The 70,975-nt window shown below is 41.7% G+C and overlaps 2 protein-coding genes across 6 annotated transcripts; both read left to right on the forward strand.

Moving 5' to 3' along the window:
* The first annotated feature begins 3,809 nt into the window (after positions 1-3,809).
* On the forward strand, positions 3,810-28,350 carry FSD1L (fibronectin type III and SPRY domain containing 1 like). Of its 4 annotated transcripts, none has more exons than XM_051782780.1 (14): positions 3,810-3,901; positions 8,046-8,141; positions 9,052-9,183; positions 9,740-9,880; positions 12,852-12,874; positions 15,810-15,931; positions 19,229-19,438; positions 19,766-19,864; positions 21,620-21,746; positions 22,701-22,733; positions 25,879-25,976; positions 26,417-26,668; positions 27,018-27,106; positions 27,990-28,350. In XM_051782780.1, the coding sequence occupies exons 1-14, from the start codon at positions 3,887-3,889 to the stop codon at positions 28,107-28,109; spliced, it is 1,557 nt and encodes a 518-aa protein (XP_051638740.1). In that variant the 5' UTR covers positions 3,810-3,886; the 3' UTR covers positions 28,110-28,350. The 4 variants fall into 4 exon arrangements, with proteins under 4 accessions (XP_051638740.1, XP_051638741.1, XP_051638742.1 ...); XM_051782781.1 differs by having other exon boundaries at positions 9,740-9,841; XM_051782782.1 differs by lacking the exon at positions 22,701-22,733 and having other exon boundaries at positions 9,740-9,841.
* Positions 28,351-31,569: 3,219 nt separating this feature from the next.
* On the forward strand, positions 31,570-47,579 carry FKTN (fukutin). Of its 2 annotated transcripts, none has more exons than XM_051782785.1 (9): positions 31,570-31,767; positions 33,060-33,119; positions 35,226-35,429; positions 36,858-37,135; positions 38,174-38,306; positions 39,899-40,028; positions 41,141-41,274; positions 41,889-42,016; positions 46,640-47,579. In XM_051782785.1, exons 1-9 carry the CDS (start codon positions 31,600-31,602, stop codon positions 46,851-46,853), a joined length of 1,449 nt encoding a protein of 482 aa, XP_051638745.1. In that variant the 5' UTR covers positions 31,570-31,599; the 3' UTR covers positions 46,854-47,579. The 2 variants fall into 2 exon arrangements, with proteins under 2 accessions (XP_051638745.1, XP_051638744.1); XM_051782784.1 differs by lacking the exon at positions 31,570-31,767 and adding an exon at positions 31,947-32,301.
* Positions 47,580-70,975: the final 23,396 nt, after the last annotated feature.

Consider the following 70,975-nt stretch of genomic DNA (forward strand, 5'->3'; position numbering starts at 1 on the left):
CCCAGTTGGTCTAGAAAAGTCATCATTATATGTGTACAATCCTTATTTGTCATTGTTTCTTTGTGTACCTTTTTACCTTGTCTTATTATTTGCCTCCGTAAATTGCTGATTTCCACCGTGACCCCAAACATCGCTGCCGCTTCAAAAAACAAAGAAGGGGGAGATGTTGGAAGAGAGGAGATGGAATGGGAAAAATATCAAGCGTGGAGAAAGATTTATGATCCTTGAATGGACACTTTTATACTAGAATGGACACTGTGTTACTGGAATGGACATTCTTACACCGGATTAGACATTCACTGGACAGACAGTTTTCCCCCAGTTTATTGTTATGTTGTTATGAAGTCCCATGTACCCCAGTTTATTGTTAAATTTCATGTCCTCCATTTTGTCTCCCCTTCTTCCCCACATTTTCCCGCCTAAACTTGTTTATCTCCTTGTTCTCCTCTGTTTTCCTGCTCCTCTGCTTGTGATTGGTTGTGGTTTGCTGCAATGCAGAGGTAGCTCCTATTGGCCCGTTTCCCCAGAGACACCAAAACTCCTCCCACCTATATTCTGTTGTCCTATCAAGTGTTTCCCTGGGTTGCCAGTCTCTTGCTCCTCCCCCAGCCTGAGTCCACCCCCTGAACCTACCCTATTTAAGTCACTGTTGCCCTCAATAAAGTTGGCATTGCTTCCCTCACCTCAACTGTGTCCCGAATCTGATTGCAGTGCCGCGTCCCCATTCCCTTTTCTCTGCGGGCCGTGGCACCTCAGCACAGTGACTGATTCAAAGAACAGAGGGTAAGCCTTTTTTCATCTGCCCACTGTCCTCTCTTCTTGACATGCGGCAAAGCACCCCAAGAGAGATGACAGAAATTGTCAAAGGGGAGAAGGAAATTTCACAAAACTTGTTTTCTTGAGTTATGATAGAAACACTGCATTAATTCTATTTGGTATAACGAGCCATCATCAGACTGAATTTTGAGGCTTTGGTGCTCATCAAGGTAACTAAGCGATAATCAAGAACTGTCATGATCTCTAAGCCCATCCACAGTGGCTTCCAGGAAGCCCTGGGCATGGTCTACAAAAGCTGCTACCCAGCTCAGCTATTTTCAGGTACTTTCCTGCAGGAAAGCCAGGGAAGCCCTTGCTGTTTTTTGATTGTTTCCTATCCCATACATCGAGGCACCTCGAGGCACAAAGGATTTTCTGCTGCTCCACTGACCTCCCCTCTAACTGGCTGGTTGTGCTGATGGTTTCTGACCTTCTTCTCAAAGAGGGGAAAAAAAAAAGAAAAATGATGAAGGAAGAAAAGTCTGCATCAATGAGAAGCCTGTTGGGTTAGTTTGTCTGGGACTTGCTCCTTGCTTTTGTACGTGTCCATATGTACCCTCAGAAAACACAGAAGGGCTCCAAGTCAATAGTGGGAGTGAGTGGCCCTGTGGCTGACTTTGAGCTGCACAAGAAGAAAGGTAACTTGATGCCAGAGCCACACTGAGTTGCACATAAGCAACTCCAGTGTCTGTAGGCAGTTGTCACAGGGTCCATCCCTTCTCAAAGCAAACATACTATGTCATAAAGGCCATCCATAGCCTCCTTCCTCCCTTATTATTTAGTTAGCTTGGTTTTTCAGACAGAGTTTTAACTACTTTCAAGCCTTCATCCATACAGAAATGCAACAACCTGCTGCCTCCTCCTCTCACAATAAATAGATTTATCTGGCACTGCAAATGAGTGTAAGTCTGCCGTCCAACTATCGTTTGAAGAAAATACAACAATGGCATGCCTGGAGCAAGAAGAATAAGACATTAACTTTCTAATTCTCATGAGTCTCAAGGTAACAAGTGCTTCTAGGAGGTGGCTAGGTAGGGCTGAATCTTTGTTTATGCTTCAGATGTTAAATGTAAGAAAGCAGTATGTTTGGTGCCAGAAGAAAATAGCTCTTGAGAAAAGTCCTTTCTTACATTTCTAACATCAGTTTTAAAGAAAACTGACAAATAGATGCACCCAATTCACCATTCTCTGTGGACACAATTTAAATGCAACTTCTAGTTATTCTGTGATTACCCAAGTTGATCCATTCTTGTTTTAGGGACCTGAAGTTTTTTCCCCTTCTCCAACTTCTTGCCGTTGTTTCCTTTGAGTCTTCTTTCTGTGATATCTCTTTTTTTGGCCTAAAATATGCTAACAGCTTTAACTTATAAGATATCCTCTGTCCCCTAGCATCCTGCCAGTAGCATTTCTGCCCATACATTAGTTCAGTGACCAGTGACGATCTGCTTGTCCAGGATCCAGGTTCCCAAGGGCTTCCAAGAAATCGCACATGTTCCTGTCATGTTCCCCAATTTCCCAGTGTATAAGAGAGCAATAAGTCATTACAGGTTCCTTTAGGACCAACTCTAATCATCTGAAGTATTTCTTCTTATCAGTCCTTTCCCTTTTAAAAATCTCCCATCATGGAAAAAAAGAACACAAGCAACTATAAAGAAAATATTCTTAGTAGGTCTTTCATTGCTCAAATTCAAAGATTCGTAGAATGGTTTGGGTTGGAAGGGATCTTAAAAGATCATGTAGTTCCACCCTCCTGCCACAGGCAGGGACACTTTTCACTAGACCAGGTTCCTCCAAGTCCCGCCCAACCTGGCCTTGGACACCTTCCAGGGATGGGGCAGCCACAGATTCTCTGGGCAACCTGTGCAAAGGCCTCACCACCCTCACAGGGAAGAGCTTCCTCCTAATACCTAATCTAAACCTTCTCTCCTTTAATTTGAATCCATTCCCCCTTCTCCTGTCACTATATGGCCTCATCAAAAGTCCCTCTCCAACTTTCCTGTAGGCTCCCTTCAGGTACTGGAAGGTTGCAATTAGGTCACACCAAAGCTCTCTCCTCTCCAGGCTGAACAATCCCAATTTTCTCAGCCTTTCTTAGTACGAGATATGCTTCATCCCTCTAAACATCTTGGTGGCCTCCTCTGGACTTGTGTTCACAAGAATGCTGAAGGAACCCATAAAACTGTGCAATAATGTCTTGATGGCAACCCTTTCCCTGCATTTGCAGTTTAGAAATGAGAAGGCATATAGGAAGATGTGAGGTTGAATCTTTCCACATAGTCCAGATCTGGAATTAAGAACTGGGCCCACAGCTGCAGAAATCAATTTAAACACCCACTCCAACACACTGCAGAGGGTTTCAGAGCCAAATGTGCCCCTTTCTGAGGCTGGTGTTATTGGCAGCCTGGGTGACCACAGCCACTATTTCTGACTCTGTTGCCAAATTCTCTCCCAGGACAAAACACAAAAAGTCCCTTTGGATTTTAGTATTTTGTTGGTAAACAAAATCTGCGGATAAACAGAGATCTCTGGAGATCACCCAGCCCAACCCTGCTGCCAAGGCAGGGTCACCGGGAGCAGGAGACACAGGAACACGTCCGGGTGGGTTTGGAATGTCTCCAGAGAGGGAGACTCCACAATCTCCCTGGGCAGCCTGTTCCAGTGCTCTGCCACCCTCAACGGAAAGAAGTTCTTCCTCATGTTGACGAGGAACTTTTTGCATTTCAGTTTATGGCCACTGCTTCCTGACCACTGAAAAGATGCTGAGACCATCCTCTTGGCACCTGCCTTGGAGATATTTATATGCATTAATGACACTAAGCAGGCCCAGTACGCCTGACAGACACTCCAATCTCGGGTTCCTGGGCCGGGACGCTCCTCCTCCACCCCACACGCCCCGGCCCGGTCGGCGCCGGGACTCGAACCCACGTCCCGGGAGCGGCGGAGGGCGCGCAGGCGCGCGCATGCTCTGTGCGGGCGGGGCGGGGTCGCGCTGCCGCTTATCCCGGAGTGGGGGGGAGCGCATCCCTGTATCCCTCCGTCTCGCATCCCTGCCCGCGTCGCTCCCGCCGCCATGGACGAGGAACGCGTGAGTCCTCGCGGGGCCGGGCCGGGTGGGCAGCGCCGAGGCGGTGGGGGGAAGGAGGGGCTGGAGGGGTGTCGGCGGAGCGTTTTCCCGGCAGTGTTGGCGTTTCTCGACGCTCGGCCTGGCTGCCTGGGGAGGGGTGGTGGAAGAGGGAGTTGTACGGGAGGACAGCGGCGCAAGGGAGGAGTTCGGGAGATGCGCATCCAGAGAGGCTTCCTCGAGTCTGCTCGCTCCCCGCCTGTGTTGCGGGAGCAAGGAATATCTGCAGACAAGGAATGTCTGCCTCTCTCTGGAGATATCCCGGACCCACCAGGACGCGCTCCTGTGTCACCTGCTCGAGGTGACCCTGCCTAGGCAGGGGGGATTGGGCTGGATGATCTCCAGAGGTCCCTTCCAACCCCAGCAATTCCTATGGTTCTGTAAGGAAGTGCGGCAGCGGTGTGGAGCCCTTTCACCCTGTGTATCCCTGTCATAAGTGATTATGGTGCGTACATAAGCCCTTCTGTTTGCCGCTGATGCAATCTAGAGTTGAAGGGAATTAATGAATAAAAGCGTTTTGTGGCGTTTCTTTTCCCGGTGGCTGCTACCCTACAATTCCCTTCTTCCTTTACTTGCTATCACCCCCCCTTGGGGAAATCACTGACCAACATTTGGGGCTTTCTAAAAATGATGCTCACCTGAAAAAAGTTGTGACTCAGCCTTTTGGCTCTCAGTCTGTTGGTGCAAAAGGGCTTCTGTTACTGTTTCTGTGAGGACTGTGCTTTCCTCAGCTTAGAAACTGGTTTGTGAGTGGGGTCAGAGTGACTTAGCGCTATTGATGGCTTGAAACTTACAAATTAGGGATGTTTGATACTTCAGTTAAGTGTTTGTGCACTGCCAGGCCGTGTGTTAGAGGAGAAGCTGTTGCTTGAACATTCTCACACCATTCAAGGACTCGCAGCTTCTTGAGGCTTCAGATTTATCAAAATAAATCCCTTAAGAGAGTGGTACAGCAGCAGGTCAGCTTAAGCTGAGTCCCAAAACAAAGGCATCTCCTCACAGTTGTACCCTGATGACTTTGCACATGCTCACGTGCTCTTGGTCTGGTGCTGATTTTTAGTCTGGAGTCCTCTGACGCGTCTTGAGATTCTTTCTCTGTATCCACACAGGCAGGCTCTTCACTGTTCTTACCTTGTTGAGTTACAGTTTCTGCTGATAACTGTATCTTCCTAGTCTTCTGGTTTGTACTTCCAGTGCACCTGCTTGCTGGCAGAGCATGGGAAGCTAAAAAAGCCCCAGACTTGTGGTGAATGTTACTTAAAGACTACCAGAATATCAGTGTTTTATCAGTATGCTTCACATCCTAAAGCCAAAACCCAGCACTGTGCCTGTTACGAGGAAAATTACTGAGGAAATTAACTCTGTTCCAGCTGACAACAGATCTTGGTGTGAGTTCACAGTTTGTGGTCAGCAAATCCAGCTGCTCGTGCTAAGCAAGTAAAGCTAAGGAAACAATATGCCAGATCACACAGTATTGTATCTCTGTGTAACTCATTCTCCTTAAAACTTATTTATGGTAAGCAACTAATGTCTCTGAACACATGCTTTGGAAGCTGAGATGGATGTAAATGGCAATAAGTGTACTTTTGGTAGGAACTATGTGAATTTGAGTCTGTCTGCCTTTGCCTGCTCTATGTGAGATTAGTCTCTCTGGAAGAGAAGTAAATGAGGGCTGCAGCTGTTGTGGGTGCCCTAAGTGATTGTTTCGGAATGGAGTCATATTTGAATTTCAGTGCTGCTCAGAGGTTCTGAATACAGTAACAAAATTGCAGTGGATCTCACATTTTACAATACTTTCTCTAACAGTATTAAATTTGCTACTGTCACCTGCACTGTATGAAGTTCTCCTTCAAACTTTGGCAGCTTCAATGTGTTAACAAGTGCAGAAAATTAAATTAATGGAGGCTAAGTAAGCATGTCCTCTTTGAAATTTGATATGGACGTGAAGGTTAAAATGTCTCGCAATTTTGTCCTAGGCCCAAGACTGCTACAGAAACTGCTCTGTATGCAAACAGGTTATAAGCCTTCAATATGATATTGAGCAAGTTGATAGCTCCTTCTTAAACAGAACTGCTGTAATTGTTTAATTTATCAAAGTTTACTCTTTAACTTTTATGAGGGGCCTCTATGCTTCTAGAAGTGGACAGCTGTCTTCCAGTTGTTGCTATGTTTTTGTGTGCCTGAATGCTTTTTAAATTACCCTCACACATAGATCTTCTTCTTTAATCATAGTGTGGCTTTAAAACCCAACAACATTGTTCAGCACTATATACAAGAAGACTTTTTTCCCCATGTGTTTCAACTGAATAAGCTCTAAGATCCTTGCTGAAAGAGGATTGTGAGTTTCTGTGTTCATCCAAATTGACAGTTCTGCTCATAGGATCTAAGGCTTATCTCCAGGCTATCTGGCATGTGAAAACAATTGCCTCTGGTCAGTGGTGAATGCAGAAGCAGCTGGTTGGACAATGGTGATTTGTCTGCCATTCTAATGTACACAAAACTGCCTTTAGCCTTGCTCAGTTTTCACCAGACAACAAAAAAGTTCAGTAATGAAGTGGTCAAGACTTACTGTACTCTTGTTTCTGAGAGAAGCCAAGGTCTTGTTTCTGTTCTGAGAGTCCTGGCTTCAGCCACTACCAGCTGGTCTGTTACCTCTGCACATAACACCATCAACACCTGTGCTAAAAGCACTAAAATTTCAGATTCCTCTGTCAGTGGTTTAACTTTGTGAGCATGACACTGGAAAACAGGCAGTGGGCTGGGGTACCAGTAAATACCTCATTGCAGATTTGTTGTAAACTGCTGAGGAAGGGATCAGAAGAAAGAGGAATGAACATGTCTTAGTAGTAAGGGAGAAGTTCCTTGTACTGGATGTAATGTTGATGTTCACTGTGAATGTTGTGAAAGGATAAAATATTCTTCTTGCTTTCCAGCAGACGAATGTGATCTAAACAGTACATGGTTTTTAAGGAATTGCTTGTGGAAGGAACTTCTGCAACATCTCTCTGGTGGTCTGGCTGCTTTTAAAGCATGCTTATTATTTCTCCATGCCTTGAGTTCTTAAATGTTGTCAAATAACGGTGTTAGGCTGAGCTATTGAAACTCTGAGTCCAACTGATTAATAATTTATTAATTATAATTAGGACAGGGATTACTTTTTTTTTAAAGAGCCAAATTTAGCATATTAGAGTTCAATTTGCTTCTGCAACTTCTTATCAACCAGCCTGAAGTAAAATTATAGAAAATTCTTAGTTGCTTCCTCACCTTGTCCTTTATTTTTTCTTACATATGGTGATATGCTTTGAGCTTTACTTGACTTAAGTACCACACACTTATGTGTTTTTGTCAAATTCTTAGAATATGTGACTGGCAACTCAACAAAATTAGACTTGGTAGTATTAAATAATTTAGAATACATTTTGATGTACCTGATAGTTTTGCCTGCTTGTATGTGCTTTGTAAGCTGAATCAACTGCTTTTTGAACATTTAGATTAGTACGTCACTGAAATAACCTTGATTCTCTTTCTATGCTCTCAGAAAACTTTCCTCTTTGAGGTCACTTTTAATTGGAATATAAGTCTATTCAACCGAACTATTTTGCCACTTGTAGAATAAGTGTACAGATCACTGTTACAGGCTTATTTCTGTATATAGAATAAACTGTCAGCTTAGTTATTTAACACTTGTTTCTTTCAACACCGTGAAATGCTAGTTTTTCTTCTATGTTACCTTTTACCAGCTTTTTAAATTTTCTTTATTAATTCTCTATTTTGTTGCTCAAGCACTGCCTTCCTCATCTGGAGAAGGTGTGTGTGCCAGAGGTGTTCTGGTGTAGGTGACTTGCTTAGCAAAACATGGAACAGTGGAATATTATTGATTTCCCTCAAACTAACACCTGGAGATCTTCAGTTTGGTGGAATACTTCTTAGACCTGTGGTATCCTTTCCCTTTTCTAACAAAATGCATTTCCTGATCCCATCAGAACGCAAGCTCAGTTTGTCATGCCTGGGATGTGTATGATGAGTTTTCATGTATGGTGAAGTGGTGATGACCAAAAAAATCACGAGGTGATTTTACAACTTCTCTCACTTGTTTTTGTAATTCTAGGAGACTCTGCAGAGGATTGTCAGTACTCTAGTGAACAAAAATGATGAAATTCACAACTTCATCGACATGCTGAACCATACAATATCAAATGTTCAGGTACATATATATTGAGGCTCATAGCTTGTAACTGAGAGGGGGGAGCACCTTTCCAGTTTTGTTAGTCCCAAACTGGATAGTGTCTAAGGGGTAAACTGTAAGAATCAAGTTCAAAATACTGCATGTCTTAAGTCTGTCTCTGGATAAAAGGCGTGATGGTTTTGCATCTCACGAGAAAAGCTGTTGTAGAACTTCATTTGTGTGGAAGAGAGAATTTGGATTCTGGTGCAAGATCTCAGACTCCTGTTAGATGGAAGTACTCTGTTTTTTAGACTTCTTGGCAAGCTGAAAAATGAGCCCATCCTGGTACTTGAGAGAATATTATTTGCTCTTTCACTTTTTGGTAGTTGCAAATTGTTGGGCTTAAGCTGAAAGTTAGGCCTAGCTGTTAAAGCATCTAAACGAGGATGAGATTTAGGTTCTTTTAGTCTGTCAATCAGCTATAAGTTGTTTCATGCTAAAGCTGAGACAGGTTAACTGCAGATATGGAAATTGTCCAGCAAATCTTTAAATTGATGCCTTGAGTGCAGCTTTTAGTATGAAGTGAAATCACTTTATGTGAAACTGGATAACTGCCTCCTTCCAAACATCTAGCAAGCCATGTATAATTGTAGGAGGGAAATCAAGGCTTTTTTTTGATATGGAACAAAACTGCCAGGTATGCTGGTTCTGTGCAAGTTTGAGTATCATGGAATTTTCATGGGTGTCAGCATCCAGAGTCCCCCTGTAGAGTCTGCTTAGGATTTGTCTGTCATTCCTAATGCTTTTTCCCTTTTGATAAGTTGAGGGGCAGTCACAAGATATCTAGTGGTCATGGCAAAACGTGTGTGGGTAAATAATGTGAGTTTCAGTCTAAAAGGCTAGTTTTCATTGTTTCCAGTGTAAACAGCATTTTCAATTCTCTTCTTAGGTAAACTCTTCCAATGCAATCAGTGAGCTGGATGAAGAATTTGATGGTCTGTATTCTGTATTGCATGAGATGAAGGGGAGTATGGCCAACACTATCCAGCAAGAAGAGGCTCGTAAAATTCAAGCTCTGCAGGTAACTATATAACTACATTTGTAAACTTCCTCTGTTCCCATTCCTCTGCTATTCCCATCTGTCATATAGCAATATTGATTTTCAGGATTGTCTTGTGACAGTTCTGGAGCTGGTTGGGGATAAAGTCATTGCCTTTTTTAAAGCTACTGCTACATTAAACACTGTCATTCATAGATCAGTAGTATGCAGTTCTGTAAATAGAAATTGTAATGCACAAGAATATAAGTGTTTATTTCTTTACTTGTGAAATCCTTATTTTTTTGAGGGGGGGGAGAGAAACAGACCTTGAAATTAAATCTGGCTTTTAAATGAGACTTCACCACCTATCCAGCTTTTTCCCCTTTGGAGTTGTAGGATGTGGCATGTGTCGCTGTGCACTTGTGAAGCACAGTGAAGTTTTGGTTGCGTGCTGTGTCAGAGGTAATCACCTTGATTATATAAGGTAATAAGTTGTTATAAATGCATAATAAAGCCATGTAGTTTCTAGGACTGGTACTTCATAAACCACTTTTTCAGATGTGAATACATCAAATTGTTCTCTCTGTTTTTGCTTCAGGACCAGCTTAGCCAGTGTAGTCATGCCCTGGAGAGTTCTGAAGAGCTGCTGGAAATTGCTGTGCAGTCTCTGGACATAAAGAACCCTGCGAAACTCTTAGAGGTAGAAAACATTGAGCAGATGGGCGTAAGGCAGATGTTGGTATCCATCTCCATTTGAAATATCCTTTGCATTACTCTCCTGGACCCTGTAAACTTACCAGCTGTACTGACAGTAAGGATAGAGAGGCATCATCATGGCTGGGCTTTGCGAACGAAGATTTGGGAAGGGCTCTACCCATGTTTGTTACAAGCGCGCTGGTGGCTAAAAAGGCTAATACGAGACAGGCACGTCAGGTTGCAAAAGGCACAGCAGAAAGACTCCTTAGGTGGTATATTCTGCAAGGCACAAATCTTTCTGTGTTGTCTTTTCTCCTCAAGAGTGATCCTGCATGCTTTCTCAAAAGCATCAGCAGCGTTATGCATAGTGTGTCTCCAGAGAGGCGCTCAAAACACAGACAACCCCAGGCTACTAACGGGGTATCCAGGTACTTATAAAACATTCTGAACACATATGGCCCCTGGGAATCACTACAGTGACCACCAGTACAGCGAGGCCAGCAGTCAGCCTCCTCGTTCACACAGACTAGGACCCTGCTGACAGCTGACCAGCCACTACAAACACACAGAAAGAACCCCCAGGCTGAGAGGCATATAAAAATACAGTTATTGCTCTGTTAAAGAAGCCAAGTCAAGCACTACAGTCTTGAATTTTTATTCAAGACTAATTTCTAACAAAATAAGGGGGTTTCTTGTTATTCAGAGTGAGCAGGGAAGGAAAGCAATGCCTTCTCCTTGACTGCCATTGTTAAGCAAACTTGCACTGATGAATTCAGGAAGTGAAGGTGAAATAAGTCTCTCTAAAGCTGAGTAAAGACTTGGAAAATGTGTGATGGCCAGCACTCGAAGTCACTTGAAGTGACCTGTCCATTCCCAGTGCTGATTCATGATGCTTGCAGACAGTCTCTGGATTCTGTCTGTAGGTGCTAAGATGTTTGTTTTGCAGAACTTAATGCAAACTGTGGATCTTGAACTCTGCAGCTGTGCTGAATGATCTTGCAAAACTAGATTCAGTTCAGAACTTAGTTTGAAACTGAATTCTGTATATTCCCCAAAACCTTCCAACACATTTGTAGAGACAAGAGCCTGGATTTGGGCCTTGCATTGTGATACCAATACAGATAATTTATCTTTACCACAGCAGATTTGTAAATCAGGTAACGTGTATCTAACTGGAAGAATATGCTTGTAAGTTAATGAAACAGTTCCCCACATACACTAAATCAGTACACTAGTGCTTGCTACAGTAACCCTTGTCGTAGTACTGGGATCAGCTGCGCCAAATCCAAGGCCAAATTACTTTTTTCCTTCCTGCATTTTAGCGGGAACAAGGACACAAATCTTGTTAAAAGAGTGAGGAGGAAAGCTGTCTTACTGTGTCAGTTTTAGCTTTTGGCAGCATGTTTGTGTGCTGTCCTGCTTTCTGGGTGTAAGCTTTAATTTATGTGGCTTGAAGAGCAACAATTCCTTAAGCTGAGCATTTTTCTTAGGACTTCAGTTGGAGTTGTCCTTTCTGTCTTGTCACAGCGATGTGTAAAAAAATAAAGTCAGCTCTATGCAGAGTGTGGTGTAGACTTTATTGTGAGGTGTTTTGTTTCAGATATCTCTAATGCTCTTTTCCAATCAAACAGACTAAGGAAAGCTATTTGAGTGTTTGCTGGGGGGAAAGTCTTTTCAGATTTGGCGTCTGAAGCTTAAGATACCAAAATCCAATTCAATGACCTCTTACTATCTAGGATATGATACTGGTATTACACTAACTAGCACTTGTGCATTTGGATATGGCATTTTAAGGCTCTTAGGCAGACAATTTTATTACTCTGCTGGTAAGAACAGCAAGTGTTCCTGAAGGGGAAGCTCCAGCCCATGCTCTTCTATTGGCACAGATTTTCTTTGGATACTCTAGGAGTGTTGTGAGGTAGCTCTATTTATCTACAGCTGTCATACAGGAGAATCAGCCCATAGCTTCTACAATAACTTTGTTTTGAGGTAAAATAAAACTACCTCTTTAATTAAATTATTTCTAAACACTTGTTTTTTTCCTGCTTCCCAGTTTTGGAATATACAATTGGTTTTGTAGCAGGGACAACATGATTTTTTTTTTTTAATTGAATATGACTTGTAATTAGTGAAAAATTGGGAAGTTCTCCACTTTCGACTTCCAACTGGAAAGCTACTTGATGTTTCTTGTCTCCTCTTTGGAAGGAAAACCAGTTCAGCTGCATGGCAACTGCATCAAGTAACAACGTTAGCTTCAGTCATGGATAACAGACACAACTAGGCCATCACTACTTCAGCAATAACATTTGTTTTAGATTTGTAGCTCCTCTTTGTGAAGGACAGGAATTTTTGTCTTTCTAAATGCCAGTTAGTCTTTATCTTTGAAATATGCCATTACCACTTCTGCATCTGCTTGAGGGGTATCATTTAAGTGCTGGGAAGAACTACGTTCTGTCATTTTTTAATAGTGACACACAGAGACAATGTTTAGGAAGTATTGTTGGAAGAGTTTAATAACTTTCATAGTAAAAGTTAGAGCAAGTCCTAGTTTTCCTTATTTATCAGACCATACATCTCTATGATGTGTAGCCAAACAAGCCATGTGTGGTCACATGCTGCTAATAAGCACTTCATAACTTCACAGAAAATACCATGGTAGCTAAATGTTGCTGACTTCGTCCTGTACCTACTTTAAAATGTGATGGGGAGTAGATTTCTCTTCATCAGTTTAGTTAAAAAGACACCCAGGAAGTTGAGCAATTTGGAATTGGTTTGGTGTGGTTGTTTAAATCAGTGGTTTTTTCTCAGGTGAGATGCTGTTGCCATGCTAACCCATGCTATTAACGTGCTTAATGGGACAGTCTGTTTTGATAAAAATGTTAAGCTCATTTTGATCTTCAGATTTGAGCAATACAGTGGAGATGGTTCTCAGCCTTCTTGCATGTTACTGCCATGGATACTTGCATGGAAATACTAACTGCTTTCTCTCTCTCTTCTTCCTGACATGCATCAAGGCTGCCAGACAGATCAAAGATAGGTACAGTACAAAATCTATCACTTTTCTGTCTTTGAATTAATCTTATCCTTGAAAACACATTTATTTTGAAAGGGCCATAGTCAGCTTAAGTCAAATTTGTTGACTCTTCCCTAAGTGTTAGCTACCACAACTCTTGAGAGAGAACTAAAAACTTCTGTGCTGCTCAGGTAGTATTTTTCCTGGCTTTTCATATCTTTAAATTAATAGAAGGTTTTAATGAAGGGAATAGAGCTCTGTATCAGCTACTGCTATTATGATTATGTCTTTATATATATATATATATATATATGTATATAAATTATTTTTAATAATAAGCTTATTAATACCTGATGGCTGAAATTTAATGATGTTTCAAGCTGACTCTGCCCCTTTAAGTTGTGAGAAAATATTGTTCTTTTTCTATTTTTTAAAGTGCTTAAGGACTTTTGCTAGCTAATTTTCCTTCTGAATGTCAGAAGTCTTGTAGCCATTAAAATATTTCTGGTGACATCACTCTGACTAATGACAGCGAAATTATTATTTCTGGTAGCTTTTCTTTGAGCTGTGTTTTCAAACTGTTGTTTAAAAAGCAAAGCTTTACTGTTTAAAAATAAACGCTAGAGCCATTTTTCCTTCACTTAGAAGAATGTTAACTATATTCCAAGAGTCTGATCTTCTGGTTCAAAAAGCTTACTATGATGTGCATAATACTTTGAAAGGCAACTGACAGGGTGCTTTCAGCATATGTTGCTCTTATGGACCAAATAGTTTGTCTTTCAAATTACAGGTTTTTCAAGGAAGGGTCTTATGGACTAAATTCTCTTAAGTGCTGTATAAAATGAGTAATTACTAGAGAAATAAAACTTTGCGTTTTCAAGGGTAAAGATTTAGGGTCCTTATCAAATCAAAGGGAAAGTGGATAGTGGCAGTGATGAGAATCTTAATACTTTTTATCAGTAGTAATTTCTGGTTTCTTGAAATGCTGTGTCACCTCATCCTTTGTGGTTCTCTAAGACTGGTGTCTAAACAGAAGTTAAAAAGCTGTCTGAAACCGACTGCTCCCTGGTGTTCTACTGCTAATCAGAGGATTATTTTTCCTTAAGGAGAGATTTACTCTACCCATCTGGCTGAGCAGTGGAATGTGCCATGCAGCCCATACAGAATTTCAGAACATGAACCCTGTCTTGGGAAATCAATTGACTTGTCTTTTATGATATTCAGTTCAGTCTTGTGTCCCAAAATTGTAGAGCTTGTTACTCCTGATATATACATATGTCTTTAATAATAAACTTGATATTTCCTCCCCCTTCCTCACTACCAGATTTTTTGTTTTTCACTATTATTTGGTGTATCTGTGGTTAGCACACAATCTCTCTTGCATGCTGGTGAAGTACATGGTACCTTACAGGGAGTGATATGAACTAGGTATTCTAAAGATGCCACACATCTGTGGGTGTAGAATAAATTTAGGTATTTACAGTTGACTTTTGTGGTGTGTATAATACTTTATAGTTAAGAATTTATTTTTTTTTTTAAGCAAAATTTGGGACCTGTGTGCTGTCAGAATCGGTGTTATTCAAATTCTTCTGCATGGCCTGATGTCTTCGGAGTCAGAGAACTATTCTAGAAACTTGTCCTTATTTTTAGTAGTGTAGTTGGAGTACAGAATTATCTTGGGATTATTCAGAGCAAGTACTGAGCTAAGATTTCAGAAGTGGAAATGGGAGCACAGGATGGATCGTGGAGGGAGTGACCACAGTGGGTGATCTGGTCCAACCTCCCTACTCCAGCAGGGCCATCCCAGAGCACATACAGTTCTGGAATATCTCCAGTAAGGGAGACTCCACACCCCCTCTGGGCAATCTGTTCCAGTGGTTGGTCACTGCACAGCAAAGAAATTCTTCCTCATGTTCAGGTGGAACTTCCTGTGCATCAGGTCTGCCCATTCCTCTTGTCCCATTGCTGGGCACCCCTGAGCAGAGCCTGGTCCACCCTCTGACCCCTCCCTGCAGACACTGACAGACAGGGATGAGGTTCCCTCTGTATCTCTTCTTGAGACTGAACAGGCCCAGCTCCTTCAGCCTTTCCTTGTTGGAGAGATGCTCTGGTCCCCTAATTATCTTCGTAGCCTCCGCTGGACCTGCTCCAGGAGCTCTGTGTCTGTCTTGAGGAGCTCAGAACAGGACACAGCACTCCAGATGTGCCTCACAGGGCTGAGTAGAGGGGCAGGATCATGTCCCTGACCTGTTGCCAGTGTTCTTCCTGATTCACTGCCAGATGCCACTGGCCGCCCTGGCCCCCAAGGCCCACTGCTGGCTCAGGGACAGCTTGTTGTCCACCAGGACCCCCAGGGCCTTCTCCACAGACCTGCTTCCCAGCAGGTCAACCCCCAACCTATCCTGATGCCTGGCATTATTCCTGTCAAGATGCAGCACCTTGCACTTGCTATTGTTGAATTTCAGAGAGTTCTTCAGTGTATCTTGTAAAACAGGTCCAATACATGCATGTTCCAAAATGCAACTTAGCATTTCTCGTATCTGAATACAATCAGACATAGATATGAAAGCAGCATAGTCAGCTTGTTCACTGCTGTTTAGAAATGCCTAAATATGATCCTGAGTCTGTGGTGCTTTAGATTTTTCACACTTACTGATTTTATGTCAAGTGGTATGGATTTTGTTTTCTCTTATCCAAGCTTTTCAGTAGTACAAAGGTTTAAACTCTTCTCTAGTTGCCTCTAGTATTTATTTGCCTAGTAATATAGAACAACTGGTAGCTTGCACTGAGACAGTTTATTTTTGAGTGTGCTAAATGGTAAACAGTTATCTGTTAGAAGAATGTTCTTCTCTTTGATCAGTAGTTTAACGTTAATGTTACAGGTTATCCAATTGCAGTTTTGAAAAATGACTTAAACAATGTAAGATACATTTTGTTAATGCTTCTTTCTTGACTTCAGTGTCACAGTGGCTTCAGCATTCCGCCTCTCCCTGAAACCAAAAGTCAGTGACAGTATGGCTCATTTGATGGTGGACTTCACTCTGGAAAAGCGCATGCTTCAGGCTGTGAAGTTTTTACCAGGTAAAAACTGTATGCACTGGGTTTAATTTGTTATTACATGAAACGACTTACTATCTTCAAACCAACCAAACGAAAGAAAACTGTACCTCTTGCAGCCTTTTTCAGAGTACCTAAACTCATTCTTACTCATTGCATGTTAATTTGAATACCTCAAGGATAAGAGTTTTCTGGCTTTTTGTTAGTTTCTACATATGACAGGATTTTGGAAAATAACATTGACCTTAGAAGTGAGAATGAGTCTTCCAGACCATGTTTTTTTCTGAGTTGTCAGTTCTCTGTACTTTGTGAAGTTATCTGAAGTTTCTCTTGATGCTCAGTGACACTCCAAAGTCCTGTTCCTCCGCAGTAGTGTTATAGATGGAAATGTAAACTACTATGTCACTTTCAAGAGTGGTGAAATGGTTTGAAATATAGGAAAGAGATAGTCTACTAGCGCAGTGATTATGATTACCATAATACAAAATGTGTATTGTTGCATCTATTCCTGACAGTAGACTTAGATGCATTAGACCAGTATATATCTTTAATGTCTTTTTATTCATACTGCTTCCCTATTTAGAACACTTTGCCCTTGACTGTTACCAAGAATATATTGACAGGAATATGCTGGCAGGGGTGCAGGTTGTTCCATTTCTGGGTCACTGATCCAAATCTGTTAAGGACTTAGCAGCATCAGTTTACATCTCTGCCCATTTGTCTTGGATGTTGCAGATACAGTATGTGGTAGCAGGTGTAGTAAATGACCAGTGTTATTCCTGGTGGTCAGCTACCAGAGTCCAGGCAGAAATTTACCTTCTAGTCTTAGACTCTGGGTGTCAATCATTGCTCTGTATTCCATAGCTAAGGGAGCAGGGTAGGTAAGCTGATCACAGTGTACCTGTTTAATAGGAATGAGAGTGTAAAGATCCAACAGCAAGTATGAACAAAGTCTTGTGTCTAGATAAAGGTATTATTTAGTATGACCTTTCTTATACATGGATTTTCCTTGTTAAATACTTAGGAATTTAAATTGGTTTGGGCCTTTGATTTTCTTAATAGGAAAATTGACTCTATGGGTATAAATCTTCTTTTCTATTTCAAACTGCTTTCAAATTACTTAGACACCAAATACAGTTTAAACTGTTACAGGCAAATTTGCAATGAGCATTGACAGGCTTTCATACATCAGGAAATACTAATGTTCTAGTCTAGGAAGCGGAAAATGGGTTTGGTGGTGTGGTAGTTTGAACACTGCTTGCCAGAGAAATTATGCTGAAGGCTCGGTGTCACCCCAAGCACATGTAAGACTCTTTATCTGGTATCTTATGACAAAAATAATGGGAGTAAGTAGCTAAGCTTAAAGGTATTGGAGCTGAATTGGTTGTCCTAATCTTAATTTTTCTTTTGCCTATTAAGGCATCATATTGAATTAATTTCAAATTATTGCTGGGTGACTTTGATGGCAAATGCATGGAATTAACACTTGAGCCTGTGTTGTAGTTTAACCCCAGCAGGCAGCTAAACACCACAGAGCTGCTTGCTCGCTCTCCCCTGCCGTGGTGAGATGGGAAAGACAATAAGAAGGGTAAAAGTGAAAAAAATTGGGAATTGAGATAAAAACAGTTTAATAGGTAAAGCAAAAGCTGTGTGTGTAGGTGAACTTATCTCCATCATGGGGACTTGGGAGGACAAGGTGCCATCACTCTGAACATCCCCCCCACCCAGTTTATGTGCTGAGCGTGATGTCAGATGGCCTGGAATATCCCTTGGGTCAGTTGGGGTCAGCTGTCCTGGCTGTGCTCCTTCAGCTCCCTCACTGACAGGGTGGTGTGAGAAGCAGAAGAGGACTTGATGCTACTCAAATTAACTAAAACCCCTGTGTTATCAAAACCGTTTTCATCACGAATCCAAAGCACAGCACTACACAAGCCTCTGTGAAGAAATGTAACTGTCCCAGTGCAGACTTGAATATTTTGTGCTTTCAGTCTCTTCTGTGCTGCTCATTTGTTCTCAGGCATTTTAAACCTGTAACACCAGCTTTAGTGTAATTCCCACTTGGCTTAAACTGCAGGGATGTGAGGGTAAAAGGGTGCATTTCAGCAGTGCTGCCTTTGAAATATTTGAAGAGATCGTGAAGAGAAGGTGTGAAGGTAGTGTTCATAAAGCGAGTTAGGCCTTCTGCTTGTAGAAGACCTGCTGTAGCTCTAGGAGATGTCTGTATCTAGAGTGTAAAATTACACATCTCTAAAGGACTGAACCATAAATAATGTGAAGTTGATTGTCATCAGTCACTGTGAAGGGGAATCATGGATAACAATCTGTTCAAGAAATAGTTATGCAGAAAACTGCATAAAGGCAAATGTATATGTAACTAGGACTTGGTCACTGGGACCTCTATAGAAAGCACAGTTAAGGGCCTGAGAGGTATGAAAAGATGATTTTTGACCAAAAAAAGTCTGCAGGTCTATCAGTTCCACAGACGCATTAGGATTATCCTTTTTTAATGTTCCTGCTTGATACACTGACTTGCAGGCCACTCTCATGTGTATTTCGAGCTTTTATCAATGCTGAAACAAAGGAAAAGATTTTTTGCAGAATCTTCCTCCAAAAAATGCAAACAGTAAGAAGTCTTTATTACTTCCTCCAGCTAAAGTCTTCCTTGAATGTACTTTAGACACTATAAATAGTATGTAAATGCCTTCTTTTGCAAAACATTTTCCACAGACTGAAGTGCTCCTTGATTTCCTGGAAATAGACTTCTGTTGTATATAAACAAAACTTCAGCCTTTAGTGGATTTTTGGAATTGTTTTCCCTTCTTTCAAGACAAGGGGTGAAAAGGAAAGAAAACTAGGTGGCAGTGGAGTGGATAGTGGGAAATACTGTGTATCACTATAGACACAGTGATGCTGTGTGGGAGTTGCTTCCAAAGACTCAGAAACAGAAGTTTGCTTTCTAATGTTCTCCCTGTGCAGTATTTATTCTAAACTTAGATTCGTAATTGTAAGTCCACTCTACTCTAACAAGTCCTTCTTGCTGCTTCCAGAAGGGAGTCAGCCTAACTTACAGACAAAACAAACATCTGGAAGATTTGATACAGATGCTCACTAGAGCTCCTGTGTACTTCTCATTTAGTAAAATGTATGTTAAATAGAAGAAATGAGTAATAAGCCTAGTCTTTGATCATGGTTTGCTAATGAAACAGATCCTGTAAAGGAAGGAGTGTTACTAGGCCAGGGGCAACTTCCGGATTCTGTAAATCCAAGGAGAACAAAATAATACCCATTGTCGTCTTTAAACTGACCTGTGTGCTTGTGCAGTCCCTAAAGCTCCAGAGATAGATGTAGCAGCATGTATGGTTGCTGATAACTGCGTAACAGTATCATGGAGGATGCCTGAAGAAGACCCCAGAATTGATCACTTTGTACTGGAGTACAGGAAAACCAATTTTGATGGGCTCCCTCGACTAAAAGGTGAACAGCATTGGGAAGTGATCAACTACATCAAAGCCACTCAATACACGTTATCAGGTAAAGGTCTTTTATACTCCAAACACCAGAATATCAATATAACTCTTTATGCTTGGAAGTTTTGCAAAATACCCCGTTTTCTGCATGTAATGAAGCTTCTGTTATATCACATTAGTCTTGGGTGCTTTGTACAGTAATAGCTCTGTCTTTTATTTTGACTTTGAGGTTTTGTAAAAAAGCATGTGTTAATTAAAGTTTGTGCTGATATTTAAGCATGTTTTTTGTAGATTGAGGTAAATGCAAGACAGCTGCATAGAATAGGCCTTAGTCTTGTAAAAGTTGTCAGTAACCAATGTAATTCCAGGTTTCTAAACGTTTACTTTTTAGGTCTGAAATTTGATACAAAATACATGAACCTTAGAGTACAAGCTTGCAACAAAGCTGTAGCAGGGGAATACTCTGATCCCATAACTCTGGAAACCAAAGGTAAAATTTGAAAGACTTAACCTTAGCTGTAGTGAAAAACCTGTACTTAAACTTTTCTGCCTTCTTTATGAACCTGTATGTTGAATCTGCTTCTGAACAAGCTGCTGAAACACATCCTAAGTAATAGGGAAAACAACCATCTCTGTAAAGGATTAAGAAGCATATTGGCACAAAGCTATGCTTTCAGCATTCAGGCCTTGAAAAATGGCATAATAATGTCAACTTTCTCCAGCAGAGCTTGACATTGACTGCTTTGAATTGTGGATTGACAGTGCCATGTGCTCCTACATCATGCCAGCATACAGCAAGAGAAAGATGAATGTTGTGGATGAATGACTCTTGGGGCATCTAAACAGTTGGTGTAGTTATCTGGTTATTAGTGACAGATACAGCTTTCTGTAACTAGAAGGGGCTGGAAAGGGTTGGGTTGGGTTTTTTTGTTCGTTTGTTTGTTTTTTACTTTGTAGCTCTAGATTCTAACCACTGTCAATATTAAAAAAAATAAACAACTTCAAATTTGCTAAAGGTTTACAGTCATTGTGTTCAAAATTGGTTGGTGTGAGGACTGTTAGGATGGCTTCCTAACATCATCTTTTAAATAAACTAGCAGTCCTGGAAGTGATGTTTTGTGAGAGAACACAAGTCTTAACTCTTAAGGTGGAGATAGTGATCCTGTGGCTTGAGTTACAGCCAGGTCTGTGATGTAAAGGGCAAAATGACTGGTATCAACTATATAAATTTATATGTAAATTCTATTACTTGTGGAAGCTATTTCATAAGAACAAAGCTATATGCAGTTTGAATGAGCTAATGGGCATTCTGATAACTTTCCTAAAATTACTTTAATACTCTTAAAAACAGTCATTGTCAGACACATAGTATCCACTTGATAGCCACTTATATTCCCTACTCCAGTAACAGAAAAGTAATTCTGGTTTTGATTGGGCACTTACCACACTTCCTATATTATTTTCATTATTTATGGGTGAACATTTAGTTCACTTTCTTTATTAATCCACCTATAGAAAACCAGCTTCCTCATCCATGTGATTATCTGACTGTTCTTTACATTTGTGTACTGTTGAACTCTAAACTCTTAAAAATCTAAAGTTTACTTTTTTTCAGAATCAAACTGCAGTATCTGTTGGTATTAGGATAGTTACTGAACAGTCTGTAAATATCTTTAGGGAATTTTGCCTGTTGTATTAGTTTTGTTTTCTTGCACGAAGGGCTTGGCTGCCACAAATACCAAGTCTCTTCCTGCTCCATGAATCCTCTGCTATTCTTGTATCTGCAGCTGACTTCACAGTTCAGCATTGTCTACCTGGATGTGCTACCCTGTCTATTGAGTATTCCCCAAGTTTGAAGTCCTTATAAATCATAAACACCTTGTTGGAGAATCAGTGCTGCCGAGCATGGAAAATAAGCCTTCCTTTTTAAGAAATTCATAATTATAAGAATCTTGAGTAGGCTGTAAACAGCAGCAGCAAGGACTAGGTGAATTTACTTCCTGACTCTGAAGCATTTTAGAGATGATACTTACTTTGTAACCTGTGTACTGAAAGTAGGTTGATGGGCTTTATTTGAAGGGCTCCTTACGTTGATTACAAGTGTCAGACTGGAAAGCTGATTTTTCTGTTACATCTATTAATGCTGTGCTGCATTTTTCCTGCTCCTTATATAATTTTCTATGAATAGTCATTGCTGGGAGAGAGCGTTATGCCATTTCACTGTTTTCTATTTTATCTTGACCAGCATTTTTGTTCAGTTTGGACAGTACTTCATCTCACCTGAATTTGAAAGTTGAAGACACCTTTGTTGAATGGGATCCCACTGGAGGCAAAGGTCAAGAAAAAATAAAAGGGAAGGAAAATAAAAATAGGTAAGACCTCTGTTTTGTAAATGTCTGGAATACTTCCTCTGGCAATTGGAGGGCAGGGGGGAATTAAAGCACTTGAGGACAGTGGGACATGAAAGGAATTTTCATTCAGAAATCTCTCTCCAGAAGAAATTTTAATTTTTTTTTCCCCTTCTGTCACACAGATGCGGAGGCTAGAATTGTGTCATAGTTGTTAAATAATATTTTAAAAATACATTTGTTGGGCTTATCATTCAAGGTTCTGAAGTAAGTTGTAGATCTGGTAGATTGACCCTGGCTAGCCACCAGGTGCCCACCCACCTGCTCTATTGCTTCTCCTCCTCAGCTGGACAGTGGGAGAGGAAATATGATGAAAGGTTTGTGGATTGCAGCTTCCTTCAGGGGACATCCACCCTGAAGTGTTTGATGTTATCTCAAACCCTCCTTAGTGAGGGAAAGATACCAATTAAACAAACCCCGATAGCAAACGATAATGAATAATGAAACATAACTCTTGTGAAAGTGGCTGAGTTCGTGGTAGATTGTTAGATGTGTGCTATTCTGAATCACTGAATAAATACTGTTGGAAGAACATGATTAGGTCAGTCTGCTCTTGGCTGAGCCTTTAATATATCCAAGGATGAAGGATGTGCGGATGAATGTGTTAACTCGCTGGCCCTCTATTCCAGGCCACCTTCATGGGAGGGCAGGAATGTCCTGATACCTGACTGGAATTTCCTGTGGTGCAATGAGTACCAAGTGCCTCTCAATGTGCACCCCTCTGAGGAAAGCCTGGCTTGATCTTCTCTGTTCCTGTTACATCGTTAAAGACAGCAGTTAGCTTTTGTCTTCCTCATGCTGAGCAAACCCAGTTGTCTTTTGACTGTGCCCCAATCCCTTAATTGGCATTTAAAATATGGGGATAATTTACTGTAGTAACTGAACAGTTCTTTAATGCCTACTTATTTCTGTCGACAGTGGCCAGAATCCTCTGCTGAAGAGCAATAGAAGGTGATAATATACCTCTTATTCCTAGGATCTAGCACCTAGTTTTGTTGGGAATCTATGCTACTTTCCTTTGCTTGATGTCATGAGAAACAAATCTAATAGCCTTTATTAGTAACAGGACATACACTTTTAGAAGTTATTTGAAAGTTTAATTTGGATTTGTAGAGATTATGTTTATTATACATTTTCCACTGACTGGAAGGGAGCCTTTCTGGAAGGATACATCCTAGTGTGTATGAAACCTAAATTTCAGTAGTTGGAAGAGCATTATGTATTTTAATGTTGATACAAAGATCCCTGTCATTTACAGACATATTGAGGCTTACTTACAGGATGACTCACTATGTTTTTTTACAAATGTAGTAAAGATATCCTTTCGGAGAACTTTAAAATATTTTTTTGGTTCTTATTTTTGAATCTGAAAACCTCTTTCCATCTGAACTTGTTCTGTAGCTTTTACTAGACATGAGAGGGTAAGAAGTAGATGTTTTTACAGGCTAAAAAAAAGATGAAATTTAGCCTGATGACATGTAAAAGGCTTCATAGCAATTCTAATTGCAGAACCAATTGTTCAAATGAGAGAGCATCTTTTTTGAGATTCTAAAGTTAGGTAAAATATTTTCCTATTCCTTGTGCAGTTGTGGGTTTTTTAGGGTAAAATTTTTTCTTTTGTTTTAATAAAACTCCTTTTTGACAGATTACTTCTCCTGTTTTTGCTCTCACTTTTTTTCGGTAGTTTAGAATTGAGGGGGCAAAAGACATGCCTGTCTTGTAGGTGTTACTCCCCTGCGTTTATCTATCAGGCAGATCTACCTTTGATTTGAGATCAGGAATAAAGAAAAGCTTGTGTAGGCAAAACAAGCTTTTGAAGTTGTGCAGTGTCAATAGTTCCACTACACAAAGCGTATCAGTTTCTGCTAAACTAAATTTTAAAAGTGTCTTGGAGGTGTTCCTACTTGCCCAACTCAAGGAATCTTGTACTTTGGCCTCTCTTCGTAAAGCGCTTCCCTAGTTCTTGCCTTTGCTTTGGTAGAAGGACGTGGTCACATGTTCAACTTTACAACTTAGACCTACCTTTTCTAGCAGGAGATTTAGATGAGCTTTATTCTGGTAGGAGACTTTTGTTCCCTGTTAAGAGCATCTGTGGAATGTCTGCGTTAGAAGGAAAATTTTTGGAGCTGGCTCCATAGTAGGTGGGGAAAAAATTGCACTGTAATTGTTTTAATACATAATTTTTAAGGGTTGGAAACACACAATGGCAACAAAATGCTTAATTATCTGTAACTTATTAGACTAGAAAAAAAGCCTCTGTATGATTTCTGATCTCTCTCCTTGACCTTTCTTCTCCAAAAGAGGATACATATTGCTTGGAGTACGTTTTGTGTGCTGAAATGGATCCTAAACAATCCTAAACCCATGAGATAAGAATATTTGGCCACTGAATAGTGCAAGAAATGTGTCAGTTACTGGCTGTTAAAGGCTGTGCTGTATTGGAAAGTGGGCACCAAACTGCTGTAAAATATGCTGCCTTTTCCTGTTGGAAGGGAAACTTAAGCACTGTGAGGAAAAAAAAAAACAAAACTGAAAACCTGTTTTTTGAAGCTTTTATGTCAAATATTTAATGTCATTTTCTCAATTCTTAAAGGCTATTAGATTTTGATAGGACAAAGCACATGCAATGGCCGTTTACAGACTTGAGCAAAATAAATGATATTGATATCCTTTTAATGCTTTCCTAACCTTGAGAAAATACTAGCAAAGTACCTGTGTTTTTTTCTTATGGTGATTCTCTAAATGGCCACATTGCTTTCTGCATAACTCATTTATACTGGATCTAATAGAAAATTTTGGGCAGCATTTGTTGGAAGTGTGAGTGGAAGATGCTTGATGCACCTGAAGAAGGATGCAATCTGCAAAGAGTGATGGTTCCTCCTGAAATTATGCTTTAATTCTTGGCTTTGCTTTTTCCCCCCCCCATGCTATCACTTGTTAACTTTTTATTTGGTAAGTAAACTGCAGTATCTCCCGTTTTTACGAAATTTAAAAGTACTTGATGTGGTGCGCCTGCACAATATTACACTTACCCCCTTCATGTAACTCTTGTCTGCAGTTTACAAACATAGCTGTCTTCTGATCACTGTTGTCAAATTTATGTGCTGAATAGTGAACAACTTTTTCATCATCACAAGTGATTTCTTGTAGAATTCTGTAACTGGAATAGAACAAACCTGGTCATGAACTAGATTTTAGTATAATTATATATGACAGCTTAATATCTCTCTGTTTTTGATTTCCATGTGACCTTATTTTAATGATGGTATTAAGGGACCCTTTCTAATCCTTTCTGAAATGCTATTTGAAAATAACTCCAGAAAACTTGAAATTAGCTTTGAGTGAAGTGGAAAGGAAACAAGCTGTATTAGTGGACGTTAAAGTAGCAAATAGCTTTACCAAATATTAGCTGAAGGATAAATTGGAGAGAAAACTCTTGTGTGTGGTAACTCTTCTGAGGCTAATGTATTGTAGACTACAGGAGATGAAAAATTGAAAATTCCTTATCAAGGGTATTTCAGAGACTGATTTTGTACTTACTTAGGGGTTTTTTGTCAATGAAATTAACCTCAAAACTGCATAGCTATTTCTGAGAAATTAAAATTCTTTGCTACTGATTGCCTTTAAAATAGTAATCAGATGTGATTTTCTGGCTACTAATGAATATTGCAGATAGCCTTCACTTGGTTTAATGGTTAAATTGCTGAGAATTATTTTTGAGGGTCTAACAGGTTAAAAAAAAGTTTGAAAACCTCATTAGGTTAAAATTATTCTCTTATACAACTGATTGCTCATTAGAATATTCTCCAGCACAAAGTGTGTTTCATTCAAACCATGCGCCACACGTGTATTTTTTCCCCCCACTCCTGTCTGTTCTCAACTGCCTTTGAACTTGTTTGTTACAACATCTTGTATTATTTTTCTGTCTGTCACCTCTTCCCTCCCAGTCCTTGTGCATGTGAGCTGTTAAGAGCTACTAAGCGGCTTAACTAGCGTGTCATTTCAGTAGCTTTGCGTGTCTCTTACTGACTCGGGAACACTTACATGTACCATTCTGTAACTGTGTCCAAATCTTGAGTGCTTCATCTCTTTTTAGAAGCAATGCAGCATCTCCAAAGAGAGCCACCAACAGCCCAAGAGCCTCGGCCAGGGGCAGCAGGGATCGCTTTGCTGGTGAATCCTACACAGTGCTGGGTAAGGTGGACCTGTTTGCTCTGTTAGGGGTGTGATGCTGTGGAAAGGGCAGATGAGGCAAGAATTTGAGGGAAACTTTGTGGCAGTTCAAGGCTGTGTAATTAACGTTGTCCTGCCCCATTTGCCCATAAAACACCAGAATTTTGTGCTGCAGTGTCTTTCAGGTCTGTTGAAACTCTTTATTACAAAGCTTTTAATGACTGACATTCACTGCTGTTCAATGTAAATTGGTGTTAAATATGTATTTTCTGAATTATAAATACAGTTCATTAGTCTTTTATATTTATATTCTATTGTACTTTTTTATCAATCCTTATAGTTCAGATTTTTTTAATGCCTTCACTTTAAAGTAAAACAGAGTAGACATCACTGGTGCCTGTTAGGAAGGCAGCATTGTAAGGTACACTCAATTACAGCAATTAAATGTATTTCTTTGGTAGGAGACACTGCTGTTGAGAGTGGACAGCATTACTGGGAAGTGAGAGCCCAGAAGGACTGCAAATCCTACAGCGTGGGAGTCACATACAGAAACCCAGGGAAATTTGACCAGCTGGGAAAGACTAATTCAAGCTGGTGCATCCATATCAACAACTGGCTGCAAACCACATTCTCAGCAAAACATAATAATAAAGCAAAGACTCTTGACATACCTGTTCCTGACAGAATAGGAGTATACTGTGACTTTGATGGAGGTAAATTACAGTCTTAGGGGATGGAGGTAAAAACTTGACTGTCTGTGTGGAGTTGGAGCAGTACAGGGCTGAAGCAGTGCATTACTTCAAGAATGACAGTCTGTTATGAAAACACAGGCCCAGAGCTGTTTGTATTCTAATTCTTGTAATGTCGAATGACTTGAGTTCATCTGTGTGACAAGAGCTACTAATTGTGAACTTCTCTGTTTTGTGGACTGTACTTAGCATGTTCTGGAAACCTTTCCCTGGGAAAGAATCATTTTTTTGTAAAAGTTAGACAGCAACAGCATCTAAGCGTGTTTAAGTGCTTATGTTTAAACTGTATGCCAACTTGTTTTCTTTCTCTTAGGTCAGCTCTCATTTTACAATGCAAACTCAAAGGCGCTGTTACACACCTTCAGGACTAAATTTACCCAACCATTACTACCAGGCTTCATGGTCAGTATCCATAAAATTTTGTTCAGCTTTTAGCACTGAATTCAGTTTACCGAAGACTTAATTGCTTTGTCAAGAAGGAAACTGGAAGCACTGGTTTTGGCTGACTAGTAATTTTTAAAAGATGTTTTTAACTCTTTTCTATTTGATTTCATGTGGTGCTTATAGTAGCACTCCAGTAGAACTTTGCATGTACACAGGGACAAGTTTAGATTTGGAAATGTTAGAATGTGTTAGCCTTCCCTCTAGCATTGCTAAGACTGACTCATTAAGTCAGTTCCTAAGTAACACAAAATAATACATTATAAATAAAACATAATATTTTATAACTATATAATTTCATAAATATTATATCATGAATACATATATGTATATAATATTGTGAATAATATATTAGTAAAGTAATAAACAATATATTAGAAAATATATAATATTATAAACAAAATATTATTTTAGAAAATAAAACAGATTTTTTTGTACTGTGTTTCCATTGACATAGTTTTAGCATGACATGGAAGAAATAAGCACTGCTTTCAGATACTGGAGCATAGTGATGTTGCTTTTCATTGTCATTTGAAGTACTTGCTGCTGGCTCATTGGCCTTCAAAGGAATTTTCCTATTAGGAGCAAGTCTTTTTGTATAAAATCTTAGCCTTAGTTATAAACTTACAGTCATAAAGCATAGTATGTGAAGCATCTTAGACTTTGTCGACTTAAAAATCAGCTTGTCTTTGATTAGAATGCTTTACAGAATGCTGTGACGAGCAAGAGAGAAGATGTAGAGCTGCAGGATAACTTTTTTGTTAGTTCTGTTGTGGGGCTCGTGGGATGGGAGGAGAGAGAGATGTATGTAGTCCATAATGTAGATTTTTCTTTTTCCCCTTAGATCTGGTGTGGAGGTCTCACAGTGAGTACTGGATTGCAGGTGCCAAGTGCTGTGAAAACCCTTCAGAAAAGTGAAAATGGATTGAGTGGCTCAACAAGTAGCCTAAACAATGTTGCCTAGTAGTGTCTGTTAAACATTTCTATTGCTGAATTTTGGGTTTTTTTCTGTGTAGCTACTACTCACAGAAGCTTGTGAACATTGGATTAAACTGGGTTTGCTACCTTCTGCTGTTTAGGGCCTGGATACTGATAGCGCAAAGGTTTGAGACTAAAGTGTTAGGAACCTACTGGGAATCCAGACAAATGTCAGAAAACTGAACTGTTGCCTATTTAAAAAAATAAGAAAGAAAAAGAAATCAAAAGCTGTAACTGTGTACTTTTCTAATACTGTATTTAATAATTTTATTATGGACTCAAATATTAGTTTTGTTGCAGATGTTATTTTTCTATGAAGAATATAGCAAATACCATTTTATTAGCTCTCCTAATACAACTTATTTAATTATGTATTTTATTATTACTAGGCTTCCTGTTAGAACTTGTGATGTCAGACATACGTTTTGAAATAATACTGATTTGCTGGCTTAGCCTGGTAAAATATCACAGCAGTATCAATTCAGAAGAATATTAAAAGTATCTGTAGGCCTGATACGAAGAAACAGTAAGAGCAGACTGTGATTTTTTTTTTCCCCTAATATAAGATTTTCCTATTTCCCATGAGTAATTGATTTAAAAATCATGTATATTGAGATTGGCTCCTGTTTGTCACAAATTACAGAAAATGTAACAATGTATAGGTATTTAAAAGCATTCTTATGTCCTCAATGAAGACACATTATGATACCCAGTCATTGAGCCAGGAAGTATTTTGGAGAAGAGGTTCAGAGCCAAAAGATCCAGAGCTTTTTTTTTTAAAGCTACAGGATGATACCAGTCTGTCAAAAGCTCTCAGCTTTGGGTCCTCTCTTGGCTTTTGAAATGTTGAGCCAGGGTGTTCCATCACCTTGGTTCTTAGCTGGAAGCTTAGTAACAATAGTCAAATCATTCATAATAATGAGAGAGCTAAAAAAAAAGTAAAAAATCATGTTACATTCTTCATGGAAAATTTCAGCTTGTCAGTGAGAATTACTGGTGTCATATAGATTGTTTAAATCTGTTTTCTTCCCTCTTATCAAGTCCAGGAGCCTAGAAATAGTTTTCAGGTACACATTTAAATCAGCTGTTTCCTGACTGAAGATTGTTTCCTGGTCTCACCTGAAAACTGTTGTGTAAATTCATGCTGATAAAGGTCCATAATTAATTGGCTCCTTTCCTACTGGGCCAATGTACTTTTTTCTTATGTGTATCCTTTAGCCCATAAAAAAGATGAACATCTAATTATGTTAAATCTTATTATTATCAGTGGTTCCTTTCTGTCCATCACAATTTCTCAAGAGGAGGAGAAATTTAACTTCTAATGAATTGGCTATGGTGTTCAGTGGGAAGTTAAAATTAACAAGAAAATTAACTATAAAGTTTGTGTTTTTTTTTTTTTTTTTTCAGAAATCATGAAGTTGACAGGATGGTTGAGCCCTTAGTGTTTATTTTGCATCTGGAACTTGTACATCTCTAATTATTTACATTGTGAACAGTTACCTGTAATCTCTTTTTGCAGAGAAGAGTACAAAATAATTCCCAGTTAATCTGTACCTTCTCCTGCAAGTTCAGTGGTTGGGATCTTGGGGCAAAGATACTCAAAGGTGACATGGTTCTTAGTTAACAGTGTCTGAATCTGTTTCACGCATTTTTCTGCAGACGTTGTTATCCCAATAATTTGTGTATAATCCTTTTCTTTTTACTGCAGTGGACACCTGACTGGGAGTTTCAGGGGATCAGCTGCTGGGAATTCAGTTTTGAGGCCTGTTCTTGTCTAGGACTGTGGTACACAGACATCAGAACAGGCTGACATCTCCTCACACCACCCAGCCACTGGCTTGATCTTGGGTGTTCAGCTGTAGTTCCTCTTTAAATTTCCCTTTTTGGAAGGAAAGGGGATGTTTACAACAAGCTAATGTGTAGTAGGAGCAAACTATGACTAATCTCCAACCCTATGTAAGAGCATTTAAATTATAAACTTCTTTTTTTTTTTTTTAGCAAGCTGTAGTGCAACCTGCAAGGTGGATTTGATATGCACAAATGTAAAAATGTAATTTTTTCTTTAACATTTAGTTAGAGAAAAGCTTGAAGTGTTTTATACTGTGACTTGTGACTTGCAAGTTTTGGTTTAACTGATGTCCTAGATGAACATAACATGTGATTTTTTACCCTAAAAAGGATGGATTTGTTATATAATAGTTTGCACAGATGTCAAATTTTGCTGCTAACATCTAGTCCATTTTTTTTTTTTTTTTTTTTAGTAAATGGGGATATGAAAAATTGCCTTAAGCACTTTAGATTTTTTTAGACTGGTTTTTTTTTTTCCTTGAACTAGTGTCTCTCAGTACCCATCATCATACAAAGATGAGCGATGCCACACTGCTTCCAGTGATGTTTTGTTGCAGCTGGTGCAAGTTCTGTACCTGCAGCTGGAGAGGGACACCTGGAGCCCAGGGGGTTACCTTTTTTCTATGTGAATCTGTTTCAGGGGTTTGAGGGGTTGTTCTTTGGCAGTGGATTAGACCTTTTGAATGTCTGTTGTTGAAGCCACCAGGTATGTTGTGCTTAATACTCCCAGACTCTTTGCTCTGGAGCTGTGTGGTGGCAAAACAGAAATTTTCTGCTCTGTGACCAAAAGGAGGAGTTCAATTTTCTTTTTTTTTTTTTTTAGTAATGATTGCTGGTAATCTTTCAGAGTTAAAACAATTTCACAACTTGTGAAGAACTAAAAGGTTTCCCCTTGAGCTCTTAATATATCACGAGTGTAGCTCCCATTTGATTCTGTGGAAAACAGTATGAAGAAAAACTGTATGAACTGCAACAATGGATGTCAGTGTCAGGATGATTAAAAAAAAAAAAACATCCAGGGGATATAGGTGCTTCTGCAAACACCAAATATTAAATAAATGGCAAGAGGTGACAGGTTCATTTCTTAGCTGCCCTCTACACAAAAAAAAGCAGAGGCCAGTGTATAAATCCTGCTTCCTTCCTCGTCCTGTGTTTCATATGAAGACTGGGGGAATAATCTGAAAGAATATTGGGCTTTGTCAGTGTTTTAGTTGAAGGACGGTGGTTGTTGGTGGGGACAGTGGTCGTGGGGTGACTTGTGTTGGTGTTGTCCCCCAGCATCACTTTGTTTGTGGCAGGGAGGAGCCTGGGCGTGTGTTCCCCTCGGAGCACAGCCCGGTGGTCCCCTATGTCTCAGTGGCCCCTGTGACCGAGCATCCCTGGACCGGGGATGGAGCGGGGCGGGGGGAGAAGGGCGGTGGTCGCAGGGCAGGGGGGCGTGCGTGTGTGACGCGATGTTTTGTACTAATACAGAAATCCTAGAACCTCCATGTGCCTCCGTTCTCTTTTTTTTTTATCCGGGGCGTGTTTGGGGGGTTTTGGGGTGGTGGTTGGGGGAGCTTTACGACGGCGAGAGGAGGCGGCTTTACGACGTGTGACGAGGCTTTGCGGCGGGGGCGCCTTACGGCATGAAGCCGCTGTGCGGTGAGGGCAGCCGGGCAGGCGGGTTCCGAGCGCTCCAGGGGCTCCCAATGCAGAAAATCAACAGGAACGCGGTGCTGGCGCTCCTGTCGCTGGCCAGCCTCGTGTTCCTGCTCTTCCAGCTCTGCTACTACAAGTTCTACCTGTCGCAGAAGGTAAGGAAGCACTGCCTCGGGCGTCAGTGGGTGGTCACTGCCGTCGTCGAGGGGCTTTGTGGGCGTTGATCCCGCCCCCTTCCCCCCACCCCCCCGTAATTCCCTGGAGCGGCTCGAAATTCCCGCAATGTGGGCGAGGAGACAGTGTCTGGTAGCAGGGGTACAATCAGGTTTCGGTTGTCAGCCCAGTATCCAAGTCACTGTGTCATCCAGGGGCATCCCATGGGAATGACGCTCCAGCGCTAAACCGCCACGGCTTTTAAGTCTCAACTCTTGTTCGAAGACTTTTGTATGAAAACTGAAGTCAAACCAGGACCCTTGGTTGGTCACCTGTTGGCCACAGGTTTTTCAACACTGGTGTCCTGGACAGAAAACCCAACGTTTTCTGCAGTTTTAGTGCTTTGTGTCTCAGTGTTCATAATTTTCTCCATATTACAGATTAAGTCCTGTTCTTATACCAGGAATGCTTTTTATACCTGCTTTTTTATACTGGGAATGCTTTTTATACCTGCTTTTTATACCTGGAATGCTCAGGCGAGTGATTTTCTTGTAACAGAAAGAGTTCATTATTACTGTAAATTAGGTAAATGTTACTGTAAATTAATTACTCAGGTGTTTTCATAGTTTACAGTTGCAACAGAGGAACTCTTTTCATTTTTACAGAAGAACTGTGTAGGTATCAAGTTTCCTGACTTTGGGGGTTGGGTTTTTTTTTCCTTAATTAATTAATGCAGGCAGTTTTAGTGCCATGTGGTGCTGCAACCTTTGACTTCTTTCTTCAGTTTCTGATTGTTAAACGTCAAGGCCATGAATGAGAAATTCTTCCTACTTTTGAAAAGCTTAAAAGCTGAGCCACAAGCTGCCCTGACCTTTATCTTTAGGATTAAATTGTCTAGAATTACACCTGGAAAGACTGAGGCACAGTCCTGCTGTCTCTCTCCCCCAGTGGTATTTGCCTGATAGTGTTTGTCATCTCCCTATTTTATGTTTACTGGCATGCTGACTTGGAAACCTGAGGCCTCATCACACAATCCCTGCATGTCTGGAGGTCCCCGAGGCTTGTGTTGTACTTCTAAATATACCAATCCAGGGAAGTTGTTTATGATTTCACATTCAGTGCTGTACTTGAGTGACCAGAGGCAAAACCACAGCTATAACTCTAAAGTGCTTACTTGGATAAATGTCCATGAATGTCTTTTTAAGAAATCCTAAGCAAGGATTCAGCTGAAACTTTGGGTTTTTTTCTCATCTTTCTCTCTCCTCCTCCCTATCTTTTTTTTTTTTTTTAATAGAATGGAGCAGCTTTTTCCAAAGTCAGAGGAAGCCAGTCAGGCCAGGACAGCACTAGATGGGTATGTACATGCCATGGGTTCATACAGCTCTTCCCCAGGTCTCATCAAGAACTCACATGGAATTGCAAACTCAGGGTCCAAGTCTCTTCCCTCTTAATATAGTTCCATATAATAATAATAATATAAACAATTTCAGTCCTCATAACCCAATGCCAGGGATGCCATTGGGTACTTGGAATGCAATTTTTTTTGTTGTTGTTGTTGCTGTGTCCTGCTTAAGGTTTACAGGATTGAGCACAGCCAACACATCACCTCACCCTTGGGGTGGAATGGGAAGCTCAGTTATCATATTTGTACTTAGGATTTGTTTGGAAACACTCTTACAGAAGTCTTTTGTTAACTGATCTCCCAGTGGAAAAACAGAATAGATGGGTAAAGGGAAGGATGTGCTGGGAGCTGGCTGCCTTTTAGTCCAAATGCAACATGATAATGTTGCTAGTTAGCAAAATAGCCATTTAAAGGCCCTGTTTCTGCTGAGCAAGAGGGAAGGTGCTCTGGTTAAGAGCTCCTCCTGGACATAATCCAGACCAGCTGCTCCATGGGCTGCTTGCTTGTGCCAGGAATGTCTCACTGTTCTTGGAGATGACATCCCTTGGTGTTGGGTGTCACAGTCAGCTCCCAGTCTGTGGGCAGGGTTATCCTCAAGGTTTAACTGGCTCTTAGCACATCATCAGTGACACAGCAGAATGTTCCACGGTCCTGCCAGGGACCCACTGCTTTCTCCAGGGCCAGTGGAGAAAGTGGCCACATCAGTGATGTGTCCAGAATACTCTGTTTCAGTGTGTTTCTCTTGATGGCTTGACATCAAGGCCATCTCTTTCTACCAGCTATTTAAGTTTCAACTGAAAGCATCTGTTTTCCTAGAGAAGTGATGGGGTAAGGATGGGGAAGTAGACACTTTTGCACAGATTTGCTTCCTATCGTAAGTCTTATCTGCCAGTTCTAGTTACAGGTGTATTGTGAGCACATCAGTTACCTTTTAGTTCCATGTAACTAAAATCACTAAGAGGGTGGCCTTGCTTCTGCCTGTACCACACAGGTAATGCTGCTGCTAAAACTCTGTTGGTCACCCACATCCTGTCCTTGTGCTCTGAAGCCAGAGCTTCTAAGCCATTAAGTTTAAACATTATAGTTGAATACATCAACTACATTTTAAATAGTAAGATGACTATGACTGCTGTCAATGCCATCTGTGTGCCACAGACATTTAAATGAGCTTGATTAAAATTCTCCACTGAGTCAAGTTAATAAATCCTCTCATCAGGCACAGAGATGGTACAGAGACTGGTACAGCTTTTAACCCCTTAGTACTTGCATCCTACCTTCCCAGTCAGTCCTCCCACATGTACAGCAGTCCTTGTACCTGAGGTCTGGGCTCCTTGTTTGGGATTGAATCAAAAGCCTTGGAAAAGTCCAGGTGTGAACAGTGTCCATGGCCTTTGCCTTGTGGTTATGTGCAGTGTGCCTTTGTCTGGCTTTCCCAGACACATCCTTGTCCTTTATGTGTTTGGATGGGACTTTACAGGAGCTGTTGCTCCAGCAGCTTCCTGGGGGTTGAGTTTAAGGTGACCAGAGTTCCCCAGATCTTCCTTTTTAAAGATGGCACAAGATGTGCCTTTTCTCAGAACAGGTCCTGATCACTAAGACCTTTAAAGATGTTGCAGAGAAACCTTGAAATTACAGCAGACAGCTCCCTCAGCAACCACATACACATCACATCTCATTCTGTAATCTCTGGTTTATTCAAGTGCTTTCCAACTCAGTCTAGAGTTGGAAAAAATCTTGAGTTTAGCCTAGAATCCTTTCTCTTGTCTAGCACTCCAGAGCTGTAGAAAGTTCTAACTGAAACTGGGAGGTTTTTACTCTAGTCCTAGAGACTTGAAAAGCCTGAGAGCAGTCTGTTCTTATGAAAGAGAAAACTTCCATTTGCACAATTTGTGGAAGTAAAATGTACACTCAGTAGATGTATTAGGAGATAACATCTCCTTTCAGTGTTTTGAGTTTTCTTCTCTCTGTCAGAGTTTTAATGTTATATATGTATAATATTAGTGTTTAACATTGACCTCTGTTTGCTTAAAGATGGTGTTTCTGTCCTCTGTCAAATAGCACGTTGTTAGGAAGTTCCTAGGCTTAATATCCAGCCATAATATCCCGGTGTATTTGATTGATCCTTTGATTCTGGGACTGGTTGATAAAGACATTGAGCAGATCAGAAGCTCTCCTGATGGCCCCAGTCCAGAATGCAAGTATTTCTGTGCTTCAAGAGACTTCACTACGTTTGCACTACTGGACAAAACATGGAAACATGAAGTAAGTGTCTATCTGCAGTACACATTTATGTATTGTAATGCATTCATCTGTTCTATGATGCTGTGACATAGTACTTTCCTGTTTGTATGAAAGCATCTGAATTCATTTTGTAGTTATATTTTAGGCAGAGGAAACTTTGTTTTAAAGTAAAAGTTATCCAGGTACTAGCCTGGATGCATTAAGGGTCATTTACAGAGAACTTGAAGTTCTTAGAATATTCATAAACACTTGCAATAAGAGGCCACACAAAAAGAAAAGAAAGAAGATCTGTTAGAAAGGAAGAAGGACAACCTTAAGTCTGTGATGTAGGTGCAGCTGTTAGAAATCTGGAGTTTGGGGATTTATCAAGGAGGAAATGCAGGTATTGATGTGACAAGACTGTAAAGATGATCGTAGTCTGCTGGTTTACATTTCTTTTAGTACATCCTTGTACTTAGTACCATTTCACTTAAATCATTGGTACCTCTGCTTCTCTTTGGTGTTAGGAGTTTTTTTTTTATTGGATGTGTTAAAAATAGAGATGTAGTTTGTGATGAAGGACAAAACTGAATCTAAGATTATCTCATCAATTAAGTCTAATCTGGAAATATTTATTAGATTTAATTTGTACAGACTAAAGATACCAATGACAAACTGCTTTTTGCTTTTTTTTTTTTTAAATAGAAAAAACAGGAGACAGAAATGGTCTGTTACTATTTCACTGAAGAGCTCAAGAGTAGTGTCACTCTGGACTTGATCAGCAGTTGTTTTACCCATGACTGTAAAGGAATAAGTTCGTGTGGCAGCACACTGATATAAATCCATCTCCCCATTCCTTTGTGGTTCACTGATATCTGTAGCATCCAGAAGAGAAGCTGATATGCTTATATAAAACATTTCAAGGAAGGGCAATTGGAAGGATTTTCAGATGCTGATTGACCCTTTTCTTATCAGCCAGAGTTTCTTTCCCTTTTTCTATGGAAATATGAAACCCTGTTACCTAGTGCAGTGTTCTGTGTTTGGTGAGATTCAGACAAACATTTATTTGCTTTATTAAAGAAGATTTTGCAGTAGTATTTTTTGTATTAGTGGTGTTGTTATTCAAGGACTTAAGAACACCAAGTTTGGCAGAAGAGTAATTTTAGAGAATGGTTTGAGAATGCAGTGAAGGGTGCTATGGCAAGGAGCAAACCTAGTCTAGGCATGGCTTACGATGTTTATTTGTTGTTTTATTGAATAGTTTGAAGGACAAAATTTAAGGAAATAAGGTGGTTGGAGTTGCTTGTGGCTGTTGATCTTCATCTTAGAAATTTTCAATTCATTTGTGCTTAAGTCTGATAAAGAAATGAAAATGGGTAATAATGTCAGTTAATAGTAAGCAATTTAGCATTCAGTGTTTGTTTTTCTAATCTTCAGCCTGCCTCAGCTCCTGCCTCTCTCGTTTTTTAGGTGGGTCTTTTTAGAACTGCTGAGAAAATGGGGTTCCAGTGGCTAAAGATTATAAACAAGGACCCCCGCTTGGATGGGATGGATGACCTGTCTGGAATGGAAATTCCCTTGCACTACATATTCAAGCTTGCATCTCATGCCATTCACCTGGTGGTCTTCTATGAGAGAAGTGGAAATTACCTGTGGCACGGAGCCCTGAGGCTCAAGCAGCACATGGACAGAAAGTTTGTACCTTTCCGGAAACTCCACTTTGGTCGCTACCCTGGAGCGTATGAGAAGTGAGTTTGGAAGAGGGGAAGTAAAAAGCCATAATAACACTTCCAAAATAACTTATGTGTATAAAACTACACTCTTTCCTGGAGCCAGGTTGTAAAACTTACCTCATGTGTAATTCAGAACCATAAAGTGCAGGTAAAATAAGATATGGAGGTAAATCCAATTCTGATTTACCTGAAAACAAGAGCTTCACACTATTCATAAATTAAGAGCTACATTTTAGAGCAAGTTGCTCTGCAGCCAGATTGAAGCAGACAGAAAGGTGAGAAAAGTAAGAGCAGTCATGACTGAGGTACCAGAGGATCTTCTGCTATGGTCAGTGGCTTACCATTTATATATTTAGAACTTTGAAATCTTTTGATAACTATCTGTGCTATCAACACAGGGGTGAAGTAGAAGTGGCAAAAAATTTATTATAGATAGATATATTATATAGATATCACAGCGTATCCAAAAGTTTAGTGTGGGTATGGAACATTAAATGAAAAGGGGAAACAACAGAAATCCATTCAGGAACAGTCCAAATAATCCGTGTTAAAAAAATTGAATAAAGAGAGGTGACATTCGTACCATAAAGACACGTACCAACCACTGGATCTAACTCATGCTCTTAATGTTCTGAGGGGATTCTTTTCTAATATTTAAAAGCAAATAGCCTTAAATTACAGGGTAAAATTTGGTTCTTAAGAGCATCCCACACTTAGACAACTAACCAAATAGCCTGAATTTTCAAATGCACTAAACATTTCTGAACAAATTCAGTGCAAGTTGTGAGTCAGTAAAGGAATCAGTGATCTGACAAACTAAGTATGGGTTTGTAGGCATAGAAATTCTTTTTAAACAAGATTTTTAAAGTGTATGGGGAATTTGTTGAAGCTCATGTTGCCTTTTTTTTAATATAGTTAGGTTTGGTTGCATTTGGACAAAGGAACCACTGCCTGTAGTGTGCATTAAGATTTTAACTAGAGTTAGAGGAAGAAGCACCTTGTGGTTTTTAAGGGAATTAAATGGGGTAATGTGTTATCTTCCTTTCCCTGCAGACCAGAACTTCTGCATGTTTTCATCGATGACTTAAAAGTTCAAATCCCAAAAAATCCGTCCAGTTTTCTAGAGGAGATGTCACACTCTAGATTCCTTGAATGTAGGTACAGAGAAGCTCGGGCTTTCTTACAGGTTAGTGGTAATCAGGTTGTGTCTCTAGGATGTAATGTGTGTTCTCACTGATTGATTCAAACCTAGGAACAGTTCACTGTTTGCCTGAATGGGACTGTTTGCATACCTAAAGCTTAAACACAGACCCTGATTCTCATTCCACAGAGTTTAAGTGGTAATAAAATCAAAACTTTACCTAAAGATTATGAGGGAACCAACATGTCCATAGTTCTCACACTGTTACTGTTAAATAGGTCTCATGTAAATGAGAGTAAGATCTTGTGTATCTTTGTGGCTGAAAACTTTTCTTATGGCAATTCTCAAAGTTTTGTGTAGTGTTTCACTTTACATTTTTTGAACTATGTGCTGCAGTTTCATGTTCTTCATTTGGCTCATTTGAAATGGTATATTTATTCCAAAGTGACTTGTTTAATTGCTTTTTTGACTATGTAAACTAATGGGTTTACCACTATTTAGAGCATTATATTACTAGCAGATTTAGTAGATAGTAGAAAAGTTTCTGCTGCAATCTGGGCAGCATTTTGTCCTTGTAACTTGAAAGGGGACACAAGTTATAAAGTGATCAAGAGTTAATTAATTAAGACAATTAAACAATTAAGACTGTGGAGGCAGAATCAGGTCACTGAATCTGAGCCATCTCTGAGTTCATGAAAGGGGAAAAAAGGACAGTGGAGGTTCCATTCTTCAGTCATTTATGTCTTGGGGAAAGGGAGCATTCTTGTTCAGTCTAATAGGCTGTAGTTTCCTGTACATGTAGCGGGACAGTCACTTTACCACAGGGTGTGTTGTCACTTCTCATGTGAAAGACAGGAAGATCTATTCCCCTTCAACTCTGGAGCCTCCAGGCAATATTCACCTCCAGGCAGAGAAAATGTGGCTTTGGATGTTTATTGAAATTTGCTGGAGCTTGAATACTGAGATAAGCAGGTGGCACCTGTTTAGAAAAGTATTCATTTCAGCCGTTTGTTGCCCAAGAGCTCTTCTTGGTGACGTTTTCCCAGCCTGCCGTTCTGATTTTGGCTTTGCACTGATAAAGTGCTGATTTTTGACTTTGCAGATCCTGCCACAGGTGTGGCTGGAAGATGTTCAGGGATTTGTGTTCATGGTGTTTACTCCGTGGCCGTTTTTCCTTAACGTTGAATATCCAGTTGTAACACTTGGTGGCGCCAGATAAACTAATCACGGAGTCCTAGAGGTTGGAAAAGCCTTAATGTGCCGAAGGGGACTGATTCTGGCCCTCTCTTCCCTCTGGGCTCAGGTTATTGACTTCAGCATGTGCAGAACGAGGGCTCATCCATGTTGCTGCAAAATGATGAGAATCAGTGTCTAATATGTATTTTCTTAACCTACTCTACTGTGAATTTGCATTCTGCTGGTTTGGAAATACTGAAGATTGATGTTCCAGAGTTTAAATTTAAACTTGCTGTTTCAGTGCATGGTCTCAAACTGGACTGTATATGTAAAACCAGATACTAGTCCAGATATTAGATAAGTAAATTTTTTAAAGTAATTTTTCCTTGGGACACTAAAAAGAATGAAGGGACGTGTTTGCTTTCTGACAATAACTTTCTTACTCTTCCTTTGCCTTCCAGTTGTATCCCGATGATGCCTCTCTTGATGCAGTGGAATTCAGAATAAAAGCAAAATCCTTGCTTCACCTGGCTGCCCTGACACTCAATAACTTGGGAGTAAAGTTCTGGCTGAGCAGTGGAACATGCCTTGGTAAAACATTTGTGTTGTGTTGCATTTTTAATGTCATCTGAAATTTTAAACATTTCATCCTCCATTACTTGTGATGTCAGCAGATGCCAAATGTACTGGGTTGGAAGGTAATATGTGGCATTAGCTGTATTGAAATAGGCCTTTTTGCTCCGGACAAAATGCTTTCTTTAGAAACCTGAGCCCTGGAGATGCTGGGCAAATTTCCACTGAAGCATTTAATTTTGACAGTTATCTTTGTTGTGTTCATCACTGCTAGAAAGTAATCAACAGTTCCCTAATTTGTGTGACTTGGAATTTACTGAAATGCTGGTGGGGAAACCCAGTGATGGACACATATTTCTGCTGTACATGTAGACTTGCCTGATTTTTCTCCCCATCCAATTTAATGCATATCACTGACTTTTAAAACATAGTTCATGTTTATTTATTTTTAAAAACCTTCTAATACAATGTGAGCCTATTAGAATAGGTAATGCAAGCTTTCAGTTCTACTGAAGATGGAAGTAGTACCTTATCCCTGGTGAGGATTCTTTTGTTACTGAAACAGTTTGTGAAAACTTGTGTGTGCACATTTGACTTGTATTTTTTAATCCTGGGGAATATAATTTTCTGAATGAACAGTTACTAAAAGCTCCCTTAATGAAACAGGCAAAAGGGTGTCCCACTTCTTGTCCTTCTCTTTTGCAGTGGTGATTGGAAGATGATTAACATCTTGGATGCTCTATAAAACAATGGTTGCAAATCAGAAGCACAGCTGTTGCCCTGTAGCTGTTCATTGCTGATTAGATTTGGGTCCAGATAAAGAACATTTTTTTTCTATAAAGACATTTAGATTAGAAAAATGAAGATATTTTATCTTTGAAAGAGTTAGTGCTTTCTCTCTCATTCTTGGCTTTCTGGGGGGAAAGAGCTGTGACTGTAAGTGCAGTAACATTTGTTTTCTTTGTGGTTCATTTCAAACTAGAGAAAGGTAGAAGTCTTGTTTATGGCCTCAATCAAAGACTTCTGCCTGGTGACCTCATGGCAATTCATTTTTATGTTGCTTTTGTTCTACTGAATTCATGTTCCTCAATTAAACTTAATTTTTTTCTGGTTTATTTTCTCCCCCTTAGGCTGGTATAGACAGTGCAATATCATTCCTCACAGCAAAGATGTGGATTTGGGAATCTTTATAAGGGACTACAAAGCAGAAATCATTCCAGCCTTTCAGAAGGCAGGATTGCCACTGAAGCACAAATTTGGCAAGGTACGGAGATAATGAACACTTTACTTCATGTAGGTTTGTAAGTTTGAGTACAGTTGCAGATCACTTGTGTAGAAGTGGGTATCTGAAATCTCGTCATCAGATGCTTACTCAGTAGGGTTTTACCTAAACAAAGAATTGCTGATTTTTGTGTGTTCTCCTGGACTATGTGTGAGAAAATACCCTTCTTAATAGCTTCAGCTTTGTTTGGGAGGTCTGAATTTCACCTCAGAAATGTTTAATGAGTTTTAAAGGGGTATCATATGTGTCAATGGTGCTGAGGAAACATAAGGCAGAATTTAGTCCCTGAGATTGGATGGGCCTTGTCATATGGGGAGGATTGGCACTGAGATTATTTTGCTTGTAGCAGAAGGCAAGGAGATGGTGCTGAAGCTTTTGGAGCTAAAGGGAAGAAAGGGAAGGTTACTCCACTGAGGTGCAAAAAAATTTCTAAGGTTCTTAAGGCATTTTAAAAAATGGCACAATTAGTGTGTTTTCTTCACTTAGGATAGGAGTCACCTTGTATATCTGATGAAAATAATTTTGTTTTCTGACCTGCTGATGAAAGTTGCCTTGTATTTTTATGTGTATATATATTGTGTATTTTTGTCTTGCAGGTGGAAGACAGCTTGGAACTCTCTTTCCAGGGAGAAGAGGATGTGAAACTTGATGTTTTTTTCTTCTATGAAGAGGAGGACCACATATGGAATGGAGGAACTCAGGCCAAATCGGGCAAGAAATTTAAGTAAGAACTGGATTTGTACCACTGATAGGAAAGAAATTGAAGTTACTGTTTAGTGTTGGCATTTTTTGTGTTGTGGAGATTTTGCACTCTGAGACTAGGGTACTAGAAAGAGAACAGTCCTGTGCTTTACTAGAGAGGTGCTGGGCTTGGGAAATCCAAAGCAGTGCTGGCATATCATGTATCAAGCAGATCTTATCTGACTGTGACAAGCTCCAAAGTTACATAAACATCAAGATGAGAAAGAAATCTCTAAAACACAAATCAATTTTGCAGTAGAAAATTAATCCTTAGGCAACTATCGTAACGAGGAGACATGGCAAAAAAACCTCAACTGTCCTTGCAAAGTAAACCCCATAATTTGGAATTGTAAGGTAATGATTTGGAATACTTTATTGACTGTAGTGTTCTGACAGCAATGCACATGACTACTTATTGTTCATGTTGTGAAAATGGAATTTTGAATAGGATCCTAGGTGTCTTGTTTCATACCCTTCAGTATTAAATGAGCAACAGCTTCCTAATCTAGTCAGCAAACTGAATATACGTTTTCTTAGTTAAATTTGTTTCTTTTCATCACCCACCTTCACTCAGAAGGAGACAGTTGCAGACTAATTGAAAACCTTGCTGACTTGTGTAGGATTTCTGTAGGATTCTCATAGAATCATCTGGGTTGGAAGGGACCTCTGAGATCATCAAGTCCAACCCTTGATCCACTACCGCCGTGGTTACTAGACCATGGCACTAAGTGCCACATCCAGTCTCATCTTAAAAACCTCCAGGGACGGAGAATCCACCACTTCCCTGGGCAGCCCATTCCAATGCCTGATTACTCTCTCTGTAAAGAATTTCTTCTAATATCTAACCTAAACCTCCCCTGGCACAGCTTAACACCATGCCCTCTTGTCTTACTGATAGCTGCCTGGGAGAAGAGACCAACCCCCACCTGGCTACAACCTCCTTTCAGGGAGTTGTAGAGACTGATGAGGTCTCCCCTGAGCCTCCTCTTCTCCAGGCTGAACAACCCCTCCCTCAGCCTCTCCTCATAGGACTTGTGCTCGAGTCCCTTCACCAGCCTCGTTGCTCTTCTCTGGACCTGCTCCAGCACCTCAATATCCTTCCTGAACTGAGGGGCCCAGAACTGGACACAGCACTCCAGGTGTGGCCTCACCAGCGCTGAGTACAGGGGAAGAATCACTTCCCTGGTCCTGCTGGCCACACTGTTCCTGATCCAGGCCAGGATGCCATTGGCCTTCTTGGCCACCTGGGCACACTGCTGGCTCATGTTCAGCTTCTTGTCAATCCAAACTCCCAGCTCCATTTCTGCCTGGCTGCTCTCCAGCCACTCTGTCCCCAGCCTGTAGCGCTGCAGGGGGTTGTTGTGGCCAAAGTGCAGGACCCAGCACTTGGCCTTGTTGAACCTCATCCCATTGGAATCAGACCATCTCTCCAGCCTGTCCAGGTCCCTCTGCAGAGCCCTCCTGCCTTCCAGCTGATCAACACTGCCCCCCAGCTTGGTGTCATCTGCAAATTTGCTGATGGTGGATTCAGTCCCCTCATCTAAATCATCAATAAAGATATTGAACAGAACTGGGCCCAACACTGATCCCTGGGGAACACCACTAGTGACCAGCTGCCAACTGGATGCAGCACCATTCACCAGCACTCTCTGGGCTCAGCCCTCCAGCCAGTTCCTAACCCAGCACAGAGTGCCCCTGTCCAAGCCATGGGCTGCAGCTTTTCCAGGAGAATGCTGTGGGAGACGGTGTCAAAGGCTTTGCTGAAGTCCAGGTAGACACATCCACAGCCTTCCCCTCATCCACCAGGTGGGTCACCTGATCTTAAAAGGAGATCAGGTTGGTCAGACAGGACCTGTCCTTCCTAAACCCGTGTTGGCTGGGTCTGATCCCTTGTCCATCCTGCAGGTGCTGCGTGATTGCACTTAGGATGATCTGCTCCATCTTTTATATTTTGCCTAAACTGTATTTGCTTATATTTGTCTAATAGGAACTTAGTGAACACTGTGGCAGAACATCCAGTTGGTGATAGTGTCTGAGTCCTTATCTTAGTTTCTTAATTCTTAAAGGTTACAAACGTGGCCTTCTAATTCAGTAAGAACTAGATAATAACTTTGCTTAGGCATAGGAGTGTAAGGAAGCCAACCCTCTAATTCTGAGCTAGTGCTTCTTAGTATTAGTTTAATGAATACAGAAAAGGAGCAAGAAAACCGCTTGTTTACCATTATAAGGGCCCTGAGCCCTGACAGAACATAGCTGTTCAGAATCCTTAGCTAAATAATTCCAGTCTTCAGCCCTGTCAAAATTTTGGAGGAAGGTAAAGTGAGGAGGTCAGTCAAAAGAGAAGTGATTGTTTGGTCATGCTGAATCCTAAATCCACTCTAACAATTTAAAGGAATCTCACTAGCTAATTATGTGATATCAGAAGACATATTGGTTGCTACTAGATCATCACACAGAAGGGTGGAGTTTCTCTTCTAAGATATTTATGTTTTTAAACCTGAAATGTAAAAGATGTTCTCTTCAGAAAGCTAAATATTTGCGAAAGCATACTTTCTATACATCTTGCCACATGAAAGCGTGGAAAACTGAATCTTCTCTCATTTAGTCTCTAAAATATCTTTTCATAGTCCATTTTAGTCTATTTCCTTGGAAAGCTGGTTTCCAAACCTCACAGCCTGTATGTTTTGCATTCCCATGTACAGAAATACTTTCCCAGCATTGCAGACACAAACAGGGATGTTCATCTTCCTTATCTTGTCTTGGAGTTGCAACAGTTGAGACCTCCTGTTTGTTGCATTCTCCAGCAGAGAATAAGTATCTACAAAAACTGACTCTGGGAATCAGATCTGTACTTTAGGCTTTAATCCTTAAAATGAGTTAATTCCGTAGGTTTTTAACTAAGAGGACTTTGTGTGTCTAATCCTTTCAGTGCTTTCATGTCCAAAGATTGATAAAACTGAAATTGGAAGAAAAAAATTTGTGAGTAGTGTGTATGTACCAGAGCCTTTTCCCAGCAACTTGGCATGAGGAAATGGTGAGCAAGGATTCCAGCAGTATGAAGCAATACTGAAAGGCATTGTTTTTTTTCAGTCAGTGTCAACATCAGATTTTTAGTAATAGTTAAATAATTATTTGGGTAAAAATTCCAACTGACTTTTTAATTTGCAGATTAGTTTATTTAAGTTACCTGTATGTTCTCCATAGAATTATTATTCAGAGCTTTCTATCTGGAGGATATATAATTTCAGTGGTTTGCTGATAGCTTTTTTTTTTTTTTTAATACATGTCCACTGATTTCTGACAAATTAATTATTTCCTGGGTTAGTAATAGCTGAGAGAATCACAGAACAGATTGGCTTGGAAGGGACCTTAAAGATCATTTCATTCCAACCCCCTGCCATGGGCAGGGGCACCTTCCACCAGACCAGGTTGCTCCAAGCCCTGTCCAACCTGGCCTTGAACACTTCCAGGGATGGGGCAGCCACAGCTTCTCTGGGCAACCTGTGCCAGGGCCTCACCACCCTCACAGGGAAGAATTTCTTCTTAATATCTGATCTAATACTACTTCTTTCAGTTCAAAACCATTCTCTATTGTCCTATCCCTACATGCCCTTGTCAGAAGTCCCTCTCTGGCTCTCTCCTAAGCCCCTTTTAGGTACTGTAGGGCTGCTTCAAGTTCTTCCTGTAACCTTTTTCAGGCTGAATAACCCCAACTCTCTGAACCTGTCTTCATGCAAAATAGCTATTTGATGTTCACAAATCCAGTAATAAAGTTTGTTTACCTTATTTTCCCCTTAGTAGCTGGCATTCTTTTGCTTTTTTGTTTAGTTTAAAGTTAATCAGTAGTCTCTGGATATATATCCAGAAAATGTTTGATCACTTTGTTCTTTCCCTCCACTTAAAGCATAAAGCAGAGTTATTTTCTGATACTGTTTCCTCAGAGCTTAGAAATAAAATTAACTTTATGCTTACAAGAACAAACATGGAGGGGGTGGTTCTAGTTCATGCAAATGCACAAATCTTTTAACTTTTTTTCAAAAGGACTAAGTACTTATGGTTTCATTTTAATCTGTGGAAAGGAATTTTAAGTTCACTTTTTTTTTTTGTTGAAGTCTTCAGAGCTTCAGAAGTGCAAGTTACCCTCTGCAGAAACAGTACATAGACTTTGGCATTTATTTGTTTAACACATCAACTCTGACACTGTGCTCCTATAGGGTGTCATCCTGATTAAACTCTGCAGTCTACCTGTGAACTTCCACTGCTCTAAGTGTGTCTGGCCCTCTTGACACCTTTCTAAAGAGGGAACCGTTTAACCCCATTTGTAAGTGGAATTTTTCCAGAGGGACCAAGTCATTTCCTATAGGTGGCAGAATGATATTGAAATAAACAGCAAAAGAATTAAGAATGCTCCTTCCTACACAGGAGGCAGTTTCACCACTTACTGTTGATAACACCCTTGTCCTGTATGTGAATAATATTTCATAGATAAGTTATGAAATAAGAGAAAAAATAGTAGAATAAGCAGCTTGCTTTCTCCTTGAACTTACTTATTGAGAGGTTTATGTCAGTCTTCTGCCAGTGACTGTGTTCTTTTATTATGACACAGGTATTTCTTTCCAAAGTTCACTCTGTGCTGGACTGAGTTTGTAGAACTCAAGGTACATGTGCCCTGTGAAACCCTTCAGTATGTTGAAGCCAACTATGGCCCAGACTGGAAGGTTCCTATGAAGGTGTGGGACTGGAAGAGCTCCCCATCCAACGTGCAGGACAATGGTGTCTGGCCTGTCGACGAGTGGGATGATGTTATCCAGATCTACTGACCCCTGACTGCTGTCACAACATGCCTGCTGCCCTCAGAACTGTCCACTTGTGATTCCCTGTTGCCCAAAGGCATCAACATCCGTTCCTTTTGTAACTTCTCATGTGTTTCCTAAGGAGACATTTACCTTCTTTTTGCTTAACAGGTATTTTTTCACCTTCACCATGCATTTTCCAGGTGGTTAAAGGAGAAGATGAAAGGCAGATGAAGAGAAGAGAAGCTGAAAGAAAAGCTGCACAAAGGAAATAGAGAAGCAATGTTATAGTATACAGGCAGTTGACTGTTTTAAGTGTAAACAGTGGCCAGCTAGCTTAGACTTTCCTGGGATCATCAAAACCTTCAGACTGTTCACTTCTCAAGCTTCAGAGAGGGTTAAGATGGAAAAATCTCAGGTAAGTCCCTCTTTTTTCAAAGGAGATCCTGTGAATATTCATCTTCTAAACACTAGAGTTACAAGTACCTCAGATGTCCTTGATTTGAGACTGACACATTCCTACAATATGCAACAAGTCGCTCTTGGGAGTGGAGTGTTTCTGTTGCATAGAATCCGCATGGCCAACCTGCTTTACATGTAGGAGATAACAGTGTAATACTGAATGAATGGATGGAGAAACTATCCACATTGGATGTCTTCCAATCTGCTTTTTTCTTTTTTAAGAACATGAAGTTGCATGCTGCTGGAATGTATTTCCCATGAAAAGAATAAAATTCTGGTTTTGACATCTCAGTTCCTATGTTCTCCCTGTGAAAGTTTTGACTGGGTTTCAGAAAATTAGAGCTATCCCCGCTTTCTTGCAAGTAGGTGGAAATGGGGGTTGTTTATAGTTTCCTGTTTCACATGGGCTTACAGAACAGAGGCCTCTGAGCACTGCAGATCTTCCCTCTCAGCATCGGCAGGACTGTGTACAAATACCAACTGCTTCATCAAATTTGCAGCAGCATAATTGAAAGTGAAGTGTCAGTGCAACATGAGGCTTTGGATGGGAAGAAAGTGGAAGCCTGACAGCTCTCTCCTGCTTCTGATTGTGCTTTTCTTTAATGAAGTGAGCTTTCTTCAGCAATTTGGAGGAGGATATTCACTTTTAAAGGAGTGTGTGTCCAAGTTTGTTCCAGTGCTGCTGTGCAGGGGACAACAAGGGCACTTAGAGCTGCTTGTGAGTTACAACTACAGTACATGCTACAGACCCAGGAGTACTGGTGAATCAGTGCCAAGGCACTGGATGGCGCTCATGTTTACTTGCAGCAAACCTGTATCTGTTCATCTGCAGTTTCTAGCAGTGTCCAAAGTGTGTCCAGTTCTGGAGAGGTGGCATAGCCACAGCCCTGTAACAGTTTTACTGCTGCATTATTCCAGGTGCACTCTGGGGCTTCCCTGCTGTTGTTCTGGAGTGTGCTGCATGCTTTTTCCTGCCGATCCCTTCAGTTCCAGTTTCTTCTGCCACTGGAGCTCCCAGAGTGAATTATTCAGCTTCTGGCAGCGACTTGTCATGATTGATGGCTCTTCAGTTGGTATGGTAACTTTATTAGCTTTGCCTAATTAAGAAGAGAGAGATGTGAAATCCTGCTAACTTGGTAAACATTACATCGTATAAGGGATAATTTCTCAGGTAGACTTTTCTGTATTTTTTCCTTTAAGTGAAAAAAGCTAATGTTCTTATGGTTTTCATGTTCATAACTCTGTTGTCATGAACTTCTTTGTTTAATAACATGCAAAAAGCCTGTAAGTTTTTCAAGTGTGATAGATGCTTTAGAATGAAAGAAGAGATGCTGTCAGAAAATTATAATCCTGTCAAATTTTTGACTTTGTAGATGAAAAGACTAATGGAAAAAAACCGCATGTCCCTGAAAGGGAGAATGTCTTGAACAGTTGATTATACCTGTAAGGTATTCTTCAGGTTAAACTATTTTCTCTTCAGAAGATACAAGTGTGTGTTTAACACTGATTAAAAGAAGAAGAGTCTAATTTGCAACTCAAGATGCTGTTTCATCCTTTGTTTTGTCATCTTGGGCAGCATTTACCACACTTCATTGCAGTTACTGTGACATAATGCACAGAGAAAAATTTTGAACTGTTTCTTACACTGCTTATTGACTGTCTGTCTTGAGCTTTTGTTTTTTAATAAAGATAACTTGGACACAACAAAGATATTTGGAATAAGGCAGGTGCCCATTTGTAGTAGAAAGGATCCTTCAACTGCACAAACAGATTGCACTTCTGCATGTCTCCTGTCATGCTTTATGCAGTGCCCTGACCAGAGATCTCCTGCTTGGACACAGAGTCCCAAAGGGTGGTGTAAACATCATGGAACTGCTGCTGTTGGAAAGTTTGAGGTGCAGCCTCACCATTCCCATAGAAACAACCAGATCTAGGCATGTTTCCTGTTAGGTTCTCCTGAATTGCCTCATCTGAAATTGATTCTTAATTCTATGTTACCTTCCTAACTTACTAACCACCTTCATTTTGAAAGTACTCTGCAGCGGAGGGCAATGCCTAAATTCTCTTAGTGGTCTTAAGCAACAACATGTTGTTATCAGTTACCTTGGCTGAACGCCTGGTGTCCACTGAGACACTCACCCTCCCCCAGAGGGAAAAGGAGGAGGGAAGGGGGGAAAGAAGAGAGAAAAAAAAAACTTGCAAAACCGAGACTGCTGAGAAAGGCAGTTTTATATTTACACAGAGAAGGAAAAATAAAAGAACTATAAGCACTATACACACAGGGAAAACTGACAATAAGGACTACTTCCTCACAGAAGGTGTTTTCCTCCTCCGAATAACAGCCGTCTATCTCGTGCAACTGTCCCAGAAGAGAAGAGAGGGAGTTGTTTCCTTCTCATCTCTTTATATCTGAGCTGACATAACATGGTATGGAATAGCTTTTGGTAAAATATACATCAGGTAACCTATCCTAGTTCCGTTTCCCTCCCAGGGAGGGTTACAAACCCACTACACTCTCCACCCCTTATTCCATACCATTTTACATCACACTCATATCCCATATTCGCCTCTATCCTGTGCTTATACAGGTCTTGTCTTCTACAGTTGTCTTATCGTTGAGCACCAGCATCCGCTTAGTACGGGTCTTTCTCATCTGGTGACTTATGTCCTGCAACATACAACTCAGAATACAAATTAGTTTTTTCCCAAGGTTAAATCTTGAGGCACACATGGGGTTTCTCTGTTTTCTCTCATTATCTACCAAGTATTTCTTGGTCCTTGAGCAAAAACAATCCCACTAATGGGTTGCCTTTGCTTGAGGCAGGGTTAATCCAAACTGCTTTACTTAACATACCTCTCAAGTGAATTACTGGGACTTTGTCTCCATCCACAGTGTGAAGGGACTCCGATTGGGCAAGGCTGGCTCGACTGACGGAGCCTCTAGTGTTGACTAACCAAGTAGCCTTTGCTAGATGCTGATCCCAGTTCTTGGAAGTCCCCCAACCCCATGCCTTCAGAGTAGTTTTCAGCAGTCCATTACACCGCTCAACTTTCCCAGTGGCTGGTGCATGATATGGGATGTGATATACCCACTCAATACCATGTTCCCTTGCCCAAATAGTAGCTAAACTGTTCTTGAAATGAGTCCCATTGTCTGACTCAATTCACTCTGGGGTGCCATGTCGCCACAGTACTTGGCCTGGGCTTCCCGCATGGCAGGCAGGAATTCACTACACATGTGTATATATGTACTTCGGCAGCACGTATACTAAAATTGGTGCCGAAACCCAGGAAGACTGCCAAGAAAGGTTGTTTATATAAACACTACCTCTCTTATCTTTTTGGTTTTCCTATCTTGGGAACATACTAATATAAAACATGGCCTTACACCCAGCTTTAGTATTTATACTTTTACTAACAGTCTTTCTGGGATGTAGGACTTACCCTTTGAAAGACCTCCAGGGGGACGGATACAACTTTCTTTCCCTTCTTAATTTTGACATAGATGGCTCTGCAATGAAGGTACCAATGATTTTTACTAACCCTTACTTGAGCTGTCTGGCAATGAGACTACTTATAACCAACACTATAAGAACATTATGGGTATTAGGGAATGTAGTATTGTCTTTGTTGCCTTGTTGCAGGACAAAACAAACTTCGAGAGAGAACTTACTGGGATGTGCCTTAAAGGGCCCAGTTCCTGGGTGGCAGAGAATGTGGATGAATTTAGGCAGGTTCTTAGGGCATTTAACACCCCCCATTGCCTGGGACTTCACATCAGAAGAAGTATTCAACCCTAATAAACTGACATGTCGTTTAATGGAAGGATGCCTTGCCTACTCCGATCAAAACCAGTAACTTCTTGCCCTGTACTGGGGCCTGGCCTGTGCTTATCAAGCTGCACTTCAGTACTCTAAAAAGACCATGACTGAGACAGGGACCCAAACTATGACATCTGAAGTCATTATTGCCCCTGTAGTGAAAAGGAAGACATGGGTAAGGAGATCTATAGGACCTACAGGCGATTAGTAAGGGAGGAAGAAGGAGAAGGATCTACTCTGCCTGCGCCTCCAAGAGAAGAAGGGGAGGCAGGGCAAATAGCCAGTGATTCACTAGAGGAAGTGGAAGTGGTTCCACATGAGAGAAGCAGAGAGGAAATCAGACAGGAAGGCAAAGTTAGCCAGTCCCTGAGCCCATTAGAACTTCGGAACTTGCAGAGAGGTTGCAGCTGCCAGCCTGGTGAACGAATTCCTACCTGGCTGCTCTGCTGCTGGCATAATGGAGCTAGTAGTCACCTCTTAGAAGGTTATGAAGCACAGCAACTAGGATCTATTGCCAGAGAGTGAAATCGTAAAAGAAATTGGAAAGGAGAGGGGTATTCTCAGTCTTTGGGTTCGGCTCCTCTCAAGTGTGAGAGAAAGGTGTCTATTCAAGGAAAATCTAATGAGCTCCTCAAGAAAGGACTACTACAGATGGAGGCATCCAGTACCTGCGGGAACTGGCAGTGCTGGAAATCCTTTAAAATGGCACATACTTCAGCAATCCAGAGGATGTCCCTTGCACACTGCCCATGTGGAGAAAGGTAATTCAAGGTGTTCCTGCATCATGTTAACTGCCTGGTGACAATATACCATCTGAAGATGGATGAACCATCTGTGGACATGATGTCTGCCTGGATACGGAATATAAAAGAAAGTATGGAAGCCTCCTCACTCCCACGGGCCAGCAAATTAGATTCCAGAGACAGCTCCGATCTCTGCCACCAGCACACTTACACTGAGGAGAGGCCTTACAAGTGCCCCAAATGTGAGAACTGCCTCAGAGACAGCCCAAGAGATCGGTCTCAGTTTCCTTCTGTCCCACTCAGAAGGAAAGGAAAGGAAGCCCCAAGAGCAGGCCACATGGTGAACTCTGGTTCTTTCTGTGTGACCAAGGGAAAGACATGAAGTCCCTTGACTTTCCTGCAGCAAACAAGGCACTTTAGGTATGTGCAGCTGTTAAAGAAAGCAAAATGTTCGAAGCTCCAGAATAAGGGCCAAGAAAGATTGAAGAAATAGCATTGCCTGAAGAGAAAGGACTATAAAAGACCACTTTCAAAAGCCATAGAGGATGGTTGCAAAAAGGAAGGGGTGTATGTGTTCCCTTTCTGTGGTTGGTAGGAAATAAAAGTAAATGGGAGGAATGCAAATTGAACTACCTGTGTAGAAACTGGAGTATTTTACTTGTGGAAATGTGTAAAACCTTTGACTTTGAGCATCTCTTAGAACATATCAGACAAACGTCAGTCAAAACTGACTGTAGTTAAGGATTGACTGTAGTTAATCCTGTCTTCCAGCTGGGGGGGAGTTCCTATTTCTAGGAACTGATCCTGAAGTAGTTTTCCATAACCTTCTGCTTTTACAAAATGGAAATTGGAATCATATGAGCTTAAGAAAGGTTCTATTTCTAGAATCAGGTACTAGAGCTCATACTGGGAGTGATAGTGAATTGCCAGTGCTCTGTGGTTGAGTCTTTCCCTGCTGTCCAAGTGAAAAAAAAAGCAGCTGATCTCTTTATGCTCTTTCCCTTGAAACAGAGTCTGGGACATATTGGTTCCTGGTGTTAAACAGCCTTCATCATTTGCTGCTTTAGAATTCTCTACCCTCATCATAATTCTAAAATCTGTCAGCTCAAGAGAAAACCAGTCTCTGCTTTGCACTGTCAGTTGGAATTGTGTGTTTTGCACAGATGAATGAGATCTTAAATGAATAACATCTGTGTAATAATGCAGATACCTCCCTTCAAGGAACTGGCTTGTCACAGTGACTTGGTTCTGTCCTTCATTACTCATTGTTGTAATTCTCTTGAGTTCACACTTTGAGTTTTATTGAGTTCAAGAAATTCAGAGACAGCTACCTCACTGTTTACAGATTTCACAGAATATTCCAAGTTGGAACAGTCCCACAAGGATCTTGTCTTCTCTTCATGTGTTTCTATCATACTGTGTGTTGCAGAACAGAACACGGGAACTTGAGAAACCACGTGCAAGCACATCAAAGCCTGTCTGGTGCTTGTGCTCAATGATCTACGTCAGCTGTTTTGGTAAAGTGGCACCAGCAGGCCATTGACATCAGTAGATAATCTTGCTTAATAGCATTAGATTTCCTAATGGTGAGTTCTTGAGTTCTCTACTGTGGTCAGTTTTATGCATAAATGTTGCATTGATTTAGGCTGCAGCAGAGTACATGAGTTATGAGCTGGATGAGTCTTACCAAACCCAAGTCACTGCTCTAATTTCTCCTTGAAAAAAGGAAGGTACAAGGGATGTTTTGTCCTTAAAGGACAGAAGCTGACGCTGTTGTGGTTGGGCCTGTTTTCCTGAGATAAATCTTTCCTAAAGTTTTGAAAGAAAAGTTACATAGTTTACCTGGAACATACTAGGGGAAGTATCATGCCAGGTGCTTTGCAGATAGAACTGTGTGTTCATAACTTTCCTCTTCTGGCCCTAAAACTTCTGAAAATTTCCTGTTTGCATGGGAGTAATTAGCTTGAATGTTACTGGGTACAGTGTACTTGTATATTGGGCTGCAAGGGCATGTCTGACAGTGCAGTGATTTGCACCTACACTGAGATTAGTTCTGACACAGAAAGCAATCAAAGCTGTGGTTGATAACATCCTGAATGCACAGAATGATGTTGGAACCAAGGGAAATCCAGTGGGATGTAGGAAGAGTGGCATGCAACTTTTGTTACTGTGTTATGGGGGCTCTGAGCAACCTGGTCTGGTTGGAGATGTCCCTGTTTGTTGCAGGGGGGCTGGATTAGAGGTCCTCTGAAGGTCTATTCCAACCCAAACCATTCTATGCTTCTGTGTATTTCAGTGTAGGATCAATCCTGGTGGACAGGTTGGGGAGTATCTGAAACCACATATAAGGAAAAGTAGAAAGAACTGTGGTTCCTGCTGACAAGGATGTGGCAAGTACAATATCCCATTCACTTGGTTCATAATGCAAGAAGCTTAAATTTCACCAAGGAAGATCAGAGTGAGGTGTAGAGAATGTTTGTGATATTTAAGGACAGGAATAGTTTGGGGAAAGGTTGTATTATTTCTACCCCTGGAGGCCTTCAAGAATGTGTTTGGTTGGTAAATGGAACAAACTTACATGATTGCATGTCTTCTTGTCATTACCTGGAAAAGGGCCCAACTGAGTTTTGGGAATTATTTTCTTCTTTCTTTCTTTTCTTTTGATTTCTTTATTTTCTTACTTTTTGTTTTTTTTTGTTTTTCTTTCATTGACAAGTGTCCTAGTTAGGACAGCTGAGATCAGTTCATCATGGTGGGTGTAACCCAAAACTGTATTCTATAGCCTTCCATGTCATTTCCCAGAAACTAGACTATTGTTGTCAATAGACTATTCGCACCCTCTGCCCATAGAGCATGGTGGGTGTAACCCAAAACTGTATTCTATAGCATTCCATGTCATTTCCCAGAAACTAGACTATTGTTGTCAATAGACTATTCGCACCCTCTACCCATAGAGCCTGACTCCTCAGGCTATAAACTAGGTGTTAAGAGGCCTGTGAGATAGAAGGATGTTTCTGTCCTCACACCCTTTGTGAACTCCCCGCCCTGAGGGGAGTACCAAGCATTCCTGCCTGAACTGGAGGATATATAATCTTGGAGTTTTGGAACATTTTTTCGAACCCACTCGTGGGATCCAGAGGACGGCTGCATCTCATCGCTCTCAACCAGACTTAGACCACCACTGGATTGCGATCACCAGTTCTGGCCAGACTGCAGCAGCTCTCCCACCAGCAGGTTCTTCCCCTCTCCCTTTACTTTGGACTCAAACAGGGCCCAAGGAACACCACTTTGTTCAGGCCCCAGGGTACTGGGTTATACATTTGGGTTTTTGTGGGTTGAGACCAATTGTTTGTTTGTATTATTGTACTTACTGTATTATTTTAATAAATTGTTATTCTGACTTATAATCTCTCCTTTGAGTTGGGTTCATTCCCCCTGCTGGTTAACTTTTAAACCAGCACAACAAGAAAGCAATATTTGACCTGCACAGTTGAGCCTGCTGTAAGACCCAGTGAAACATCTTTATCTCTTGAGATATGGATAAGTGTTATCAGGCTACAGGTGCTATTCTGGCATTGGCAGATCGTGTCCAGCTCTTCATCCACCACTACCCCCAAGTCCTTCTGAGAGTGCTCTCAATCCACACATTGCCCAGTCTGTATCCATGTTTGGGATTGTTTCGACCCAGGTGCAGAAGCTGCAAGCAATCTTGTTGAACATCATGAGGTTGGTGTGGGCTCACCTCTCAGGCCTGTCAGGATTGTTCTGATGGTATTCCTTCCTCTGGAATATTAAGCACAACACTCAGGTGGGTGTCACCTGCAACTTAGCTGGAGAGGCATTCAATCTCACTGTTAATGTCCCTGATAAAGATGTTAAATAATACTGATCCTAATAGAATATAATACACCCCATCTTTTAAAAAGGCAGGAGGATGATCTGAGTCATCCTCCCTTCTGCCCCCAGGGAAAATATGGCCTGAGTCTTTTTGGTAACCATTTCTGTGCACATGAGAAACTAACACGGGTGGGGACAGCAACACCAACTACATTGTTAGAAATACCCATGGGCATGTCCCATGGGTTTTCATTCTGTTCCAAAATCAGTTTAAGGAAGTTTTATGATGACTGATGCGATTTGGTTTAGGCCCTTAATGTGGACTTGGAGTGCCAAAATTATGCCCTTTGGACAGTTGTGGTGCTTCAGTTTCCTCTTCTCCCCAGCTCAGCCATCTCAGTTCCTTCCACTTCTAAACCAGGATAAGCCAAGTGGGTCTTCTTGACATAAAGCAACTAATTACAGCACCTTTTACCCAGCCCCTTCCTGTCAGAAAAGTCAAAACTCTTAAAGCATCTTCTACAGGAACTGCTGTTGAACTGTGTGGCCTCTCTCCTTGAGCTGACATCAGCCCTTGTTTATCACTGCCACTGTACAGAGCAGTGTCTCATAAGCCTGGTGGGGCAGCAGGAGCATATTCTGTTGAAAAACCTGTGTGTTTGCTCTTTGGGTGCCTGTAATCATCTCACATTTTCAGCATTCAGGCTTGGTTGCCTGTTGGTAACAACCTTTCCAGCTGCACCGAAAGAGTGATTTCTGAACAAACACGGAAAAGAAGAGAAGATTAAATAGGTGACAGCCAGTGAAGACAGGAACCAGGCTGGGCTGTTGTTTTTTGCTGGGGTTTTCTTTAAATTAATTATTTTATTTTGGGAAGCCAAGATACATTTGTGTCATGGGGGAGGGGGCCCTCCATGGCTGACCAAACATATGGTGCCTTATTCCCTGGACAAACTTTTTATTTATTGCCCTGGTTTTGGATGAGACAGAGTTAATTTTCTTCTTAGTAGCTGGTGCAGTGCTGTGTTTTTGGACTCCGTATGAAAACTGCTTACCCTAAATCAAGATCTTTTCAGTTTCCCATGCTGTGCCAGTGGGCAGGGGCATAGGAAGCCATTAGGGAGCATCTCTGGGACAGGTGAGCTGAACAATCCAACTGCTTCAGAGAACATCATGCTCTGTATATAAACTGGGGGGAGCTAATTAACAGTTATTGAACTGTACTTATCTCAACCCATGAGTTTTAAAGGGGTTTTCTTCTGGTCCTCTTCCCCATCCTACTGGAGGGTGGGTGGTGAGCAAAGGACTGTGAGGTGCTTGATTGCCATCTGGGGTTAAACCATGACATTTATCTGTAAACACAGATGCCTTGCAAACTTAATTTTTACATGTTCATTTCCAGCCACATTCAAAGAGGAAACACACAGAATTCCTAAGGTCTTGCCTCAGAAGACCTTGGGAATAAGCTGTAGTATTCCCAAACACAGCTTCAAAAGAAAAGCGGATTTATGTGGCCTATAGTCCTAGCACAGACAGGGGAAAGGATGGCAATAGGGTTTCGTGGTGTTCTTGGGTGGTGGTGTTTTGCTCCGTGAGCCTAATAAATACATGCAACATACCTGGAAACACAGGGACAGTGAAGGAGCTTGGGGCCCACCTCCAGCAAAGACCTTGGCATGAGCTGCCTGTACCTATCTGTGATGACTTCCCTGCACTGCTGATGCCTTCAACACCTGTTTGCTTGATGCAGTGACTTCTCTGGATTAATGATGCCTCTGTAATCCATTCATTGCTTGATTAGAAAAATTACCTGTTCCTTCTTGCAGGGATCAAACTGTTGCTGAGGTCAGTGTGCTGAGACCATTGTTAGTCTTTTCATTACCGGTCTTTTACAGACACTTTATTGCAGGCAGCTGATGAAGTCAGCTAATTAATCTGCTGCCCCTTGGTCCTCCTCAGACCCACCTTTCCCTGTAGTACAGTAGAGGTGTTCTGACCTGTAAATAATGGTCCACAATATCTGCTGTGAGCAAGCCAAGGAAGGGCACAGAAAATATTGTTACTTGTTCTTGCTTTGGCCACCAAATCTCCCAGTATCACTTCTGAGAGTCTCTGAGTTGTCAACCAGTCCTTACTAATACCTCATCTGGCAGGCTGACATGAAGCTGGTTGAAGCCTGGAGATGGATACTTTGGAATTTGGCCAGAGTGGTGACCAGACTGCCACATTTCCCATTTCACTGCTCGAAACAAGGAGTTTCAAGGGAGCTTGCACTGAGTGATAAAAGGCTTTGTCACTGATGCCACATGAGCCCATATTTCACCTACAAATGGTCCTGTAAAGGAGGAACCTGTTTGAAATGTGGCTGATGCAACTTTTGTGCATGGCCACTGGTGCTCATACAGAGGGTTGGAGTCCTTCAAAGGTGTGAATGGGACAGCTGTCCTTGCTGGTAATACTAATTGTTGACATTATCAAGCAATAAGGTAGAAATGCGAAGCGCCACCAGAGTGCTCTCTGCCCTGCTAAGATCTTGCTGCCAACACACCCCAATAAGTGTTTGCAGCAATAGCAGCTGCAAACAACAGGTTATGCACATTGAATGACTTTGTAATTGCACTGGCTATCAAAACATGGAAGATTTTGTCTTGTTAACAGTTTGCTTTTATGTGGCTGCTTTCTTTGGGACCCATCATCCAGGGTGGGCTGGAGAGGAACTTAATCGGAATGACTGTGTGATACCTGAATAATGCCCAGGATCTGTGCAGAAAGGGGCATCTACATCCTGGAAAGGCAGCAGTATCTGAACAGAATGGCCCAGGCGCTGAGAAAAAAAGGAAGGGAAAGGGGGAGCACCAGAGGGTGTTCTAATAGTTTTCCTTTATTCATCAAGGCTGTTTTACAGCAAAATACCTGACTAAGGCCAGTTTGAAGAGGGAAGAGAGAAGACTGCAAGGAGTTTGGGAGTCCCTCATGCTTTTTTTTTTAAGTAAGGGAAGAGGAACACATGAAGTAGAGGGAAACAGGTATAACACTTCCTTCCTGATGTGATTCTTAGTTGGTACCAACTGCAGCTGCTGGTTTACACCAGAAGGGTCAAATCCAAACCATCCACTGCCCTTTCATATGCTGTGTGTGGATCAGGACCACAGCTCTGACAGTGACCAGTTGCAGCTGGAAGATTTCGGGCTATTCTTCCTTGTTCTCCCCAGCCCTCCCCCACTGCTTGTCATCCCTGGTCTGTGTTCCATCCCAGAGATCTGGGATACAAGCAGGCACCTTAATTTATAGGGGAAAAAAAAAATGTACATGGTGGTGGGCAGAGGGGTGTGAGTGGAAATGAGTTGTGCTGATAAGCCTTTCAACTGTATTTTATTTTACCCGTGCTCTTAACAAACAATCCTTATGAAATGCAAACCTGGCTTATCAGGCTAATGCAGATTGTCTGAAATCCTTATCTCCATGGGCCAGTTAGCTGGAGTGATTCCCTTTTCACAGGGAATAGAGAATGAAGAGCTGCACACAAGCCTTCCCCCACACCCCCCGCCCCTCCCTCCAATCATTGCCATTTACTGGCAGTGAACCGAACGGCTCTGATTTCCAAACTCATAAATAACACACGGCCTCAGATCTGAGCTCTCCCGTGTCTCCAAACAGTTGTTCGGCTGCACAGAGAGATGAGAATTGGCCCATGAAGGACTTGGGGGCAGGGCTGGGAAAGGGAAAAAGGGAAGAGCCCCTGGTTTGTTGCACCTTTCTAGAAGAACAGTCCGTGTTTAAACTGACATCTAATGCTAGAGCAGCACAGTCTCCTAACGACTGTCAACAGACCTGGCCCTTCCAATTAAATGTTTCCTTGATGTGATTTTTGCTCCATAGCTTAGTCTGCTGGGGAGAAGCTGCTGATATTTGTATGTTGAAGATTTATGGTGAGAAATGCACCTACTGCTCAGGAGAAGGTTTATTTCTTCATTAAGTTCATGCTGTATGTGTATTTTCTATGCCTTATTCGGGTCAAATTCTTCCTCTTTCTCTGCCTTTGATGTGAATGTATGTGGGAGGGTCCATCTCATACTATCTGATGTTTCTCCTAATCTGGAGATCTGTGTCTTCCCAGTTCTTTTCATTCTAGAGTTAACACGTTTCTCTCTTGGAATTTCAACCCTTCATCATGGGTGGATATTTGGGGCAAAGACCTAATTCTGTTGAAACCGGCAGCTGAAGTCGTCTTGCCAGGACCTGAAATTCATCCATCTCCCATTCCTTCTGGGAGAGCTAGACTCAGCTCTCAAGCTAGACTCAGACATCAGTCAATGCTCTGATGTGCTGCTGAGTTTTGTGGTGCATTTAAGGAGCATTTATCTGTCCTTCCCTTCAGGTTGTTTTTTTTTACCCTGCCTGCTGAGTTGCAAAAGGCAGTTAGCTGGTCTCCAGTGTGGGAGCTGGAGTTAGTTAGCCTGGAGAAAAGGACACTCAGAGAGAGGGACCTTATTTGTCTCTTGAGTAGCTGGAAGGAGGCTGTAGCAAAGCGGGAGTTGGCCTCTTCTCCCAAGTGACAGGACACGAGGAAACGGCCTCAAGTTGTGCCAGAGGAGATTTAGATTGGATACTAGGAAATATTTCTTCACCAGGAGCATTTTCAAGCGCTGGAAAAGGCTGCCTAGGGAAGTGGTGAAATCACCATCCCTGGAGGTATTTAAATGATGTGTAGATGTGGCACTTAGGGACATGGTTTAGTGCTGGAGTTGGCAGTGCTGGATTAACGGTTTGACGTGAGGATCCTAGAGGTCTTTTCCAACCGAAATGATTCTATGAGTCTAGGGGGAGTCTTGGACTGTGTTTTGGGAGAACAATTTTGCAGGTTTATTCCTTCTCCCCCTGAGCACACAGGTAAGTTGCTCTGGTGAGTCCTACTGCTCTTCCCACAGCTGCCACCTCAGTCAAGTCGCTGGATGACTGGACCAAGCAGCGACTCATGGACAATAAAAAAGTGGTATGTTGGGTGTGAGGCTTTGCAAGCTGTGAGCAGACTCTTTCTCCTGTCACTACATCATTCCTGGGGCAGAGGTGTGGCCTACAGCCTGAGAAGCTCTCTGGTGATGTTAGAACACAGGTAAGGCCTAGTTCGCTCCCAAAGCACTGGTGTGCCCAGGGGAAACTGTGTTTTTGGTTCTTGCATGTGCAGGACCCTTCTACCAGCTCATTTCTGGATCAGGATGGGCCCCACTGAACTACCCACAGGGAAACTGGGAGGAGTCACACAAGCTACCACTTTTCAAAGGTGATGGCTGTTCCTGATAATGCCAACTGGCTCAGCTTTCATCTCATCTTCCTAATGACTAATGCAGACAGATCAATTAGGAAGACTGCACACAAGAAACTGCAGCTCCTCAACCCTCCCCCAGATAATAATAAAAATATGCCCCCTCTTTTCTCCTCCCTTGAAGTCCCCAGGAGAGTATTAGCTGGTGCTGCAGGTGCAGCCGCCCTGCAGGGTGGTGAGAGCAATGAATAGTAAGGTTTTTAGCTCAAGCACACTAAGGCTGTTCAGCAGCCATTGGCTAATCCTCCGTTAATCAGATTATGTAAATTACTACTTCAGCATCCCCATCCCATCTCTTGTCCCCCTGCTCTCCAAGCTGGAAATAAAAGACACTCTAAAAAGAAACATTTAAATGGCAAAAAGGCAGCACTGCTGAAAAGGGGTGGGCAGAGGGTGCTGGGATGAGGAGCAGGGCTTTGTTTCCATGCAGACAGGCATTCTGCCTTGGCAAAGCCATGGGAGACACCAGCAAACCAAAGGTCAGGAGTGGGTGCTGCCTGTGTATTAACAGTGTCTTGGTACCAGGCTGGGGAGGGCAGTGCTGGTGCATTCCTGGAGGCCAGAACTTTGCCCCAGAACTTTTGGCGTGCTGAAAGAGCATCCCTGACCTCCTTGAAGCACAGAGACTTCCTGCCTGTTACTTTGCATTCACAATGTGTTTTCAGTTCATTCATTCATAGTGTAAAACCCAGCACCTCAAACAAGGCATGGGTTGAGAGATGCTGTCAGCAGTCTGCACTCAGTCTCTGAGCACAGCAACTGAACTGAATGAAGGGACAGGTAACCAAAAATGGCCACTGAAGCTGTGTCTCTACAAAGCCTGGACTTGATTGCCCAAAACCTGCTCTTGTGCTTTATAGCATGCAAGGTGATCAAAACATCCTCTGGCTCTGGGTATGATATAGGCTCGTGTCTTCTTGAAACATTGGTCAGGAGCACCAGCAATCACACCAGCATCTTCCTCAAGTGTGGCCAGTGCCCAGAACATGGCTTGTGGCACTTACTTGGTCTCTAAGGTTGTCATGTTTCCATCCAGGAAGGAGAGATGGTCCTTTTTTTTTACCAATAGGAGTAGAAAGCTGAAGAAGGCAAGAGAGGTCAGTTGAAACTAAAACAGAGGAGCTGAGAGCTTACTAATTCATTGTGTTCCCACTGAAAATGACCCAGAAAACCAAGCTGAGCTATGTTTGTGGTATGACAGTCCTGGACGAATGCAATTTGTGATGAGGATGAAGTTGCCTCTCTCATGGCAGATATAACACACCAGAGATGAGATCATCTACTCCAACGAGGGTTTTGCACTGGGCTTTTGGTACTCACAGAGGATGAAGAGAATTTGATCTGCATTCTTTCTCCACTGTTGAACACACATTCCTAATACTCATGTCTTGTTCACAAAGGCTAGGCAAAGCTCTCTGAAGGGCTACTCAAGGGCTGTTTAAAATTTACATATTCAGGGTTCAGATCCTGCAGGTTTGATGGGTCCAGCAGGTCACAAGGCAGGTCTTGGTTTCACGAGCTCAGGTGGGGTGGGAACATGGAAGGACTTCATGGGTGTTAATGGAACTGCTTCCCTGTGCTGTGGTGGAGGCTGGGACAGCAGCTCTGCAGGAATGATACTCGTGGTCCAAATGATTAGGAGCTTTCCCTGACCTTGAAAAATTATTTTGAAAATGCAGGTGGTCAGATATGAATATTGCACAGTTCTCACCTGGAGGAATTTTGCCAAAAAATTTGTCTTCCATTCTCTAGGCTTCTGTTGGCTTTTGTAGAGCTAGTGGAAAGCAAAAGGATGTATAGCATGGTCATATGATGGAATACAGGCAAATTCAAAGAGTGATGGAGTGATTCCTGCATGCTGCAAATCAGCACTGTTCTACAGTAACTGATGAAATTTTGTCAGTTTGCACCAGCTGAGCACCTGAAAAACAGAGATGGACTTGAAAAAAATGGAAACAAAGAAACTGAAAATGAAATTTGAAATAATTGTACCATCTCTCCATCATCAAGTCAGCAATAAGGGCATACATTCATAACTCCACAAAAAAATAGGATGGAATAATTTTAAAAGCAAAGTAGGAAAGCTACCTCTAAGAGTCAGAATAGTGAGCAGGTCTGTTTTTTTCTATATGAGATGGACTGTTTTATTACATTAAGCTCCTGAGAGGCTGGGTTTATTGAAGTTTCCCTTTGCACACACATGCACCACTGTTCCTGCAAGAGGAGCACCAAATAGAGGACCTTTCCTTTGAGGATTTCAACCTCAACCATTCCCATTCAGTAAGAGGTATTTGGGAGATCCAGAGCAAATTCCCTTCTTCCTTGCAAGAGTTCACCTCAAAGAGGAAACTATGTAGTTCCAAAGATTTGTACATGAAGAAAGAGGACTTGTCAGTCTGGGAAAAATCCTAGAGGTTCCCAGGACATCAAATACGCATGGCTCAGGGTTGTGGGGCTTGCCTGAAGTCACACTGGAAATTAAACCTCTCAGTCCCTACTTTTTATCATTAGTTGAAAGTCCGTTGTAGAAGGTGCAAATACATCTATGGCAATGACCCTTCAGGGCCTAAAGTCTGGTCAGAAAGGTCTCCTTATATTCAGCTCCACATTTCTTTGAATCTCTGGTTTGAGTGATGCTTATGTGGTGGCCTTACTGCCATGTGCAACCTGAGCTCCATGTTGTGTGCCACTGAGTGGGAGCTGCTGATTCTCTGAGGTGTCTGGCTTGTTTTTTTCTATTTTAGGTGATTTCCAAAGAACTTCCAATGTCTAGGTACGTATGTGTCAAGAGGAAACTGATCTGCTTGCCTCTCCTCTTGCTCCTGGTGGAAAGCTTTAGAGGTACATTAAGTTTTCAGTCTCTTTATTCTGTGGCTAAACATTTTCTTCAAGGCCATCAGCAAGTTTCAACATTAAAGAGGATAATTTTGGTTTCTGGAATTAAGCCAAAGAATGTGGCCAGAATTTAAAGCACCCCCTGATGTGTTTTGTTAACACTAATAAGAGATTCAAAATGCTACAAAAACTTCACATGATGAAAGTTTAATATTTCAGTAGTCTGCATGCAGCTGCTATTCTGAACCTCAAGCAGCCTCCTCCAGTTCCATATATTCAAAATCTATTAATCTAGATTATGATTTTAAAGGGCAGGAGCCCAGATGTGTATAATTGTTTCTTACTGTTCCCATATGTAGAGCATGGCTCTGAACCCAGTGATAACATGGCTGAGTGTTTGCAGCCTCTTGCTGTCCTTTTCCAGCCCATCATTTCATGTGTGCTGCTTTCATCAGGCTGAAAATGGTCACTTCAAAAGCAGAAAAAATTATTTGAATCCAGGCCTATCTTTTGAAATCTCTGCTGATATTTAGGTAGGATTCTCTGTGAATATCCTGCTCACCTGTAGTAAGAGTTTAGTTGGAGAAAGACAGTTTGAGTTCTGTCCCAGTGTGAGACATAAGCATTTTTGTTTCCATCTGACCATCACTCTCTCTTGGAGAGGCTTCTGTTGGCCCTGGAAGTGGTGTAGCAGGATAAAGCCTTTTGCTTCTCCTTGCATACTACACCTATGCCAGAAACAGCTTTTCTTCCTTTTAGGAAGAGAAATAACAAGTGTTATGGCCCCTAGGATGTTTCAGGGGCTGGAATTTAAATGCTGGCATGCTGAATATCAGAAATGGACATGAGAAACACAGTTTTGAGGGCACTCACACTCTTCAGCCACCCACGTGTTCTTGGCTTCTTCAAAGTGTCCAACTCTTGCATGTTCCACTTTACAACGTGCAAATGCTGTTGCATAAGACACTGCAGGCAATGTGCTGCTTCATCCAGATCGGTTACTGGTGCCTGGGGTGCTGAGGCAAAAGCAGGTGAGCTGGCTGAAGTGACCTGCTTATGTCCACCTTAGAAAATGCGTTCTGTTCCCCCTTGACTTTCCATGAACTGGTATTGGGTGGCCGCTGAAAACCAGATATGCTGCAGGTAGGGAACTGCCTCAGACTCCAGGAAAACTCTCAGGATGTATCCCAGCAGAAATTTTTGTGACAAAAAGCATGCCTAGGGTGCAATGCTGCTTTCATGACTCTTGTTCCTGTCTGAGCTATAATGTCCTGGCAACTATGGGTTAGTCTAGGGAAAAGTAATCCCAGGACTGCAGGTATGTACTTGTAGTGTGTTGCCCCTGCTAATGTGTCACTGCCAGGTTTGGAGAGAAAGCCGAATGGGATTGGTGTGGTTCATCAGTGCCAAGTAATCACAGTTCAATAGCAAGCTTAATAAAGAGATAGTGAAGCAGACTGTCACGTCTGAGCATTCTGTCAGAGCATTCTGACAGGGTGGAAAACACCCTTAAAGTTGGTTTTAAAAGACAGCAACAGCCTCAAATGGGCTGCCACAGAGGAGTTCGGGAGGACTAGCCCCCTCATTCAGCAGAAGGGAAATGAGGAGACTGCAGTGTCACCACAAATGTGCCAGTGGCTTCTCTGAGAGGGCTGGGGTATCCCTTCTTCACCTCGTGTTTCCCCAGGGACACAGGTTTCTCACCATGAACCTGCCTCTGGAGAGAGCATGCATCTGACAGCAACAGGAGCAGGATTCAGCTCTCCTGTCAGCTCTCCTGACAGCAACAGGAGCAGGATTCAGCTCATCCACTGCATGGATACACAAGTGAGAATCAATAGCAGTCCATTCAGCTCCTCTCCCTGCAAGGAAAGACATTTTCCTTACTGTATATTTTACAGTGCTCTGTCTGGCCAGGTTCTGAAAGCCCAAGGCAGTGAGGTATCCAAGCAGTTAGGAGTCAAGAGCTTCAGCACCCTCCTCTTTCGGGACTTGCAAGCCCCCTTCCCTGCTGACTGGAGCATCTCAGGGCAAATTTTGGGTGCATAATGAGCTGGAAGAAGTAACAGAGAGGAGGGGCACTCTCCAGCTCTCCAATATAAATTACATGGAAATCAGACTTCTGTAAGGCCAAAGGCCCCTCTGGAATAGGGCCTTTAGTTAACATAACACTTGTGCTAAATGAAGCGGTTGACATAGCTTTCAGGCTGTAGTGCCACTGTTAATTTACCGTGTGAAAGGGCTGAACCTTCAGTCGAGCTCTGCAGGGAACGACTTGCCCCGGTGGGGACCGAGGCTCATTCTCTCCCGAGAGCAACCGCATCATTCCACTGCTGGCTCATTAATATTTATAGGGGCAATCCTGTTAACTGAAACACTCTCAGGGCTTTTAAAAACCCAGTAGGTGAGCACTGCCGAGCCATCCTGCTGTTCGAGGTGAGCTGGTCTGGGTAAGAGCTGAGCTTTCCTGGGACTTGGCAGAGGGAAGCGGTGGAGTGTGTTTTAAGCTGCCTTATCTTTGGGTAGACGTTTTCCTGCCCCATGAAAGGGGGGTGATGAGCTGGGGCTTCCCCTTCCCCATCTCTTTTTCCCCTTTAACATCCTGTTGCTCCAGGGTGTAAGGAGGTATCTTGCTCTTGTTCTCCATGTTTACTTCTATGCCCACCCAAAGCAAACTCCCAGCACCTAATGGAGAAGTGGATGGAGGTGCAGATGGGATTGTCCAGGTCCCAAAGGCTCTGTATGTTTGTAACAAGGCCATGCCCTTGCTGGCTTGTGCCTATGGCAATTTTGTGACTATTTTTATAGAAACAAAGACTGGTTTGGGTGGGAAGGGAACCTTTAAAGGCCATCTAGTTCAACCACCCTGGGGTGAGCAGGGCCATCTTCAATTCGACTACTTAGCTCTGTGCCCCACCCAACGTAACTTTGAATGTTGCCAGGGATGGGGCATCTAGCACTTCTCTGGGCAACATGTTACCCAGGGGAAGGGTGAGACTGGATGGACCAGCCTCTGTCTTGGACACAGACATTGGGGCTTCAGCTATGGGGATGGTGTTAGTCTGCAGTTTTTAGTTTTCTCAGTCAGATGTTAGCTTGCTTGTCTGTTGCCCTTGAGCAGAGAGGAAGCTTTGGGGACACCTCAGCAGTGGAGGAAGAAGCCTGTGTTTCACCAACCCTGCCTCTTAGCCACAGGGACATGGAATGGACTCATCTTTGATGTAAAAGCATTAATTAAACCTACCTTTAGTGCACTGCCTGGAACCTGAAGGGAAGGCAGGCAGACCTGTGAATTCACAGCTGTGGTCTCTTGTTGTCACACAGACTGAGGCAGAGGGGCAGTGCAGGGCTTGAGGCAGGACTGGGACAGCAGCAGCTGTAGTTGTCCTCCTGGCTGCAGAAGATGCATGACTCTGAGTGAAAGGGAGCTTCCACCAAGGAAGGCAGGGCAGGATCGACTTGCCTGCATGTGGTCACCCCCACAACTGCACCTCACATCCCCTCAGAGCAGAGCGGGAACCCCCTGATTGGGAATGTAATAAAAACACCAGCCTGTTCCTCAGTAGGGAGTCATGTTCAAGATGGCTTTTGAAAGAGCACTGCACCTCTGTCTTTGGAAATATTTACAAGCTCAGAATTGGTTAAATAAGAACAAATTTTAAAAATCCCCCCAAAGAGAAGAGGGAAAAAAAGAGAAAAGTTAGATTATTGCTAAAGCTGCTTCCATCTTTTCCTGCAGAGTTCACCTGATCTAGCCAGTGTCACTGGCCTAAGAGACTAAGGCTCGTAAGGATGGTCTCAGCTACAGCCCCATACCAGCCCCAGAAAGGGGCAGAGGGTGTGTGGTGAGAAGAGAAAAGGCAAGACAGAGAATCTCCTGGGAGATGCAAAACAAGCTCCCTGGATTGCTGGGACTAGTGGTGACACGCGCCAGACAAAGGACTTGCTACTCTATAAATGAGGCAGCCGGGACCAGTGCAACGCTGACTCAAGCAGGAGCAAGCTCCGTGGCCAGGCACTGGAAAAGCAGTCGGGAAAGATAGGAAGCGTCTGACTTGGCTGTCTGTTCATCCACTGACCAGATTTCCAAGGCGTAAGTCGGTGTGACGAGAAAAGTAAGTGATACTGGCCTCTTCTCTTTACTGCCTCCCCTTCTTTGGGCTTACTTTGCAACTGTCTTAGGAATGCCAAAGTTTCCTCTCAGACCAGGGAATATCCTTAAAGAAAGGAATTTCTGCAACAGTCCTTTGCCATTCACTGGATTTTCATTTCTTGTCCTGACACCTCCGGTTCTTGTAATCAAAAAATGTAAGAGTAAGGCACTTGTTCTGACAGACAGCCACTTACAGGTGGCTGAACTTAATCAAGTGGAGAAATAGTCTGTGCCTGGACTTTTCAAATTCTTAGTATCCACAAAGATTCAGTGAATTAGACCTCACCAGAAGAAAATATTGATTGGTTTTACTGCTTTTGAAAGAAATGATGATGATTAGATGTGCAGGAAACTAATGTGATTTTAAAATCAGTGTTCTTACTATTTCTATGTTTTCTTACATTTTACGCTGTCGGCAAAATCACTTATAGCACTGCAAAGAGCTGTAAATCAGAGTTAATGCACTGGTGCAAAATAATTAGACAAAGCATCATAGACTCCCTGAGTTTAGAACTAAAATTTCACAGAATTCTCCTATGGTGTTTGATATTTAAAACAAATTACTTGCAAAAGTACAGATAATAATGTATTGATTGGTCTTATACTACATGCTTATTCACTAGACTGTGGAAATTCACTAGCAGTGTCAACAGGTAATGGTGTAAAGAAACAGTTTCAAATTTCCAATCCCTACATATTTAAAAATATTCCCATATTTTACTGGTCATCTGTTTACAGCTGATGTGTCTGTAAAATACACAGACATTTGAATTTTCCTTTGATCAATAGTTCACTTAGGAGGAAAAGCTTAGCAATTTTATTAATTTCACTTCTACTGCTAAATATTAGTAACTCTCAGATTTGTAAAAAGACTTTTGAAACTGCCAATCTAAAAGATGTTTATATTTCCAGGGGTAGCCGCCTGCATAAAACTTCATTTGCCTAAGAAAGTTAATAAACAGTAAAACACACTTTTTTTCCCCTCCTGAAGTAGCTGTCTGTATCCTTCCTGGTTTCCTTATAACACTACAGGACAGCATTTCATTTTCAGAATCTTTATCCACTAACCAAACAAAAAAACATCAAACAATAAACAAAAAAAAATCCAAGCTCAACCAACCAGCCAACCAAAAAAAACCCCCAACCTCCCTAAAATAAATACAGCTTGTTTTTACTGCCTGTTTACATAAATCATTAAAGTAGTTGTGAAATGAGCAGATGATTCAAGAAAAAATTCTCATAGAGCCATCATGCCAGGTAGGACGCTTGGGGGCTGAATGCAGGTGGTTGAGACTAAAGGGATGATCTTTGTGCTGCTGTTTCTATCGGGTGTAGCCCCACAGAGGTTACTGGGATGGTGTTTAGGGGGAAAAGGATTGTGGTCCTTGTCTTTCAGTGATTTATATCTCACTTTTGGAAGCTACATGTTCCCATGGTTGTTGCGTTTGTCTGTGCTTATGGTGACCTCTAGTCTTAAGCAGTGCAGACATTTGGGTGGTCAGAAGTCTAGTTTCAGCTTTGGCAGGAAGACAGGGCACTGCATGCTGCTGATTCTCTCAGATCTTCAGTCCTGCTTTGGCTGAAGTCGCAGAGAGATTTGCCACCAGCCTGGATAAAATGCAAAAGGAAATCTTGCTTTGTAATAAAAGATCTGTCTTCTCCCCAACGCAAACGTCCCTTACAGCCCTGGATTTTCCCCTCTCTGCTCCTGACAACTCCTCTAACAGCATGAGCTGCTGCAAACTGGTCTTTGCCGAGCTGTAAGACATGCAGCATCTGGTTCCCCCTCCTCCCTTACATCCTCCTTTCAGGAATGAGAACCCGGACTTCCCTACATATGCAGGGAAGATAAATGGATGTGCTCCTGCCATTCACAGCTGCGTTACTGCCTTGCAGTGGCAGGTGTAGAGAGAGGTGTGCAGGGATGAGTGATGATGCAGCAAGGTGGGAGAAATATCTGTGTGGAAATATCTGGTCTAGAAAAAAAGAAAAAGAGTCCTAAAGAACTCCTGGAAGAGAACCAAACTGTTTTTATTCTCTGTGTTTACCCTGAAGCACAGGGAGAGTGTCTGTGTGTAGTATTTGGGTGGTTAATTTTGGCAGAGAATGTTTTTAAAGGAAACCCACTGGAACTGCCATTCAGACCATGACACAATAGGGCCTTACTGGGGAAGGGAACATCAGCACTTTTCCAAGACTCTCAGATTATCTTGAACAGAAAATAACACAAGTGCAAGTTTAGCAAACAAAGGCTAAACCTCCTAGCAGAGTGCTCCTTTCTCAGCTTATCAAGCTGTCATGCCCAAGCCAATGCACTAGACTTCCACTCAGTAAAAGCTGTTGCAGCCCATGAGTGGGTTTTTTGTTTTGTGCAGAGCTGTGGTATAATTTACCTTGCTTTCTGTAAAGGACCATATAGAGCATTGGCCAAAAGGGAGCCACACAAAAAAGAACAACAACAAAACCCCCCACTTCTATGTGCAGAGTAAACCTTTCCTTGAGTTATATCTTCATCACTATTGCTAACTTCTTGGCCACATATCTTGTGCTCTCCCAAATGCCTGCTGGGTGCAGTCCATTGTTCTACAGATCTTCCTTTCCCAAGGCAGGCTTAGAAGACAGGATGCCACAGTGTGCAGGCTGTGAAGTCTGCAGACTTAGGCTGATTTCTCAGAAATCAGTGAGCTCTTCTCCTCTGCTGAAGACCTGCACCCTCCAGTTGCAGGAGGGCAACTGGATTACAAAGCTGAACAACCCTGGGGACAGCACGAGGTCAGGCAAAAGACCTGCCTTTTCAAACTGATATCACATGCAGCACAGTAACCCCAAACATGAGGGTTGACTTAATCTTGAGACCTTCACACACCTGTTTTTGAAGACTGCAGTGATTTCCTTCTTCTAAAGGTTCAGTGAGAGCACAGTGTGGCCGTGAGAGTTTCTGTAAATGCTGCCCTTAGACAGGAGGGCTCCCTGAA

This window comes from Manacus candei, unplaced genomic scaffold (assembly GCF_025592945.1).
Source record: "Manacus candei isolate 608988 ecotype Guabito, Panama unplaced genomic scaffold, ASM2559294v1 h1tg000016l, whole genome shotgun sequence".
In the NCBI taxonomy this organism is placed as follows: Eukaryota; Metazoa; Chordata; class Aves; order Passeriformes; family Pipridae; genus Manacus; species Manacus candei.

Excerpts from the sequence above, each read along its gene's own strand:
- FKTN (XM_051782784.1), top strand. The coding sequence starts at position 32,059 with ATGAAAACTGAAGTCAAACCAGGACCCTTGGTTGGTCACCTGTTGGCC. Across the intron at positions 37,136-38,173 it reads TACCCTGGAGCGTATGAGAA|ACCAGAACTTCTGCATGTTT; the intron begins GTGAGTTTGGAA and ends CTTTCCCTGCAG. Across the intron at positions 41,275-41,888 it reads TGAAGCACAAATTTGGCAAG|GTGGAAGACAGCTTGGAACT; the intron begins GTACGGAGATAA and ends TTTGTCTTGCAG.
- FSD1L (XM_051782780.1), top strand. Across the intron at positions 22,734-25,878 it reads CTGCTGAAGAGCAATAGAAG|AAGCAATGCAGCATCTCCAA; the intron begins GTGATAATATAC and ends ATCTCTTTTTAG. Across the intron at positions 25,977-26,416 it reads TGAATCCTACACAGTGCTGG|GAGACACTGCTGTTGAGAGT; the intron begins GTAAGGTGGACC and ends TTTCTTTGGTAG.